This window comes from Homo sapiens, chromosome 3, assembly GCF_000001405.40.
Source record: "Homo sapiens chromosome 3, GRCh38.p14 Primary Assembly".
Lineage (NCBI taxonomy): Eukaryota > Metazoa > Chordata > Mammalia > Primates > Hominidae > Homo > Homo sapiens.
In genome coordinates this window covers 147,135,374-147,207,462 of record NC_000003.12, presented here as the reverse complement: position 1 = coordinate 147,207,462, position 72,089 = coordinate 147,135,374, and positions in this window count along the sequence as shown.

Below are 72,089 nucleotides of genomic sequence, written 5' to 3'. Positions count from 1 at the left end.
AAGCAGAGAGCCAGATCATGAATGAACTCCTATTCACAATTGCTACAAACAGAATAAAATATCTACAAATACAGCTAACAAGGGAGGTGAAGGACCTCTTCAGGGAGAAGTACAAACTAATGCTCAAGGAAATCAGAGAGGACACAAGCAAATGGAAAAACATTCCATTCTCATAGATAGGAAGAATCAATATCATGAAAATGGCCATACTGCCCAAAGTAATTTATAGATTTAACATTATTCTTATTAAACTACCTTTGACATTCTTCACAGAATTATAAAAAAAAACTATTTTAAAATTCATATAGAACCAAAAAAGAACCAGGATAGCCAAGACAATCCTGAGCAAAAAGAGCAAAGCTGGAGGCATCATGCTACCTGACTTCAAACTATACTACAAGGCTGCAGTAACTGAAACAGCATGGTACTGGTACAAAAACAGATACACAGACCAATGGAACAGAATAGAGAACTCAGAAGTAAGACTGCACACCTACAACAATCTGATCTTTGACAAACCTAACAAAAACAAGCCATAGGGAAAGGATTCCCTTTTTAATAAATGGTGCTGGCAGAACTGGCTAGCCATATGCAGAAAATTTCCTTAAATCTTATACAAAAATTAACTCGATGAATAAAGGACTTAAATGTAAAGCCCAAAATTATAAAAACCTGGAAGAAAATCTAGGCAATACCATTCAGGACATAGGCACGGACAAAGAGTTTATGACAAAAACGCTAAAAGCGATCGCAACAAAAGCAAAAATTGACAAATGGGAGCCAACTTAACTAAAGAGCTTCTGAACAACAAAAGAAACTATCATCAGAGTGAACAGACAACTACAAAATAGGAAAAACATTTTGCAATCTATCTCTCTGACAAAGGTCTAATATACAGAGTCTACAAGGTACTTAAACAAATTTACAAGAAAAAAAATCCCATTAAAAAGTGGGCAAAAGACATAAACAGACACTTCTCAAAGAAGACATTCATATGGCCAACAAACATATGAAAAAATGCTCAACATCACTGACAATTAGAGAAAAGCCAATCGAAACCACAATGAAATACCATCTCATGCCAGTCAGAATGGCGATTATTAAAAAGTCAGGAAACAACAGATGCTGGCGAACTTGCAGAGAAAAAGGAACACTTTTACAATGTTAGTGGGAATAAGTAGATTAGTTCAACCATTGTGGCAGACGGTGTGGTGATTCCTCAAAGATCTAGAAGCAGATATACTATCTGACCCAGCAATCCCATTATTGGGTGTATACTCTAAGAAATATAAATGGTTCTATTATAAAGACACATGTAAATATATGTTTATTGCAGCACTGTTCACAATAGCAAAGACATGGAATCAACCCAAATGCTCATCAATGATAGTCTGAGTAGAGAAAATGTGGTACGTATACATCATGGAATACTATGCAGCCATAGAAAGGAATGAGATTATATCCTTTGCAGGAACATGGATGGAACTGGAAGCCACTATCCTCAGCAAACTAATGCAGGAACAAAAAACCAAACACTGCATGATCTCATTTATGAGTGGGATCTGAATGATGAGAACAGTTGGACACAGCGGTGGAGGGAGAGAAAAACACACATTGAGGCCTATCAGGGGGTGTCGGGGAGGGAGAGCATCAGGATGAATAGCTAATGTATGCTGGGCTTGATGACTAGGTGATGAGTTGATCTGTGCAGCAAACCACCATGGCACAGGTCTATCTATGTAACAAATCTGCACGTCCTGCACATGTACCCTGGAACTTAAAATACAAGTTGAAGGGGGGAAAAAAAAGAAAGATTCTGGGTGACAAAGGTTGAATGTGAAGAAAAAGGAGCAAAAGACATTTACAAGATTCCTGTGTTTAAAGCACGTGTAATACTTCAATGGTAAACTCACTGATGTGAAAATACATTAAGAGGAAGTGGGTTTACAAGGAAGTATTCGGTTTTTGTTGTGTTGTGTTTATAGTACTATGGTGCATCCAAGAGGAAATAATTCATAATTTAATTTAACATTAGAATAGAACCCTAAATTGGCCAAAGAAAGAAGAGACCTCTACCTCCACAGCTGAGGGTCAGACCTTGCTAAAGGGAGCGTAGCTGTGGCTTACTGAATAATCAAGTTCACTGTGGTGCACCAAACCAAGGATGAAGGTCTGAAACCACCAGTGGTGGTGCCAATGGAATTCAGCAGAAAGACTGCCAGTGGTGCGTGGTGCTGGAGTTGCTGGGAAGCTGTATGTGGGGATGTCACTGAAACTGGCTGAGAGTGGCATCCTTTGGGACTCCCCTACACAGCTTAGAGTTGCAAGAGCAAAAAGGAAGGAAAACACCAGAACCAGAAATAGAAGCCCCTTCCTACTGCAGCAGCCCTCCTGTGCTCTCTGTTGTTAAAGCTTAGTATCATCCCAGTTGGCAAAGGAGAAATGTTTATGAGATCTAGTGTCAGTATTACAAGAGGGGCAATGAAGGGTGGATTTAGAACTGAGAGGCGATAAATTGATAATTAGCACAACAGAAAATAAATTTATGTAAAAGTGGAACAGGAATTAAAAGAAATTGAAAACTGTATAAGCAAATACTCAGTTGTATGTAAGAAAACCCAATTCCCCTTGAGGAGGAGAAAGGGCTGGAGTCCTTTAAAATTAACTGCCTGTTTTTCTCTCTGTGGCTAGTAAGCCTTATCCCTTTCCCAGGCATTGTGAAGACTCTGTTTCTCTAGCTGTGCAGCTGCAAGGTCACTAGACAGATAATCTCAAGTCGTAAAACATGTTGTTCCTTGAAAAGTAAGAAATAATGTAATGCATGTCTTAACTGAATAACTGTCTTTGTTTCTCATTTCTGTAATACACTTCCCCCTGCACAGATCACCCCCAACCCCATGAAATGCCTAAAAGGTAGCTTGACCCCTTCTTCAGGACTCAGTCCTTTGGATGTTAATCCATCTGGGTCGGTGCACCTAAATAATTAAATAATTCCTCCCCAACCCCTTGGTCTCTCTGATTACTTAATTATCCTGCAGCAGAAGGTTAATGGTTGAGCCAATAATTTCATCTGATTATTTCCTGAGTTAACCAAACAAAATCAACAGTTGAATAAAGGTGACCATGATCTTTACAACATGTATTTGGAAGAATTTGTGAATTCTATTTGATGATTTTTTGAAATACAACTATTTAATAAAATTATCATTGAATATTGGATTGGCTTGTAATTTTTATCTTATAAATTGCTGCATTGTCAGGGTCAATAAAATTTCACTTTCATCTAACAGGAAAGTTCATTATACATGTGATTGTCTAGTATGTATACATATATTGGCTAGCCAAGTATATGCTATTTTTCAAATTGAAAAGAATATTTTTCCAATCTTGAGAGAAGTTTAGGTATGTCTTCACTCCTTTAGGCAAATTTATATTTTCAGTGCACCTGGAGATTATAAGTATTAAAAATTTAGGGTATTATTAATGTTGAGGCCATGAGATTGCACTGGGCACTTTTTCCATACACCAATAAGTCACTAGTTGTGGCTAAGTGGCAGTGCAATCTTAACATTGTGCTGGAAACTAGTGAACTAGACCTAGAAAAAAATATATAGCATTTTCTATATGTGAATGATTTGTATCTTACAAGTAATATAGAATTAATGTTACATAATTCAGAAAAAATGTAAAAATATTTGTGTAGCTCTTTTCTTGAGAGGAAGTGAATTAGTGGCCAATTGAAGATGTAGATAAGAGGGAAAGATAGGACAATGGAGAAGATAGATTAGGGAGCAAGCAGCCTTGTATTGTGTCAGCAGGAAGCTAATTAAGAAAAATAATGTCCAAAAAAATTCGTCGTAGCAGAGGCTTCAACGAAAGTACAAATCAGTGCCATAATGATATCAAATTTAGTTCATTTGGTCATACAATTAGGCATGCTTTCTCAAAAAAGTTAGTGATGTTAATAAAATGGCTAAAGAATTATGGTCCATGCAACACATAGAATTGTAAAAGAAAAGAGGATACAATTATAGTTTTGGTGATTGGTTAAAATTTGAAGTATATTGTAGAAAAGGCAAATGAAAATATTTTTATTAAAGAAAAAATCGTTTAGTGATGCTAACACTAACTCATACCTATCATTGTGAGCTCATGGCCTTAAAAATAAATAAAATTTTCAGACCTGTTCCCAAAGTAATTATCTACTCTCCCTCTAGAAATTGTTTGGAACAAAGTTAATTTCATCTAGAACCCAGATTTTGATCTATAATTCTTCTCCATTCAAAGTAACCAGAATTTTTGTTTGTTTGTTTTTGCTGTGTCTGTGTGTGTGTGTGTGTGTGTGTGTGTGTGTGTGTGTGTTTTAACAGGGCTTTTTGAAGAGAAGCTTAAAACTAAATTTTTACTAATTTTGACACTTATAAATTAAATAAACATACTACTAATAAAGTGATATTGAGTCAATACCAAAGAACACATCATTTTGGAAAAGGCATCAAAATATTAAAAACCTGAAAATTCTTTGAAAGAGAACTGGAAACATACTATTGGCCTAGAAAATGAACCTAGACTTATACAAAAAACAAAAACAAAAAAAAGGTCTGGCTTGGAAAATATTGGCGTAGGGCTGAATCATTGGAGAATATTGGCATAGGGCTGAATCATCTTGAAAGCCTCACTCCATCTCCATGTCCCAACCAATAAGCTGTATAAGCTGTAATGTTATCTTTTTCCTTTTGGGTGTTTTTTGATTATTGTGCAGCCTAAATATAAGTATAAAGGTACCAAAAAATAAGTTAGATCTACAATGCCAATATTTTAATGGTAGTTTAAACCCAAGTGTAACAATAAGTTTTAGGATAATTGTGATAATTTATTTTTTTCTATTTTAAAATAGCTTGAAGCCTTTAAAAGAAGTTGATGTGCTGAATTATTGATGTGATTTATATATTTTAGTGTTGATTATTAGTTTTTATTAGTTTAATTTACATATACAGAACAGTTTTGTGAATTAGGTTTATAATTTTGTTCTTTTTCATGCACAAAGCCTTTAGACCTTAAATGTAACATAGAATTATATCTGAATTTTATAGCAAGAAAAGCTGTTTAACTAGATATTGGTGATAAAATGATATTTGACCAAGCGGTGGTCAGTCTCTTTGACTGGGTTGAGTGACAGCTGGTTATAGAGTAATGCTTCTTCTACTATGAATATTGGATTTTGTTTTTGTTTCCAGGGATAATTTTTATTTGCCCCCAAAGTAACGAATTACGAGGACTATATTTTATTTTTTATTTGAAGATGTAGTTTTATATAAGATCCAAGAAAGATATTGATATTTTATCATGCAGTTTTCAATAAGAGATTTCTGTTCTACATGGATGAATTTTGAGAGTGACAGAGATTTAAGTTTTAATATTTGTGATATATTCTTGTAAATGCAAACTAAACATTTACACATTTATGTTCATCTACACATGTACATAAAAACAGGAACAACAGACGCTGAAAAATTTAAGAGAGGGGTGGTAGGGAGTGGGGAAGGGTTGAAGAATTACCTGTTGAGGATTATGCTCACTACCTGGGTGATGAATTCATTCCTACTCAAAACCTCAGTACCACACAATATGCCTCTTTGTAATAACCAGAACATGCACCCCCTGATTCTAAAATAAAAGTTGAACCCTCTCCCAAAATATTTCTGAAATATTTGTTTTGGCTAATAAAAATATTGTGAATTTTTTTTTCTGATTTTATTTTATTTTGTTAAACATAGATAACATCTTCTTTGGAATTTAAGTGTTAAAAAATAGTAATATGGACTTTAGAACAAATTACATCAAAATATTTATTATGTGACTACTATGTGTAAGATTGAGGCACCTTGGAAAAAACCATATATTAAAGATCTAGTTCCTAATTTTCAAAAGATCTAATATAAGAAATGAACAATTATAAAGACAAAAATGTATAAGGAGTATAAATGAGGAAGTGATAATTGCTGTCTGGGCTTCCAGGAAGAGGTGATATTAAACTGGATCTTCAGGATGCATATAAGTTTAATTAGCAAAGATGTGATAAAGATAATTCTGACTGGTGTACGTCATGGGTATGTCCCCTGAAATTATGGAAATAGTAGTAAAGCTTTTATCCTATCCCTTTCAGGAAGTATTGTGTAATATGATAAAATAAAGGTTGGAATGAGGTTGTGCATATTCAAGAATGCCAGGCCAAGACATTATTAAATTAATATAACTCTTCAATATGAAAATAGCATCGGCCAGGCACGGTGGCTCAAGCCTGTAATTCCAGCACTTTGGGAAGCCAAGCTGGGGGCGGATCATCTGAGGTCAGGAGTTCGAGACCAGCCTGGCCAACATGGTGAAACTCTGTCTCTCCTGAAAATACAAAAATTAGCCAGGCATGGTGGCGGGTGCCTGTAATCCCAGCTACTCAGGAGGCTGAGGAACAAGAATCGCTTGAACCCAGGAGGCAGAGGCTGCAGTGGGCCGAGATCGCGCCACTGTACTCCAGCCTGGGTGATAGAGCGAGACTCAGTCTCAAAAAAAAAAAAAAAAAAAAAAAAGAGAGAGAGAGAAAGAAAAGAAAAGAAAATAGCATCAGCAGTAAGAAATACATACATGTTGAATGCCTATTTTGTGAAGGCATTGTACTCAGTGCTGAGGAATGCAAAGAAGTAAAGATGACGTTTAAGTGTAACTGCTGTTTATAAAATAAGCAAATGTCTATTCCTGCCTCTTGAAATCTTGCTCACCCTTCAAGGTCCAGCTCGAATACTGTTTCTTCTATAAGCTGCCTTGTTCAGCAGTAATGTGCTCACAAGTATTCTTCCTTGTACTGCTCTTTGTGTATATGCCTTAAGTCTTTCATAGACTGTGAGTTCTTAGAGATGTTGCCTTTGCTGAGGTATTTTCTGATGGTTCAGAAGATAAATACTGGCAAACCCAATTTGATAAATGTATCTGAGAAGACTAGAAGAGTAGTTAATGTATTTGAAGTTACTTGTGGCATTTTCTACTCTTCTGTTTCAGATGGTGCTTCTAGTTTTCCAGTATGTGCATATTGGTTTTGTTGTAGCTGAGTCAGGCAGCTTGCATCTTAAGACAGATAAATTGAAAATTACTCAAGGATTTTGCTCTTTATCATCTTTATACTTGCAGTTATTTAAATTTGGGTGTTATTTATAAAAGTTGGTAGAATATAATTTTGTACAGATTTCTATCAATCTAAGGACATTAGAACAACCTTAGACTTTGTTTCACTTTTGATTGATCTCTCCTATGAGATTTGACTCATAAACCCCAACTCCAAAGCCATTTCTTAACTACATTTAGAAATATAGATCTTCTTTTCTCTCTCTTATGGAATACTGAATTGCTTACTGTGCTAGTGATAGAAAAAATTGTCTTATAATTGCTTTTCAATCTCTGATACTATTCTACTAAGTGCAAGTTTCAGTTGCTTACAATATTCTCTGTTTTGAAGTGAAAGATTAGTAAATATGGTTATTTCTTGCTATGTACCTGGATCATATGTAAGAAGCAAGCAGAGATCTTTTAAGCTATAAAACACGTGAAGAACACTTACCAGTCCTGGAGCCAATTGCTGGTCTATTGCAAGTGCAACCATATTGGGCAAAATAATGCTGAGATGATTGATCAGTGCTCTTAATAATATTTTTTGTTGATTTCCTGCTGATTTTCCTGTTGCTCTTTGAGCTTTTTTCCCCCTTTACATATTACTCTGTTCAGTCTGGTAAAAATTTGCAGCAAAAGTATCCAAGTGATGGGCTCACAGCAGGTGCTGGATCAAACGGGCCTTGTTCTTTGGCCCTTGGGAAGTCTGCATGGATCAGAGGAATCCATGGGCTGCCCTTCAGATGACCTGTAGTAAAACTGCAGAGGACATGCTCAGTTTCTTTCCATGGATAAACAAAATGTAGATGAGATATTTTTTGTTAGCTTGAATAGAGGAATTTATTTCATATACATACTGCCTGTCTGTACAGTTGATTGAAAATAGCATGAAGTAAATCTTGTCTAATAGATACTTATAGAAGAATATTATTTAAATCTCTAACCATGTAAAGGTCAATGCTTTACCTTTTGATTTTAGTAGTGACATACTGGTTTCAACTAAATATGGAATGGAAAAACATTACAAGAAATGAGAGAACTGTATGGTGATAAAAGATAATTCCCAATAATATGCAGTTCGACAAGGTCATTGTGAGCTTAAAAGCCCAACAAAAGTGTTAATTTTGTGTTTTGTTCATAGATTTTAACAATGCCATCTTAGTACCTGATTGAGACTATACTGATATGCATCTTGCCTGTTTATTTACTTTCTACTAATTTTTTGTTTAATCTGATCTTTATGAGGATTACAATTTGACAAACATCTGTTGAATATCTGTGTAAATGGTATTGTTTTATAGACTGGGAATAAAAAGATGAATTAATAGAGCCACTGCCTTCACAAATTTAATATTCAGTAAATTAGTAAAGGTTAATAAAAGCAGGAAATGAACTAAATTTTTTTCAACAGAAAAGATTAAAGTTAGATCAGTTTTGCTATTTGGGCACTCCAATATCCTGTTTATTCCTCATCAAGGTTGAAAAAACAGTATTTGATATTTTTCTAGTCTCATCAGTAGATATTGTTCTTTATATGGCCTCTGTAGGCAGTGTTAAGGAGATTTCATTTTTATATCATTATTTTGATTTTTTAAAAAGAAAAAAATGTCAGTTATTTTATTTAATAGCATAACTTATAAACATATGAATCAACATTTAGGTTAATGTAGTGAGTCTTCTAGAGTAACATAATAATATGATCTTCAAAATTATGAATATTTATTAGATTTATTTTCTATAAGTTAAAAGGAAGAATATAATACTCATGAATATTTCTTTATTCTAATAATTACAGAATTTAGTTCTATAGAGACTACATTTATTGTCTCCTCATAAATGTCCAGCTCTACTTTTCTCCAAAAAGAGTATATAATTAAAAATCCTCCTATTCCTGATGTAAAAGAAGGATTCATAGACATTTGAACTTTTTTTCTAAATAGTCTGAGATAGTTCTCATAATTCTTAAAGTATGCCTAGAAATTGTTGATGAAGTATTTATTAAGCATCACATAGGTTTTATGTTTATATATTTACAAGAGAAAATAGCTTACTCATTTTAGACATGTAGTCTGTTGTGACACAGGGGATAGTTAAGATTAAAAACAGTCACAAACAGAGTGAAGATCTAAACATGTGAACAGTACATGCAATTTGTCTGTAGTTTCATGTGTATATAATATTTAGAAATACTTGCACATTGATGAATGTGTTCTCATTTTACTTATGGTGAAGAGTGGATGAAACAAACACACCATTGGGTTTTCTGTTTGTAAGGCCAACACTTATGGGACAGATCACATGCTAATTTTGAAGTGACCTGTGCTACATGGAGGATGAAACTAGTTTAGAATATGGTTTTCAAAGTGCTAGTTGTTTCAGGTCAGTCATTCTCACAATGACACCACTATAGCTCTAGTCTTAACACTAAGTAAGTACTGCCAGCATCCTTCATAATTTTCAGTTCTTCTTTCTTGTCATGAAAATTTGGGTATTTAAGTCCAATATTTTTTAAGAATATAGAATTTCAAGTTTTTCTTTAAATTAAAATAATATATAACTATGGTACTGGTTATAAAACATTAAAATTATAACAAAAAATTTTGAAAACTTTCATGAAAAAGAAATGCACATTGAATTGCATTGTATTTACTAAAAAGCCAAGAAGCATTCATAGTATTGCAAGAAAAGAAACACTGATAGTATGAACTAAATATTAGTTAGGGTAATGAAAACAGTCATCTTGAAGACATTCATGCTAGCAAAGAAGGTATCAATAAGAATAGGTTGAGGTAGTGGAAAATGAAATTTATTTGTGATTCTGTTGTGTAGCTCTTACAGTGAAACTTAGGTAACTTAGCCTAACATGGGAGAAACTTAGCCTAACTTGGGAGAAAACAACCAGAATTATATACTCTTTTAAAATTCATGTCATTCCAAAATTCTAACATACTTACTATAATTTTAAGAAGGCTTAGTTGGAATCCTTAGAAGACATGTCAGTATAGATGGCTAAGAATTATTTGTGAGTTGATTATAAATGGATACATGTGTGATACTGTAGGGAGGGTTTAAGCAAATGTTTTAAGTTGTTTACAAATTTCTCCTATAATTTTAGTTGTACCACTAATTTGCTAAGAAAAGTTTTGCCTCAGTGATAATACAGAGACAAATGCAAGACCATCTTCAGTTGAAATGACCACAAAATCAGAAACATCGCCACTCAAGTTAGTGAAGGCTTCATGCCTACTAGCTGAGACTTTAGAACACTTACCATAAAATAACTAATTTTTGGTATAAACATCTACTTAGGTTTCTTTTTCTTATTTTCCCCTCAGGAGTAATTCCCCTTATTGTTTATAGGACACACTATCACTCCAACTGATGTGCACCAGGCTGAGCAAGACTCCCCTCTTTAGGGCCATTGACTGTCTGGCTCGTATCTTCCCAGTTGGATGGCAGGGAGCTTAGAGTGGCTGCATGCTTAAAAGCTCCTTCAGGATCTGCAGGAGAAGATAAAAACCATATGAAAATAAAGACATATTCACTTGACCTTAAGGCAATGGGGTGAGGAATAAAAATTCAAATTGTCAAATTGTATGCATACATAAAAATCTCCATTCTTTGAAAAAATTAGAGTAATTAAGAAATATAAATATTTTATCTCTACTATAGCTGAGAACTGCATATGATTGAATTTTCCTTCTAAGCACTTAACTCACTTTCTCAATTTTTTTTTCCTGGAGTTACATCATGTGTTAGGAATTAGAGGATTCTTTACAGATTAAAGAGAAAGTTTAAAGATATTTAATTACTCTGCTGGGAAGGATGAAGAAAAGACTTGTTAGAAAACAAATATTTTTTGCAAAATGATTCAGTTTTAACTCAATTCTCCATATTATAAACCATTAACTAGAAATTTCTGTATTGCTTTTACAGACTCAATGAGATTTCTAGAATGGATTTATAGGAAGATAGTTTATGGAAAAGCGTTTTTTCCTGTTACTTTTTTTCCCTAGTATTTGACCATTTTATAGGGATAAATGTCAAGGCATATGGACCAGCTAAGCTTAGATGTTTCATTTATTACCTATAACTTTAATCCTCAAAGTGTGGTCCCAGCATCAGCACAGTAGCACCAGCATTACTTCAGAACCTGTTAAAAATGCTCATTCTTTGCTTTTGCCCAAGATCTACTGAATAAGAAACTCTAGGGTGTTGCTTAGCAATCTATGAATCACCCTGCTGATTATTCTGAGGCATGTTAAAATTTGAGAAGCACTGCTCTACATGATGGGCTTGGACAATGGAATATTATTTTTCATGAAACACTTTAATAAATGTATCAACTTTGCTGGCACACTGTGAGGGATGTTCTATTTGGGTGAAGGAAATAGATTTACAGATCACCAGATTTCCTTTAATTTCCCTATGTCACAGAAAATAAATGTCCATTTTCAATTGATTTCCAGGCAGTAATTATTATGAGATTTACATAAATATTTTCTAAATGTCATGCAGATATCTAAAATTCTGATTAAAGCATGCATCTTGATATACATCTTTAAACTGATATTTCAAAAGAAAAATCACACAGTAGAATTTTTTACCCGTACATTATCTTTCAGATGGTTTGATGCACCCTTTGGGGTGTGGCTCATTTCAAGGTTTATATAGTAAAAACAAATTGCACATTTACACAACTGATGACTAACTGAATTTCCTCAAGAACAGTGCTTTTATGTTTGTAGATGTTCTATGTTCTGCTACTTTTGCAACAAGATATGAACAATGACATATTAATAGCAGTAGAACCATACTTTCACCATATGGGCTATACAACTTAGGACTGTGTCCTTAGGCTACATTTAAAAGCTCCAGCTTAAGAAGATGATAAATTAAGTCAACTTGAACTGGCCATAGACCATGTCATAGATTAAACATTTTCCTTCAGTTTGATTGACACCTTATTCAGGAAACATGCTAGAAAAAAGCCATTTGGTCACACTGCTTAACGATTAAAAGTGTGCATAGAATTCAAGAAATACTGCCACCGTGCCAACCAAAATTTGATTTATAAACACAAAGCAAAGGTTTTTAGCTTCATAGTTCTATAGTCAATGAAAGTCTTTGTTTATTACATCTAAGTACGTTTTATTTTAAACTATTTTTATGAGCTTTATATATTGACTTTCCTTAAAGAAGACCAGGGACTATAGAAAGATCACTCAAACAGACAGTATTTGTTGTAATACTCATAATATTTTGGGAGCAGGAAGTGGGAAGTCTAAGATGGGTAAACAGAAAAAGGGAAAGCAGTGGGAGGTGAAGTGGATCAGGATGATTTTGGCTGGTAATAGAAAAATCTTTAGTAAACCCTGTTTTGGATTCGGTAAAGTAGAAAACTTTGTCCTTTAGTTGAAGCATGAAGTAAGGTAACATGGATTGATTACACTGACAGACACTGGTCATTCTGAAAGCAACTAGCCAGTGACCAGTTGATTTATTATTAAATGGAATTTGATTTGTTTGAAGACAAAATCTAACCTAGCAATTAAAAAAGACATCATACGATGATCATTTTGCTTAAAACATAAAAATTAATCATAAGGTTGAAAAGGTTTTTGCCAGCAAGGAAAGCCACTGACGTTAGCACTGTGAGAAGAAAAAGTCTAATTTTCATCTCATGACAGCTAATCTTTCCTACTCTGCTCCATCCCCAGCTGTAGGGGAGCCTTTAAATTACTGGGAGGGAGAAATTCCTCAAACTGATGAGTTATATTCTTCCTATGAAACTTACAGTTAAAAGCAGGACTGGCACTGAACAGTGCAAGATAGCTTGCATTTTGGGCAATGTTATTAACGAATCGTTAATTTTCACTTGAGCTGAAGTTTCATTTCGAGGAACATATTTAGGTAGAGGACCTTTAATATCTGGAAGATAAGGTCTCTCTGTGTATGGAACAATCAACCAAGAACTGTTCTGTTCATAACATTGCTTGAGTTAAATAGTATACTTTTCTATGTGATATTATGATCAGCCTATGGTCAGCAGGGGAGATTGGTGATTCCACCAACAGCACTGTGTTGATGGAGTCCACCGAGAATTGAATAAGTTACTATAGGTTATTTTTATTATAAAAATTACTGGGTTTGATCTTACCTGGAACTAACTTCCTTCTAGGCATAAACTGATTTCCAGAAAGGGTGAATTCATTATTTACATCAAAGTGACGATTTGAAACTTACTATTTCTGTTTACATAATATCTAGCTTATTCACTTGGAATAGATAATATGCTTATTCAAAGTGAAGTATTACTTGCATACAAAGAGTTAATTAAGTTTAGCAGAAATCAACTTGACCTACATTGAATAAAAAGAAAATAAATAATTATAAGGCTACTGGGAGGCTTCACAGACCCCAAGTGTGGAAATAAAGGTTGACTTCATAAAGGATTTGGAAACCCCCAAAGCTTTTTATCTCAAATCTTTGTCTGGCTTCCTTTTTTCCTCATGTATTTTACTTTTAATTATTGGAAAATCAATATGCTGTGCTTCTTAGTTCATATGATTAATATTGTTTTTAACTGGGTTATAAACTTACATATTATAAACCTAAAGTCTAAAATTAATGTCTCTTAGTTCCAGTTACACATTCTTACAAGATAGAGAAAGTCCAGGTTAGATTAGGTGTTTATTTTTTGTTCATTTGATTCTGCCCAGTGAACAACCATGACATGACTACACAAAGATTGGGTAGGAGGAACATCAAATAGGAGAGCCTCTAGGCAGTTTCATCAAGAGGTATCCATTACAAGGCATAAAAATCAAATCGCAATCAGGAACTGGCAAAACACAGACAAAAACAACAAATGAACAACAATTCCTTCCCCGAATAAAATTCTGCTCTACGATGATTACTTTGAAATGAAAGAACAATAGGTATGTTATTTCCACTGATTACAAAGTACCAGATGGTGAAGGTGTCTGGCCATGTAAATATAAATTTTCTTATTTAGTTATATTAATTTAGTTGTTATTAATATCATATTGCATAGTACCAGAATTGTATCTAACAATATCAAATATAATAATTGATAAGAATGGAATCCCAATTCAGATGAAATATGCATGATTTCTCTACAAAACATTACTGTGACCTTGTTGCTAATTCAGTTTGTTTATGTAATAACACATGTAAAGTGCTTAAGTTATTAGAAATTAGATAAAATCGTTTGACGTTATGATGTATGGTATTTTGTATTTATTTTATTAGGAATTATTATAAATCTTTTTTCTTCTAAAATTTTAGATTTGAAAAACAATGAACACCTAGCTGTAAATTAAGGGAGATCGTAACTATACATTTAAAAAATAAATTAAATTTAAAAATATGTGTAAGACTTAGTAGTCATTCTAGAATCAAATTGCCCCTGAGAAAATTTAGAAACCAATAGAATTCCATGATGAATATCCTAACACTAAGTTATTTATCTTTGCTCTACTACACTTAGCCTAGGACTAGTATGCAGATGATACTTATTAAAATTTTTCAAACAAAAATGAAACTAGGAAATACAATGATAGTGATGTCAGCAAGATGGTAGAATAGGAAGTTCCAGACCTTATACCTTCACAAAAATTCTGGCTTAACAACACATGGTCCAAAAGCCTTAAAGCCCTTAGGAGAACTCTAGAAACCAAGTAAAAAGTCTCAGTACCCCCAGGTGAGCTCTAAGGTAAGAATAGCAACATGGAAATGGGAAGAGAATGCATTTTATTTTACCCATGGTAAGCCTTCCCTCAAGTAAGTACAGCTCAGCACAATTGGAAGTAGACACCCAACTAACAGTTTCTTCCTTGGGAAGGAAGTAGAAGTAGACATATGTCTAACATTCTAGCGTTTGGGGGACTACCTGAGAAACTAGTTTCTGTCTCGTCTAATTGGGAATGTTAATGGGGAGTGCTAACTAGTTTCTGTCTCGTCTGATTGGGAGACCAAACCTAGGATGTGTGGAGGTCACTGAGAAAAAGAGAGAGCTTGGTGGCTTGCTGCAGTACCAGAGAAGCTGCAGTACCACAAAGAGATGCCAAAGAGATGCCAACACAGCTTGGCACAATCAGAAGAGAATATCCAGCTGTGGCTTCTCCCTTGGGTTGGAAAGTGAAGAGTGAAATGTGTGTCCAACATTATGTCTTTTCAGGGATTGCCTGGTGGACTGGTTCTGTCCCACCTGACTTGGGGTACTGATGGGACTGAACTACTTTGGATGCCTCAGGGCCACTGACAAGAGTTCAGGGGCTTGTTGCACCAGAGCACTTGCAGTACTGCAGATATACACAAGAGGGAGCAAGAAATTACAAGTTCCTGATAAAACAAGAAACTTCTCCCATTGGGAAATTATATGCATGATTCCCAGAAAAAGCTTGAGAGACCCTCAGGCTCTCTAATCAAGATGATTGGTGAAGGGTTTTCCCTATAAGAATCCAGACCATGAAAATTGAGAGAGGTGGCTGTTTTTTCAAGTGCACAAATTCCAGAAAATAATACCACGTACAAAGAAATAGGTAAAAATGACCCAACCGAAAGAACAAAATAAATCTCAAAAACCCACCTGAAAGAAAAGATGATGTATCAATTACCTGACAAACAATTCAAAATAATTGTTTTAAAGAAGCTGAATGAAGTATCAGAGGATACAGACAGAAAGCTAAACAATCAAGAAAATGATACATGAACAAAATTAGAACATTAACAAAGAAATAGAAACTAAAACACAGAACCAAGTTCTGTTTGTCAGTGACATGATCTTATATGTAGAAAATCCTAAAAATTTCAGAAAACCCCAAAACTGTCAGAAGTAATAAACACATTTGCAAAGTTATAGGGTACAAAACCAAAATGCAAAAAATTAATTCTGTTTGTATATAGTAATAATAATCTGCAAAAATTAAAAAAATTCAATAGCATCAAAAAGAATAAAACACTTAGAGATAAACTTAACCAAAGAGGCAAAAGATTTGTACACTGAAAACTAGAAAACAATGCTGAAAGAAATTTAAAAAGTCACACATAAATGGGAAAAAATTTCATGTTCATAGAGTGAAAGACTTAATATTGTTGAAATATCCACACTCTCCAAAGTAATCTACATATTCAAAATAATCCCTATCAAAATTTAAATTTCCATTTTTGTAGAAATAGAAAAAATACTACAATTAATATGAAATACCAAAGAAATCTAAATAGCCACAACAATTTTGAGAAATAAAAACAAAGCTAGAAGCCTCACACTTTATAATACAAAACATATTAGAAAGACACAGTAATCAAAACAGTATGGCACGTGCATAAAAACAGACATATAGACCAATGGAACAAAATAAAGACCCCAGAAAAAAATTTTTTATATATGGTCAAATAACCTTTGACAAAGCTTCCAAGAATACACAGTGGGGAAAGGATAGTCTCTTCAACAAATGCTATTGGGAAAATTGAATATTCATATGCAAAAGAATGAACTGGACCTTTACCCTACACAATATACAAGAGTTAACTCAAAATGGATTAAAGATCTAAACATAAGACCTAAAAATACAAAATTCGTAAAAGGAAACACGGGAGAATCTTCATAACATTGAATTTAACAATAATTTCTTGGATGTGACACCAAAAGCATAGGCAAAAAAAGCACAAAAATAGATAGATGAGACCAGGTCAAACTTAAAACCTTCTGGGCAACAAAGGAAATAATCAACAACATGAACAGTCAGTGTAAGGAATGGGAGAAAATATTTGCAAACCATATGTCTGATATGGTATTAATATCTAGAATATATAAACAACTTCTATAACTGAGCAATAAAATAACAAATACCCTAGTTAAAAAATAGACAAAGGACTTGAATAGACATTAAGAATATAGGTAAATGGCCAACAAAAATATGTAAAGATTCTTAACATCCCTAATTATCAGGGATATGCAAATCAAACCCACAATGAGTTATCACTTCACACCCTTTAGGAGGACCGTTATAAAAAAAATAGACCAACAGAAAATAACAAGTATGACAATGATGGGGAGAAATTGAAACCCTTGTACATTGTTGGTAAGAATGTAAAATGGTGCATTCATTTTACATTCTTGGAAACAGTATGGTGGTTCTTCATAAAAATTAAAAATACAATTACCACACCATCTAGCAATCTCACTCTGAGTATATATCCAAAAGAATTGAAATTAGCATCTCAATGATATATTTGCATATATGTGTATACATATATAATGGAATATTATTCAGGCTTAAAAAATAAAAAAATTCTGTCACATGAATTACTCTTGAAGACATTATGGTAGGTGAAATAAGCCAATCACAAAAAGATAAATTCTGTATGTTCCACTCATATGAGGTACCTAACATAGTCAAACTCTTAGCTAACATAGTCAGACTCTTAGAAACTAAGTAGAATGGTGGTTTTTAGTGGCTGGGTCAGGGGAAAAAGGAGAGTTATTCAGTAGGCATTGAGTTTAAGTTTTGCAAGATGAAAATTTTCTAGGACTCCATTGACCAACAATGTGCATATAGTGAACACTACTATATTGTACATTTAAGAATGGTTAAGATGGCAAATTTTATGTTATTTTTAAACCACAATTTAAAAAAACACCACAAAATAGAAAAAATATTTATGACTTATTTTGTCAACAAAATTATTAACTTAGAAGTTGCCAAAGAGTTTACAATTTCCTTTTAAGTTATGAATGTATTAATAATTACATCTTTTAAAATATGACGTTCTGAACTAGTCTTTGTTTATACTTAATAGAATTTTGAGGAGGCAGATACAAAGATGCTTATGGGATAAATGCTAGTTTGTAAATCTGTATGTATCGGATGAAATTTGTTTTGTTGTTTCTTACTTTTTCACTTGAAGCTGGCACAACATATTCGCCTTAAGTTTGAGTATGTGTCTGGAATGCTCTGACTTAAAATATGGACACGTAGGAAATTTACTCTTAAGAGGCAATTTAGGGCCTTCTAATGCATAAGAGATCCTTCTACAGATCTGGATTTGTGATTTCTGAGGAGTGACTTCATGGTATGTTCTAAGGTGAATAACAGCAGTCTTTATTTATTTAAAGTTTGTCAGTGGTTTTCTTGAGCAATGAAGGCAGACTACTTTTTTTTTTTCCTAGAATTGTTTCACATGTGTGAGCCAGAGAGAAAAACCTCACTGTTTTATTCTATTTATTTTGTATGGTTAGAATTTCTTCCTAAATAGATGCCATTATGCTTTCTCTCTTTGATCACATGTAAAGAAAATAAATCAAATAAAAGATATCTCCAAATTCAGGAATATTCAAGGGGCAAGTCCCCTTTGACTTGAGCCATAAGTAAAACAATGCCATCTTTGTCTCTTATCTTGTCTGTGATTTATTCTTTTCAGAAAAGGCAGAGTGCTGGAGTGAGTTAGAAGAGACAGAGAAAGGAGAAATGAAATGTGTATAACTAAACTGGATTTGAGTTGACACTGTTCTGGGCTATGACATTGTTTCGTTTAATCAAGCAATGCAATCTGTCAGAAAACAAGTTTTAGTACTGATTCTGCCATGAAGTGGAATGAGTGGACGTTTTTTCTAGGCTGTGCTTCATAATCTCATATGGTTATGTTTGTTTCATTAAGATTGATGCTTATTAGAACTTTTTACTGTAGTTAACTTAATTCAAGGTATCATGTAATTATTTTGCATGTGTTGTGGCCTCAGAAGATGACTTTTTGTAAGTCTCCAAGGCTTAGACACCTCTACTTATATATTTTTATCACTTATTGGTAGCCCTATGAGGACTAGAACTAAATCTACCTTGTTTACAGTTCTCTCTCCAGAACATGCTCTGTGCCTGGTATATAGCTTATAGTCAATATTTTTTTAAATTAATGAATAAATAATAGATAAATCTGGACAACGTTTCCCCTTTCTACTTTGGAGTAGATTTGGAGATAGAAATATCTACCTAACAAATCCTACGGGAAGATGGTGCCCAAACAGCAACTGAAATTTCAATACTTTGTATCAAAATATTTTTGAGTGAGAGTGAATATCTTTACTGTCAGTAGTTTTTTTTTTCACTTTTAAAATTAAGATACAGAAAATGTCAGCTTCCACAATTGCTTAAGATCGGAGGGTGACAACAGAGGGTTAAATGAAGAGAACACTGATTGTGGAATGCTTTACAAAGAATGAATATTAGGAACTTATTACAGAATGAAAGTCATTAAGATCAGAGTACAAACTGAATGCGTGCTGCTGGCTGACAAAGGTAAAAGATCTGGTTCACCAATGCTAGTTTCATCTGTAACAGCTCTGGTTCTTTGCTGTCGTAAGAGCCACAAGGGGAGTGAATATAGATGATGTCAGCATCTTGGATTTGTATTTTAATCCTCCAAAATGTCAAACTGGCAGTTCTGGAAGACCGGATATGGAATCTTTTTTAGTTTAACTAAATCCAATTTAAATTATGTATTGCCTATCAATCTTTAAAACAGAAAGCTGATCTCATCTTATAGGTTCAGCATTACCTAAAAAGAAGATAGCACTCCTCAATCAATAAAGAAAATATTGGTCGTTCAACTAGAAGATGCCATGTATAAGATACAAAAAATTCATGGAAACAAAATTATTGCCTGAAAAATTTCAGAATCTAGTAATAAATAAAATAAGATTGTATACATAGAAATATAACATCACAGTTGAAAGATTAAGCACCAAACTAAGATAGTAGAGTGGCTGTAATTGACCTGAAATCCAAAGTCTAAGATCCAGACAGTCAGGAAAGGTCTTATAAAGGAGAAACTGGTGTATTTCATTAAACATGGATAATTTATGTGTTTAACTGGAGAAGGCTTTGTTTCAAAAGCTTGCTTATTTTTCCAGCCACACATCTACCAGTAAATAAGCCAAACCCCACCAAAATCATATTACATATATTGTCTTGGGAGAGCCTTTAAAATATATATACACATATTTATGAAAGTATTTTATATTCATGATGTAGAAAATAAAAAAAGTTACCAAAAATTGCAGGTTGTTTGCTTTCTTGGCTAAAATTCTCGATTTCTTTGTGGGAGGCAGGCAGAGCCATGTACAGTGCTGCATACTTCAGTTATCTGATCTCATATTGCATGCCACAAAATGGGATCTTCTACCTTGGGGTTGTTCACTAGAAATTTTATCATGATTATGCTAAAGAAGTCCCCATTTATGTGACACTGATTAGAAGCATATAGCTAACTTATTTTTACTGAGTTAATATATTTTAAGGTATATAATTTAAGGTAGGAAAAGAACTTTATATAAAATATGCTCCAAAAAAGGGGAGGGAGAGCATTAGGACAAATACCTAATGCATGCAGGGCTTAAAACTTAAAATATTTTAAGGTATATAATTTAAGGTAGGAAAAGAACTTTATATAAAATATGCTTCAAAAAAGGGGAGGGAGAGCATTAGGACAAATACCTAATGCATTGCAGGGATTAAAACTTAGATGATGGATTGATAGGTGCAGCAAACCACCATGGCACATGTATGCCTATGTAACAAACTTGCATGTTCTGCACATGTACCCAAGAACTTAAAGTAAAATTTAAAAAATGCCAGCCGGGCACAGTGGCTCATGCCTGTAATCCCAGCACTTTGGGAGGCCGAGGCAGCTGGATCGCTTGAGCTCAGGAGTTCAAGACCAGCCTGGCCAACATGGTAAAACCCTGTCTCTACTAAAAATACAAAAATTAGCCGGGTGTGGTGGTAGGCGCCTGCAATCCAAGCTACTCGGGAGGCTGAGGCAGGAGAATTGCTTAAACTTAGCAGGCAGAGGCTGCAGTGAGCTGAGATCATGCCACTGCACTCCAGCCTGGGCGACAGAGCGAGACTCCGTCTCAAAAAAAAAAAAAAAAAAAAAAAAAACGCGCAAAATAGAAAAAGCAAATGGTACAAGATATTACTGAACTCTAATTGTAATATTTTACTTTTTGGAGAGTGGCAACATGCTTTATTTAGCAATAAATTCATGTTAATGATTTGTTTATTAAGGAACTGTTATAGAAAGTCGGCTAGGGTAACATGAGTTAATAAATACATATCAAATTCCACTATTCTAAGGCCTAGCTCTGTCATGAGAAGGAATTAGGACCTTTATGTTGAGCTCTTGTAACCAAGCTATTTAGAGGTACAGTCCAGTCCAGTCCAAGGATAGAAAACAAACAGAATCCTGTATGTAGGGGTCACACAGGTATCAAAACTGCAGAGAGCAGAGCAATCAGCAACTCAAGAGGTCAGGGTCAGAAGGGGACAGGGAAACCATAGGTCAAAGTTACACAATGGAGGAGGAAATTGGGGCCTATGAGAAAGGTTTTACCACCTGATGGTATCTTCTGGTTTCTTTTTTTTAAGTCTAGTTGTGTCAAAGGTGACCCTGAATTTCCAGGCATCTTTCAGGGGCATGTTTTAAGTTTTGTTAATATTTAAAACATGAATTTCAAGGAACTAAGTAGAATGAATCCTTAGTGTTTAACTTATTACTATTTATGGTATGAAAAATAAGTGACATGGTATGAAAAATAAGTGACAAGGAAAGACAGGACTTTGCCAGCCCATATAAGTACTTCTATGAAGATTAGAGAAAAGTACACCTTCCATCATGAATGTTGAGTAGGCTGTATTAGGCTTCTCCAGAGCACCAGGAGCTACAGGATGTATATATGTATGTGGAGAGACAGAGAGAGAGAACAAAAAGAGAGAGAGAAACAGATTTACTTTAAGAAAATGACTCACACAATTATAGAGGACTTGTGGGTCTAAAGTCTAATGTAGCGGGTTTGTGGGTTGGAGACTGAGGGAAAAGTTGCAGTAACTTTTAGAGGTGAAGCCTGTGAGTAGCATTTCTTCTTTCTTGGGGAAGTTCAAACTTTGTTCCATTAAGCCTTCAATATTGAACAAGACCCACCCACATTATTGAGGATAATTTGCTTTTCTCAGAGTTTATCAATTTAAATGTTAATCTCATAAAAACAAAACAAAACAAAAACAAAAACAATAAAACAAGAACAAGTTCAGAGAAACACACAGAATAATGTATGACAAAATATCTGGGCACTATGGTTCAGCCAAGTTGACATGTAAAATTAACCATCACATTGAGCATGGGCTGGAGTTCAACTCGTCTTCAACTCTTTAGTCATTTACCAATGTGTAGAGCCAAACTGCACAACTACTCACACTGAGCTTGTTTTTGGTAGCCCGTGTCAGTCCACATGCTAGTACCTTTGGGGACCACAGTTCAAATCATTTTGTAATGAGTAAACTCATCAGTGGCCAGGAGGCTCTGCAACTGACCCTGACCAGCTGCCCCTTCCAAAGAGGAGAATCTGGACTTTGATAAGTGAGGCTTCTGTTTGCACTGGCAAACAGAATAGACTGTAGTTTTCCACAGTGTGCTTATAATTCTGGGTTTTCATTCTGGCTCTTTCACTAATTTACTGTGGATGTTGGGTAAATCACTGTACTTTTCTGGACCTGGGTTCTTCTACTTGTAAAACGACATGCTAATAACTTGAAAAGTTCCTTTCATCTCTGACATGATGCATCAAACATGTAGGCCTTGATATATAGATTTTTGTCCTTAACTGATATGGGCAATGACTAGGTAATTATTCTTTTATTGATATTTGATATTAGCAAAAAGCTTTATTTTCTAACTTTGTAAACCATCTAATGCTTTTTTGCATTAAAAGGAGAACTTATGTGACTATCAGCAACTGATGTGAAAAACTTGGGAGAACTATTTATCTTCAGATGAAGAAGCAATTATTATCAAATGTCAAAAACCATTGAATGAGGTCCGTCTTCTTCCTATGACAGAAAGTGTTTTGTGTTTTACATGCCTCCTTCCCAAGGCATGTAACTTAGGTTAGTATCAAGTAAGTTTTAAGGTTTAGCTCTTGAAATTCAAAAGCGCTATAGAATAATACTTTGAATTTTTAATATACTATCAATTTGAAGTTACTAGAGTACATAAATTGCAATCAGGAAGAAATGGGATCTTTCTTGCATACTGAGATTCTCCTTGGTTCATTGATAATTCTTGATGGATCTTATTACATGTCTTTCTCGAGTTGCTTAAAATACTTAACAGAAAATAATTATTCATCTCCTTACATTCAGGTTAGATATACAAAATACATGTACCCCTTTAAGCAACCTCACTTCACCAGAATGTTATAACATGCGATGTAAAATGTGAATAATTGTGTGGAAGATATTTGGAACTTTAATGCTTTCTCAAGCATTTCAAAGAATTTTATAAGTTTCTGATGGAATTACAAAAAGATTAGACCTGAAATGACTTCAGAAGGTAAAACTTTTAAGAAGGTATGTCTTTTTACAAAAGTATAGAAATGTTAACACTCATTATTGCACCTTTTAACACTGGACTTCAAGAGAGGTGGTGATTTTCATAGTCTTGCCACCGTTGAGAACATTTTTGGAAGGCCATTCATGGAACTGACTTTAGAGCTAGCTTATGAACCACACAAGGAAATTAGTTTTATTACTTTATTGTAACATCTTATGTATTTCCATTCTTAACATTGCTCGCAGTTGGGGATCTTCCCCATCTCAAACAGAGTGTGCATTTTCCCCACTTAATACTGTTGTTGCAAAAACATATCCCAGAGAATGAATGTTTGCTGTAGAAATATTCACAAATAAAATATGTAGATAAAATATGGCACAGTGTCGAATGTAAAATATAGTATATTACCTGTGAAGTAGACTATTATATAAAATAGCTTCTCTAATTTAGGTGGATAGAAAATGTAATTTTTCTGTTTGAAACCCACTGAAGAATTTGTTTGTTGACATGATTTTAACCTGTTGACTTTGGTGTCTGTTCTTGAGAAAATCTAATAATTTTCTCTAAAATACACACCCACCAAAAAGATGCAAAACTTACTGTTTTGAATTATTGAAAAAAATGTATTCATTGAAAACATCATAGAAGAGTATTGCTTTGATTATAAATATTGTTGTCAAAATGTAGAAATAAAATATTTCAATTATGTGATTGAGGAACTAGGAATATATGTTCAAAGATGTGAGATAATCCATAGAAATGAAGGTTTTATTATTCCAATTTTTATTTTTCTAGTCTTTTTTTTCAAAAATTTCTTAGTGATTTTACAAAGAACAAAAATCATCAGGAGAGAGAAATGCCAACTGTTTTAGTTTATACATATCTAGGCTGTGTATTTCCCTGTCTTTGGTTCATTGAGGCGATATCACAGCATGGCCTCTGGATAAAACAAACAAAAGATAACAGAATACACCAAACTACAGTAGGTCAATTAAAAAAACTTATTAACAAGCAATTAAAGCTCAGTAGTTTTTTTATTTGTGGGTGTTTGTATATAGTAGTCAGTAGAGAGTTTAGCATGTTGGGCCTATTCTTTCCCTGGGTGTCATTTATTGGAAATGCCTGAGGAACCCGGGAGAAGAATGAGAAACAACCAAATAAATTCATGTCAGTTTTACCTGTGTTATACATTAAATTCATGACTTTTCTCATTCAAATGAGTCCTAATTCTGTACTGTTTAAAAAAAAAAAAGATCTTGATACCAATGCACCGAACTATAAAGCAATAGCTCTGAAAATGATGTATCAAAGGCAGGACTCATTGTAGAAGTGAACAAAGGCAAAAGCCTTATTAGTAATGGGCTAATCCTATGGTGAGCCTGGGTGGGTAAACTGCTGTCTAGAAGTAGACTGTTCACTCATGTGAAGTAAATTAACACTTCCTTGGCACCAGGGTACTATTAGGTGCATTGAAACAACTTATTTACTATGGACATCCTGGTGCCCTTGCATATCCCACATCACTATAAGATCAGGCATAATAAAATCATATGGTGCCAAGGAGCCAGACCTTACAAATTTTAGCCCATAGCCCAGTGAAGTGGCAGGAATTTATGGTAGTTAAATCAGCTGGGGCACTGTTCTAGCTATAGCAGAAATTTTATTCTTAGTATCTGTAAAGCAGAGAAATTAAAGCAAGCTAATCGTCCCTGATGACAAATCACCTAAGCCTTTCTTTTATGTACTATGTGATTTTGCAGGCTCACTTCTTGCTCACTGGGGGGAAAAAGAAAAACAAACCAAAGATTTCTTTTATTCCTTGAAGTAAAGAACCAGAGAGAAAGTTGACACATAATAAAGGCAATCCTTACCCATTTTGTTTCTCATCATTGGCTATCGAAAAAAGAAAAATAATCATTCATAGCCAGATTAATAGCAAGGCAAAAAAGGAATAAGCAAGCTTCATAAAAATAGAGGATCATAGTCTTAATAAATCATGCTTCCACTGTCCACCTACAAATTAGGCAATACATGTTCTATCTAACAAAGCTGATGGTATTGAAAAACAAATTAATTAGAATAGAGATACATGCATTCTTATTATTTATTTATTTTTCTTGTCACACGTTGTCTCATTAGAGATATATGCATTTTTAATATAACAAGTGTAATGTAGAAATAGGTTAAATTAGTTATGAAAGAAATAAGTGCTTTAATAATCAAAATTGATAATTTTGATAGTTGGATAGCATTGATGTCTTTTGTGATTTTTATTTTTAAAACTAGGGTTTAACACATATTCAGCTATTAACCTCAAACTCAGAGTGAACGAAGGTCCATTTGTAGTTCTGTTTATAATTTAAGTTTTAGAATATATTATAAAGAAACACACAAACACAAAATTTTACCCAACAAATAGGCTGCCGAACAAAATAAGAATTCTCTGTTGAATCTGGGAAGATTATAGTAGTAATTTTTGTTTTCTAATCGGAAAGCCTTAGTTCATCTAATTTCATGATTTTATACGTGAATTTTTATAAACATGGAGGTTATATTTCCAACCAAAGTCGTATCAAATTTGTCTCATTTTTAAATGATTCTTTTTTGAACAAGGAAAACTTAATCTTTTATTCTGTTCATCCTTGAAAGATAGTTGAAGCCAAATTGCTACAAAATTATGTTGGCTGAAATACAAAATGAACACGTTGGGTTCTGTAAAGCTGGGACATGTTAGGAGTAATCATCTTGATTTTCTGCTAAGCACTAGTCATGCTAATTTCTGCCATTAACAAATTTGATTAAATTCAAAGAGGGTAAACATTTTTTTTCTAACTTGAAACATTCTAATGTTTAGAAACAAAATTTGTCAACCAGAAACAGGTTTTCCTAATATGAAATTAAAACTATATCTTTTTAAGAACCCAAAATAAAACAAAACATATTTCTCATATTTCTTTTTACTTCCAGGCAAATAGTGTGATGCTGATCATGTACTTTTCACTTCCTATTTTTTTTAATTGTTTAGATACAATGGCTAGTCTTCTTATTCCCAGGGATGATTTCATCTCTCCCATCCAAATCATTTTAGAATCTAACACCAGTGCCAAAACATCTGGTATGAAAGTTGAAAATGAATTAGTTTACATGATTGTTAAATCTGAATAAGTTCACCCAATATTTGGTTTTATTTTTGGAAATTAAATTGATGTTACTTTTGCAACTTTTCAGTCTGACATTTTTCCTGCTTTTTTTACCCTCAAAACCAAAAATAGGCATTACTCAATTCATGTTCATTTAAAAACAATATGTTGAAGATATGTGCCTGGAATATCCCAACATGGGCTGATATTTAGTAAAAAGTTTGCTGTAAAAGCCTCACTGAGGTGTTCTTGGAGGCTGGACGTGTAAGATAGAGTTTCTGTAACTAAATTATTTGAGCCTCTCTGAGTTTTGCTATCAACCTTATAGTAGATATAGAAAAGAAATCCACCAATTAAATGTTCTCAGGTGATGCCAGTACATAATTGAATTTAGCTTTTTACATCTACCAGTGATGTTATAATAAACATAGACCTCCCCTGTTGACACTTATCAAAATGTAGAAGACCAGAATTTGGAATTACAGCTGGGCAAAATATAACAAAACTTATATTTAAAAATGCATCTTGGAAAAGTAATATTGAGGTAACTTAGCAGTTAAAGTATTAAAATAGTAGCTTACTATTTTAGACTCAACACCAAAAACAGACACCACCATCTCATAAAATAAACATGCAGTGAAAGGCTAACACACACATTAGCTGCAAACTGAGTCTGTAGCCAATACAGTATGATGAGAAGGAATACTCAGTATGGTGTGATGTGCAATTGCTGCCATTAGCCATATGGTGCAGTGTGAAAAGGGCCTCTGTGACTGAGTAACAGTTGTATCTTATATGGTTTATTAAATAATTATGCAATGGCAAGTAACACTTCTATAATTATTGGCTGTTTTTAAATATTTGTGTTAATCTAGCTGCATTTACCAGGTTGAAGGATGCATGTTCCATCAGGTCTCCATGCTTCATATCTGCTTAGTGTATAGAATGGAAATTGGCTGCCATATTGAAGATTTAGAGCACATTTCTTATATCATACTGTGTATCATCAAGGTATGCCATAGGGCATTTAGAAATATAGGGGCACATTACTTTTAGAGATGCTTTCCACCTGCCACCTGTCAGTACAGACACTGCCTGTGGGATAGAGAATGTGCTACTTTTATATAATTTCCACAGAATGAGACAGAGACATATTAAGACATTCAAATGAAAAGCAAAAAAAAAAACACAACAAAATATTCAGAAATTTTGTTTCATAATTCTGTGTGGGATCCTATTTGGATACTTAAAAAATATCACAGACATTACCCTGACACATTTCTATTTATAGTAATTTTTTCCTCAAAGGAAACTTGTACTTCATCTATTTGTTTAACTCCAACCTATTTGGCTTTTTCAGTTAATTAACACTTTATTAATCAGTCAGACTAGTCTGGCCTACACTACATACTATATCTAAATTGCTTAGATATAGTGTGCTGGTTCTGCAATGTGGGATTATCAGAGGACAGGCAGCAATATCATGGTTAATGCAGTGAAATGGCTGTGATTGTGATATGCCCACCATGGGACTGCAGGGCAGCTGCATCTGCCACTGAGAGATAGGTTGTGGCTCAATGAAATACACTGGAGCAGCAGCACACTTGTGCTTGAATAAGCTCACTCTCTTGGCTGATGGAGTTACGCTATCTTTAAAAAACGGGTTGCATGCTTTCATGCATGATTATGTTGAAGACAAAATTTTGAAAAATTTAACTTAGAGTTTGTAAATGATCATTGGGTGAAACACTGAGAAGTAAAGCTAATCCAGGTACAGTATTGACATTGCAATAACAGCCATGGGTCTTATTGCCAAGTTACACCAACTTTTCTCTGCCTCTGTACTTAAAGGCTGAGTAGCATTATTATATTTTGAATACTTTTTATAAAAATGAATTTTATTATTATTTTTGATATGTAATTATTCAAATATGCTCCCTTATGCTAAAGCCTTTTTGATTGTATTCAATAAGAAAAAAGTAAAAGAAAATAAGGAGTAGTCATTGGGGCTGTTTTTCAGTCTCTTGTAAGACAGAGGATCACATTTCCTCACAACCTTGGTTTTCATTATGACTGTGAGATTGCTTTATCCAGTGCAAATGGAGGAAGACGTCTTTAATAACCAATATGTTGTTCACCATGGTGTCTTCCCACTAACACAGTGGCCAGGGACATTCCAGATGGAAAGACTCCTTCAGAGAACCTCTACAGAGCCTCCTGGCCCTGAAATGACATGGATGTGCCTCCCAAGTAATAAATAACAAAAACAACAAAATATTTCACAGATATTACTACTAGGATAAGGTTAACTATAGAAATAATATTTAAAGTCATTTTAAATAAATGATATTAAGTAAACCAGAGTATTTAGAGCCTCCTTCCCTGTTTGTGAGGCTGATATGCCATAATTAGTTACTAGTGACCCCCCACCTCTACCCCCCAACTCACTGGGAGCCTAGGTGTGGCTGGAGAGTTGTAATCTCTTTCCTAATTTCTGATTTGGAGCAGCATGGTTGGTACACCCAAGTAAGTCATACAAATATTACCATTTTCATATGGCAGAATAAAGTTTCACAACTACCAGTGCATGTGATACTTGGTGTGGTGAATATCATGCAGATGGCATATATAAAGAACAAAAAGTTTTGAAATATTGATAAAATGAAACATTTAAGGATAAATTAAAGTAATATTTTGGCCTTGCTATTTGAAAATAGGTTAAGTTTTCCAAATAATTACATCTCTCCCTTTAATTGACCTGTGTACACATTTGCTAATCCATGTGTTCATCCAGATAGCCAGATAATCAAGAGTTTTTCAATGTGTACTATATATTACAGGAACTGTTCAAAATGGTGAACATAGAAAAGACAATTTATTGTCTTATTATTCCTCAAATAATTAGCATTTCCAGGGGAAAGGAAGATAATTAATTACAATCAAATATAATAAGTGATATACAAGTAAATACTATGTTCCAGGCAGTGTCCTGGGTATTTAATTTTATTTAGTCTTTATAGACACTCAATGAGATAGTAATCACCTTCACTATATATAGATAAGGATACCGATTCTCAAAGAATTTAAATGATTTGTTTAAAGTCTTACTATTAGAAAGTACTAAGAAAGAATTTGAATCCAGTAGTACAGAGAAAAACAAATGATCACGTGCATAAAGACAATCTTTGTTAATATCATTGTTAAAGATTTTGTGCCAAGATGCTGTGTCTTTTGCTTACCATCAGGTCATAAGCACAATGTTGGTCTTCAATACATTATTAAGATTGCCCATATTTGAGATCACATTCAGATCCCCCCACATGCCAATAGTATTTTTCCCCAGTGGCTACATATATATACCTATCAACACACATAAAATATTTGGAAAGAAAAATCCTATTCTGATGCAATTGTTTTTCTCTTTAATGGAATGGGGTTGAGTTGAATGAAGGAGAGTAAAATTTGAGTTTGCAAAGGAATTTTAGTTCTATATGAAATATTTTGTTTTTTAAGAAAAATATATTCAGATATTATGTACTTAAAGTTTACTTTAAAAAGTCACTGTCGCTTTTCTAGACATCTTATTTCAGTGTGAAGCTTGATGCTGTACTTTTTCAGGTACTATGTATCAGAAAATCCTTGATACTAAGCATGTTTAGTAAGAGCTTTCTGTTTTGGGGTATTTTGAGGATTTATTTCAAGATTTACAGCTCCTTTTAGCAGTTATTGTAGCACTGGCTTGGTAGTGGTGTACTCTCTCAGCATTTGTTTGTCTGAAAAAACCTGTACCTTTCCTTCATTTATGAAGCTTAGTTTTGCTGGATACAAAATTCTTGGCTGGTAATTGTTTTGTTCAAGGAGACTGGAGATTGGGCCCCAATCCCTTCTAGCTTGTAGGGCTTCTGCTGAGAAATCTGCTGTTAATCTGATAGGTTTTCCTTTATAAGTTACCTCCTGCTTTTGCCTCACAGCTCTTAAGATTCTTTCCTTCATCTTGACTTTAGATAACCTGATGACTATGTGCCTAGGTGATGATCTTTTTGCAATGAATTTCCTGGGTGTTCTTTGAGCTTCTTGTATTTGGATGTCTAGATCTCTAGCAAGGCAGGGGAAGTTTTCCTCAATTATTCCCCCAAATATGTTTTCAAAACTTTTAGATTTCTTTTCTTCCTTAGGAATGCCAGTTATTCTTAGGTTTGGTGATTTAACATAATCCCAAAATTCTTGGAGGCTTTGTTCATTCTTTTTTTTTTTTTAGACGGAGTCCCGCTCTGTTGCCTAGGCTGGAGTGCAGTGGTGTGATCTCCACTCACTACAAGCTCCACCTCCCGGGTTCATGCCATTCTCCTGCCTCAGCCTCCCAAGTAGCTGCGACTACAGGCGCCCGCCACCAAGCCTGGCTAATTTTTTGTATTTTAGTAGAGACTGGGTTTTACCATGTTAGCCAGGATGGTCTTGATCTCCTGACCTCATGATCCACCCGCCTCGGCCTCCCAAAGTGCTGGGATTACAGGCATGAGCCACCACACCCAGCCGAAATAGTGTGATTTTTTTTTTGAGGGTGTTAAAGAACCTTGTTTTGTCATATTACCAGAATTTTTTTTTCTGGTTCCTTCTCATTTGCATAGGCTATATCAAAGGAAAGGTCTGGGGCTCAAAGGTTGATGTTTGGATTCTTTCATCCCATGGGGTGCTCCCTTGATGTAGTGCTCTCCCCCTTTTCCTAGGGATGTGGCTTCCTGAGAGCCAAACTCTAGTGATTGTTATTTCTCTTCTGGATCTAGCCACCCAGTGGAGCTACCATTTTCCAGGGTGGGATTGGTGGGTGTCTGCGCAGAGTCCTGTGATGTGAACTGTTTTCCAGTCTGTCAGCTATGGATAGCAGCACAGTATTTGGGTTGTCTCCTGGGTCCTGCAGAAGCAATCTGCTTCCTTCAAAGGGTCTGTATATTCTTTCTGCTTTCCTGGTATGTTCCTGCAGTAGTTCTGGCACTTAACTTGGTCATGCCTGATCTCAGGAATGAGGTCTCCTCAGCGCAAAGGCAGGACCCAGCTCCATTAAAGCTCTACCCCCTGAAATGACAGCCAGGAAGGTATCCATAAGCCACCACCACAACCACCCCTCAATTCCACAGAATACTATTCAGCCATAAAAAGTAACAGAATAATGGCATTTGCAGCAACCTGGGTGGAGTTGGAGACCATTATTCTAAGTGAAATAACTGAAGAATGGAAAACCAAACATTGCTATGTTTTCACTCATAAGTGGGAGTTAAGCTATGAGGATGCAAAGGCATAAGAATGATACAATGGACTTCGGAGACTTGGGTGAAAGGGTGAGAGTAGGGTGAAAGATAAAAGACTACAAATTGGGTACAGTGATTACTGCTTGGGTGATGGGTGCACCAAAATTTCACAAATCACCACTAAAAAACTTAACTCATGTAACCAAACACCACCTGCTCACCAAAAACTGATGGAAATACAAAATAATAAAAAGAAATGTCCATTAAACATGTGAAATAAAAGAGCTTTCTGGCTTGAGTTATCAATAAACATGTTGGCCCTTTATTTCTTCATTTGTAAAATAAAGGCAAGGGTTGCACGAGGTTATGTACGAGTTTTTCGTGGCTCTAACATCGTATGATTTCTTTTACCTTTTGAAACTAGTGGGGCTGCTAGTAGAAACCTGATTCTCATCTTGTTTTAGGGGTATGTATGTTGGAAACTAAAATACTGTGAGGTTAAGTTCAAGATCACGTTGCCAGGGACAAAAATCACAAGGAGAACTCTGTTTTGAGTCCCTCTTTCAAAAGGTTCTTTTGTAATGCTTTGGGCAATTTGTCATTTGTTGATCAAAATACTTTGAAGAAACTTGAGTCTGTTTCTCAGTGTATGATATATTGTTTCAAATGATTTGAATTTACTGGCATCTGGAATAAGATATAGCACTAAATATTTGTATTTGCTATTAGATTATATGCAGCGCTTGATTCCATACTTTTTTCTCAGTCTGGTATTTCCGTTTGTGTCTGTGTGTGTGTGTGTGTGTGTGTGTGTGAATGTGGTAAATGACATAAAAATACTAACAGGTGTCTGTGATTTCCTATTTCCAATTCTAAAGAATAGGAACATCTTAAAACAACATGGGAACACAGTTAATAATGCATTTCTCACTTTGGTGAATAAATAACAATGAAGGTAAAGGGCAAGAATAGAACCAGAGGGTTTATGAGAAATTCTGAAGGTAATAAATTAAAATTGTGTGCATAACATTTCTATTCTTACATCACTTAAGAGTAGTTCTAGAAATTAGCACCCAAGAATGGTATTTGGTGTGGCACACAGGGAGTGTCTTTATTGCACAAATATATGCCTAGGTAATATGAAATATAGAAATAAGAAAAATTTAATTGATAAACGAGGCAGAAGTTCATGACAAAGTTACTTAAAGCTTCTCATGGTGGCAAACATTTACATTCTAAGCCTTTCTCCTCCATTATAAACAACCTGATTTTCATCGATGAAAGCAGCTGGCAGAGACTGCTGAACCAGTTATTTTATTTTATCAGGCATTGCTAGCAGAGATACCACTTTCATTTTTGCCAGCATTTGTAGTGTAAATGAGAAGCAACATATCGTAAAATAACACTAAGAAGATCAAAGGAAGCAATCCCAACTACCAAGCTAAAATCATTCTGGGAAAATGTTTTTTTTTTTATGGTTAATAATGTAATCAAGCCAGAAACCTGCCTAGAAGTTGGAGTTATAGCAGAATTACTGTTAATATTACAGGGTTCCTAATTGGAGTAATATGGAAAGAAAGTTATGGAACATATGAAAACAAGGGACTAATAATATATGTATAAAGAGTGATATAGTTTTGATTAGAGTAGTATGTATATTTTCTCAGAAAGACAAACCAGTGTTGTGAATGAAGATTTAGCATTAAGACAGGAAGGGGAAAGCATAAAAGGAAGAAAACCAAAGCGATCATTTTTTAAAAAACATCTTTGATTTCATCCTTTAAAGACCAATTACTTTTCTGTCCCTTGTGGGAAGAAAAAAAATTCTTCTTAATAGCAAAGTCATTCTAAGACTTTTCTTATTCGTTTTATATTTAGCAGATTACAGCTTTAGTCATCAGTAGGAAAGAGCCTCATAAACTGACAGACTTAAAATCATGTCCTTTGATTGTAATTGACAGAAAAAGCATTTAAGGTAAAGAAAAAAATATTTTATTCATCTTTGATTACACTGTGATGTGATTTGGTGACATAATACAGCTGGGAACTGAGGCAAGAAAGGCAATAATTCCTACTTGAGGGTTTGACATGATGTAGCCCTTTAGTCGTCTTCCTACCAACGCCTCCAGCTACAATAGTCTCCTTGATGGCGGCTAGACAAATAGATATACAGAGTGTTAGAATTTAAAAGGCAAACAGCTCTAAAATAACATTTGTTAAGGCAATATATTTCAGCATTAAATGCTTGACAACTACACATTTGGCTGGACATAAATTAAATCTATTCAATTTAAACATTTTACTGTACAAAGTACTGTCATTTAAGCAACACTTTCTTAAAATAATGTAAAATGAATGGTTTATGTACAATAGCTCTTTAAAGAGATGCATGCATTTTTATTTTTTCATATCAGTTACTGTGAGTGTATACTTCAACCCATCCGATTGTATTGGAGTTTTATTTTTATACTTTGTTTGATAGTTCTCTTCATTCCCTACTCTGACTTAGTTACTTTTCAGGTAGAATGTTTCCATCTATGTTTTGGACATTTAATTAAAGAGGTTTATGAAAATATAACTATAAATAATGTCAGGCAGTTAGTAAAATAATACATACCAGCATCACATTTGTTTCTCTGCCAAAAATTTATTTCGCTAAATAAATTTATATTCTAGGACTTGAATAAGGACCTTGATATTCTATTCTGTATCTTCAGTGCCATAATGAAAACTACTTCTATGTTCATTTACAAGTAGCGTATGAATACTCAGATTTTAAAAGACCTTAGTATAAACTAATGAAGAATATGTATTTTGTGAAAAATTAAAAATATATTAAAAAATATGGAAAAGGAACCTATAATATAGAATTAATTTGCTAAATTTCCTTTTCAGAGATTTGAAGAGTTTATATCTAGAGTCACATAAGATCTGTAAGACTACTAGGGGAGAAAACACATAGCTTAGCAATATTTTTTAGTGATTAAGAAAAGATTTCCTGAATGTCACCACGACACAAATGTGTGCGTGTGTAGAGTTAAATGAATATCCACCTGAGAATGACTTATGAAGGAGTTACATTTTCCAAAGGAAGATTGTGAATTGTCAGTGCATGATGATATTTATATATGTAAATCAAGTATTCAAATCTGCAAGTTGATTGTGTCTAGAAATGTCAGACTAATTATAAACTCTTATGATGTATTTACCTGAATGGCCCCAAAGCTGCTTAAAACTAAAATGTTCAATTTAACGAAGGTTGTTTTAGTTATCACAAATGGACTCTATTAATCATAGCTTTAAGAGTAATGTAAATATCATCACCGTGAATACAGGTACAAGTCAGAAAGCTGTTCAACTTCCCACAAAAAAATATGTCCAGTGTTTTTCCAATTTAGCTCAGAGGTTTGGATTACCTTGTTGTCAGTGAGTTTAAGAGAGAATATATCTTATCAAAAGAATAATTTAAATTCTTATCTGAAGGGACCTACCTATATAAAAAAGTTCCAAGATGAATAATAATTATAGACATTGCTACACATACTATTCCTCCCATGGAGATCAACTTATATTTCATTCTGTACCAATATTTTTTTTTAGCCAGATAAATAACATTGAGCCCATTTTTTTAAGGCTTGGTTTACACAAATATCTTTTTTCTTTCTCTGCTTGGGTGTAGATATTTTTACTACTGGAACTGTATGGACATAGTAGACATATATGTCCAGCATTAGACTAGATAGATGGTTTTTATACTTCTGCATAAAGGGGGAACAGTAGTCTTTTAATTAATGCTCACTTGCACATATATAGTGTATACCTCATGTGTATTTTTGTTTCTAAATATTTGGAAAGCAACAGGAGAAATCGTGAATTACTTGTTGAAACCCCAACATTCCATTTTAGCTTTGACCAACTTTGTTTTTCATTGAGAATAAAATATTCTGCTAAACTATTTGAAATTTCATTTCTCTTTTTTAAATTCATCTGGGTGTACAGTTTTTTACCAACTTGGTTAATACCACATATCATTTGATCAAAGAACAATTCAATAACAAACCCTTGCAGAGCTTTTTGCAAATAGTATTTGGGGACTTGTACAAAGCACCTATTTCAAATTTTTACTTCCATTCAATGTCCACAAAGCAGTTACATATTATGGAAAAACAATTTTGGGAAAACCAAGGAGGCTTTGCTTGCAGAACTACTTTCATTGTTTAGAAGAAGCATCTTTCACAAAACGTTCATCTGCATTTCTCAATCCCGCTCATGTACAAGTAGAGTTTTTAATAGAAATGTTCAGTATTGCCATTCACACATAGTTAAGTAGCCTAGTCCAATTGTAGAAAAATATTAAACATTATTGAGTTACTTGCAAAATTTCTTCTCTTTCCTTAATATATCTTTAACTATTATGGATAAAATAATGTGGAAATGAAGAAGAAATTCATCATATCTGTAATGGCCAGTCATCGAACATTTACACAAATATTTAAAGAAGAAGAATGTAATCCTAATGCTTTCATAATCTTCACTTTGCTTGTTCACAGATGGACATGTTTTGTCTAGGATGTTCTCTGCAAGATAGAACTCACAGTCTTAAATAATAATACAAATTATTATATCTGGCAGATCCAGTTATATAAGGAAATTAACTTATTTAGATTACTTAACTTTTTTCAAAAGTTTTTTATGCTTATAGAGATTTAAAAGATATATTGCTTTGTAAGTATTGAAAATAAAAGTTCAATATTTGTTATTGAAATATTTATAATAAAAACTTAGACTCCTAATTATAAATTAAAATATTTTGTTATTCATATTCGTAAACTAAAATCAATTTAATAATATTTATCATAAGGTTTTTATTTTAAATAACTAAATTGGAAATAGGAGAGAAAATAACCTTAAAAGTAGTTATTTAAATTTTCTCTATTTGATTTCTTAAGCTAAATCCACATAGGCTCAAATGGTATAATTCCCAGAATAGCCAGACCCTAGTTAGTATAGAGACATTATCTGCTTCACTAAGTATTTTGTTGTATTTACTTTTATGCAATTACATATAGACTTTGCCAGGGAATTAATGCAATAACTAAACTATTTGAAAATTTAAATTCTCACAAAGAAGGCTAGACTATACATTTAAGCAAATTAAAATCTGTTATAATAATGTTCTCAATAGTTTGCCACCCTAAATAATGACTTTAAAAATATTTGATATTCTGGCCAGGCTCACACCTATAATCCTAGTACTTTTGGTAGGCCAAGTCAGGAAGATCACTTGAGCTCAGGAGTTTGAAAACAGCCTAGGCAACATAGCGAGACCTCATGTCTCTATAGAAATATCTCCAGGGCATTTCAGAGAGCTTCCTGGCAGCTCCTCCCATCACAGACCTGGAGGCCTAAGAGGGAAAAATTGGTGCCCTGTGTCCCAGCCACTACATCTGTGTGTGTGTGTGTGTGTGTGTGTGTGTGTGTGTGTGTGTGTATAGTTTTTATGATCAAATTTCAGAAAAAATAATTTAGAGAATAAAAATATGTTGAACTAATGCAAAAGTATAATCTGAAATACTTTGCAACATTTGCAACAGTTGTGTTATTGCTTATGATGTTAAATATAGTATATTTGAAAATCAGATGTGCATAAGAAACAACCTAATTATTTATCTTCTTCCTTTTTTTTTTTTTTTGAGACAGGGTCTCACTCTGTTACCCAGGCTGGAATGCAGTGGAGTGATCATTGCTCACTGTAACCTCTAACTCCTGGGCTCAAGCAATCTTCCCACTTCAGCCTTCTGAGTAGCTAGGACTACGGGCATGTGCCACCATGCCAGGCTAATTTTTTTTTTTCTGGTAGAGATGGGGTCTTGCTATGTTGTCCATGTTGGTCTTTAATTGCTGGCCTTAAGTAACCCTTAGCCTCCCAAAGTGCTGGGACTACAGGTGTGAGCCACCACACCTGGCTTATTCTTAATTCTTGGCCTGTTAGTATGAAGGTATGTTTCAATCCATCTGGAAAATGATATTGTTATTTTTCTCAGATGTATTCAATATCACAGTAATTGAATCACGTATTTTTTCCCTAAAAATATGTGATCCTGCACAAGCTCACCAATAAATCCAGTCTTCAGTGACATTTGGGCACAAAAGGCAAGTTGTTGCACTTCTAGATCCCTATATCATTTATATTAGCCTAATAATGATAAGTAATATTTGAATCAAAAAGTGATAGTCTAGTATATATTTATACTTTGAAATTATTAAATGTATTATGCCAGTACTATATTTTTATGATACATTAGAAATGTTTTTTGATAATTAAAAAGAAGTGCTATGGCTAAAAAAATGAAATTCTTACAATTAACATTTGAATGATAAGCAATTGGGGGTAATTATAGTTCATACTCTACATTCAATGCATTTTGATATATGGATAATTATTCCTGGTAATATTCTTTAGTTGAATTTTTGTAACAATAGTAATAATTTATTGCAAAATTAATTCTTTGACATAATTTAACATTTAGTGATTTGTAGTCAAAGTGAATTGATTTTACTAAAGAGACACTTGTGCTCTGGTTTTCTGTGTTCAAGTACTAATTGGTTATTATAGGTCACTTTAGAACTTAGTTTAAAAATAAATTAAATTGGTTGCAAGGTACATTTAGTAGAAATAGCTTGATATTTTCAGCTCATGGGGTTTTATTTAAATAAAAAATGGTAAAGTAATGCAATCATCTTTGGTTATAAAAGTGATGGATGAATTAAAAACATTTTTGAATCAGGTCAATGGTACTGATGATTAGTACATTGTTAATCAAGTTCCTCAGATTGCTATCAAATGCTTTAGCTCTTTTGCTCAGGCTGGTGAGAGGATCATGAATATTAAAGAGATTCAAATGGATATGCTCTCATGTAATATGGAGTATCACAAATGAAAAGACTAAATGAGGGCAGACTGTGACTCTATGTGCTGATATATCTCTTAAATAAAGTGAAATGCCTAATCAATTTCTTTGCTCACATATAGCAACCAAATAGAAAAATAACAACTTCTTTTTCTTCTGCACTTCTTCATCTCCTTCTCTTTCTTCCTCTCTTCTTCTCCTTCTCCTTCTCCTTTTCTTCTTCTTCTTCTTCTTCTTTCTTCTCATATGTTTTAATCACATTGACAAACTAATGGACATGGTACATTAAGAATATTTTTAAAGAAAAGATTTACATAATAGTTAATAAGGTATAATAGCTATAATTTAAAAGACATCAGTTAAAGACTGGGGCACAATGCATTTACACAGCTTAAATTGTAGTATGTTTTAGAGACAAAGAATGGAGACTGCTGACAAATGTCTTCTTGAAAGAGAGATATGATAATATAATATTTTATTTTTTACATAATAATCCCTTATACTTTTTAAATCTATGCTATTAGAAATATGATACCATATGTTGAATGGTATACATTGATTTTATCTATTATTAAAAGCAAAATTTTGCTTTTTAGACAGAAATAGAAGAAAAAGATTATTCATAGAAATCTCTAAATAGTTAATTAAGGGCTATGTCACTTTTAGAATTTTGATTTTCTTTTCACATGGATATCTGCTAGTAAGGAATTATAACATATTTACAATTAAAACATGACACATTTATTTATAATATAGAATAAAATAATACATTTATAAATAGCCAAATTAATACATAGGCATACCTCATTTTATTGTGCTGCATTTTTTATGAATCGAAGCTTTCTGACAACCCAGCATTAAGCAAGTGTATCAGTGCCATTATTCTAACAGTATGCACTAACTTTGTGTCTCTGTTTCACATTAGGAAATTCTTATATATTTCAAACTTTTAATTATTCTGTTATGGTGATCTGTAATCATTGATCTTTGATGTTACTAATGTAATTGTTTTGGGGCACCATGAATTGTGCCCACATAAGATGGCAAAATTAATTCATACTTCTGCATGTTCTGACTGCTCCACCAACTGGCTATTCGTTTGTCTTTCTCTCTTTCTTTGGGCCTCCCTATGCTCTGAGAAACAACAATATTGAAATTTAGCCAATTAATAACCCTAGTATAGCCTCTACATATTCAAGTTAAAAATAAATAGAGTCACACATCTCTCACTTTAAATCAAAAGCTAGAAATAACTAAGCTTAGTGAAGAAGGCATGTGGAAAACCAAGACAGCCAACGGAAAAGTTCCTGAAGGAAATTTAAAGAGCTTCTCCCGTGAACATACAAATGATAAGAAAATGAAACAGCTTTATTGCTGACATTGGAGAAAGTTTTAGTGGTCTGAATAGATCAACTAACCAGCCACAATACTTTTTTAGACCAAAGCCTAATTCAAAGCAAGTACCTAACTCTATCTAATTGTATGAAGGCTGAGAGAGGTGAGGAAGCTGCAGAAGAAAGGTAGAACCTAGCAGAACTTGGTTTATGAGGTTTAAGGAAAGAAACTCTTTCAAAAACATAAAAGTGTAAGGTGAAGCAGCAAGTTCTGATGTAGAAGTTGCAGCGAGTTATCCAGAAGATCTAGCTGAGATCATTGATGAAGGTGGCTAAACAACTAGATTTTAAGTGTACTGAATTAACAATACACATAATTATACATGATTATAAAAGTCCTCACTAAGAAAGTGATATTTAAGTCAAAACTTGAGTATGTAATAGAAGTTAGGCAGATGAAGAATGAGGATAAAGTATGTTGCAGGGCATGTATAAAGGATGTGATATGCTTTGTATTTATGAAAGACTGAAAGAGTTCAAGATGTAGTGAACAAGTCTTAGAAATTCTGATGGGAAATGAGTATGGGAAAGTTGGCAGGGGACAGTTTATGAAGATTATGAAAGAGATTTGGAATTTTATTCTGATGTTCTATTTTTCAAAGTTTAAGCTGACTTGTAGAAATAATTATAAAAATACAGAGTAATAACATTTAGCAAGGCTTTTCAGTTCTCCAAATAAGAAAAGCTTTTGGTTTAGACTAAGTTGATACCTGGGTAAATGGAGATAAATAAATGGAATTGAAATACGTATTAAAGGTGAAAGCAACTAACTTGGTACTTAATTGTGATGGATTGGGAAAGGGGCTAACAAAAAGGAAAAGTCAACCACTTAAGATTTCTAGCATTAAAGGAAATCTGAGTTAATGAAAGTGAAATTTATTGAGAAATCAAAGATATGAGAAGGAACAAATTTGGTTAGAAAATTAATGATTACTTTTAGATACATTGTCTTAACAATATCATGATACTGAATAGGAAGGACATATATGCATTGAAAAGAGTAGTCTGAAACTCAAGAGATGTCTGGATACTAATGTGAGATTTTTTTCAAATTTTGGCAAAGATGTAATTGCCTAGGTAGTGAATGTATAGGGAGAAGAGAATTCCTGGTGTTGAATTTTGAAGATCTCCAAAATATAGAGGTTGGATATAGAAGAATGAATCCCTAAATGAGGGGCAAAGAGTGAGAAAGGAAACCAGGTTAGTTTAGTGTTCCAGAAGCCAAGAAAGAATAGTATAATTCTAGAAGAGCTTCAAATTTGTTGAATGTTAGTAAAAAGTTATAGTGAGTTAAGTTGTATCCTTCAAAAAGATATGGTCAAGTTGCAGCCTCCCTATACCTACGAATTTTACCTTATTTGGAAATAGGATCTTTGTAGATGTAATCAAGTTCCAGTGAAGTCAGAAGAGATTTGGGTAGCCAGTAATCTTATAAGTGGCATCCTTATAAGAAGAGAAGAGTACAAGCAAAAACATAGAAGAAGCCAAGATATAGGCAGAGATTGTATGGATGTATCTACAAGCCAAAGAACACCAAGGATTGCCGGGAACCACCAGAAGCTAGGAGAGAGGCATAGGGAGGTTTCTTCCTCAATGCCTCCATAATGACCAAACCTTGCTGACACTTTGATTTCAGACTTTTACCCTCTTGAACTGTGAGAGAATTCATTTCTGTCATTATGAGCCACTCAGTTTGTGGTAATTAGTTACGGAAGTCCCAAGAAACTAATATAGAACTCACATAGGGTGAGGAAAGAAAATCATCTATGGGTTAGGCAACATAGAGATAATTTTCATTTTTAGCAAGAGCAGAACAGTTGCATGTAGTGTTAGGGGTGGAACCCACATTAGAGTGAGCGATAAATGAAATACAAAATGATGAGGAGAAGATACTGAATGTTTTACTTGGTTTTATTTGGAAAACTGGTTTTCAAGGTGAGAAGAAAGGTAGATCACTGGGAAGTGATCAACAGCAATTTTTTTTTACATTTCCAACTTTTATTTTAAGTTCCAGGGTACATGTGCAGGAATTGCAGGTTTGTTACATAGGTAAACGTGTGCCATGGTGATTTGCTACCCATGTCATCCCATCACCCATGTATTAAGCCCAGCTTGCATTAACTATTCTTCCTGATGCTTCCATCCTCCTACCCCCCACCCTCTGACAGGCCCCAGTGTGTGTTGTTCTCCCCTCCCCGTGTGTTCATATGTTTTCATTACTCAGCTCCTACTTATAAGTGAGAATATGTGGTATATGATTTTCTTTTCCTGTGTTAGTTTGCTGAGGATAACAGCTTCCATCTCCATCCATGTCCCTGCAAAGGACATGATCTCATTTTTTTTAATGGGTGCATAGTATTCCATGGTGTACATGTGCCACATTTTCTTTATCCAGTCTATCATTGATGGGCATTTAACAGAAAATTTTTGAAAAATGAAGTGCACTAATATATGTGTTGATAATAATAAGAAGGAAATAGGGATATAGTAGAGGAATAGAAGTTGAAGAGCTTAAGAGAGGGTGATTAACAAAAGGAGGACTCAGTTAAAATAGTAGAGAAGGAATCCAGGGTACAGACACTCTCATTTTGTTCAGAAAAGAGAAAAAAGGTGCAAATTCAGCTATATTTGTAAGGTGGAAAGATAAAGAACATCATATCTAATAGCTTTTATTTTCTTCATGAAGAATGTTTCATGATCTTCTATTGAGTGTAAGGGGATAAGTAAAAGTTAGATAGTCAGAAAAATGAAAAAAGTATGAAATTATAAGTGTAAAGAGGAAAAACAAACTAAGATTACTAAGCATTGAGTAGTATTGATGTCAGGGTAATGCTCATGAGTTGATAGCAAAACTGACCTGCTCCTCTGAGGTTAGTTCATAATCTGTCCAGTACATAGTCCCTGTTTTTGGCATGCATGGACATATAGCTATTCCAATGCAAACTCAAGACTTGAAGAAATTCTTGAGAGTTCAGAGTCTAAGATATGATTCCTTTTCATTTAATCAGATATATTTTTACAGGTAGTTAGACAGGCATGAGTGGGGCAGGAGAGGGCTCTTCCCCTGTCCACCAGGAATGTCAGGCGATCATCAGTGATGGTTCAACAATTATCACATTGACTCTCTAAAAATGATAATTTGGCAGCTGGCACCAGGGAGAGACAATCTCCTAATGGCCCACAGCTGTTAACATTAAAGTGTTAATTGAATGCAGGCGGCAGGGAGAAGCAAAAAGGGCTTCCAATAAAATCTCAGGTATTTGGTGAGTGAGCCTGGGCATGCACATTAAGAGACAAAATGGCAGAATATGACCACCTGGGGGTAGTCCACCGGAAAAGGGAAGAAAGTCTCAGATGAGCATGTGCACAACTTCCAAAACCCACTGTGTGTGCTCACTTCCCAAGCATGAGGAGACCACTGTGCAGGCAGGCAGCCCACCCTAAGGGAAGAATCGTGGGAAAGGGGTGCAAGATGCGGAAAGTGGAACAGCCTATAAAGACCTAGGATCTAGGTTAAATGTTGCACTTGACCTACGCGGTGCCTGCTTGGGTCTCTTCCAAGTGTACTTTCCATTTTCTCCTGCTCTAAAGCTTTTTAATAAACTTCCACTCCTGATCTGAAACTTGCCTTAGTCTCTTTTTCTGCCTTACATCCCTCAGTCAAATTATTTCTTCTGAGGAGGCAAGAATTGAGGTTGCTACAGATCTGTACAATTTGTTGCTGGTGACTTGGATACCTTCCATCAGTAACAATATGCACTGATTCCCTTTCACTGTTGATTATCTTGAAGCATACTGGTTCTCTAAAACACAAGTGAAAAATTTTGCAGGCACCAAGGTAAAATGAAGAATAGTCAGTATCTTGGGGTTCTTCTGTTGCTTTTCATTGATCTCTCGCTAATCTAGTTTATACTGATTAAAATAGAGTTAATACATTAATACCCAGTAATCAAAATTTAAGACAAAATAACCCCATAAATAATGGATATTAAATAAAAAGTTATAAACATGATCCAGGTACCAGTAGTTTGGCTTTTAGGTTATGCTTGCTTTTACTGGTTTCATAGGTAGTTCAACTGACATGTGAGAATGGATGGCAAAAATCCAAAAGCTCTGAAATTACTGAAAATATTTGGAAAGTTAATATCTTGAAAATTTTTCAGAAAATGCTATTGAAAATCACTGTAAAGCTTTGATTGAAAAATATACTGCTTTCACAATGTAGCCCAACAATACTTTATTTTGAAAGCTGTAATTCACTTTTGACATTATCATTTGAAACCTTGGATGCTTTCAACTGTAATGATTGGCTCTGAGCTACAATGAGAGACTTCCTGAGAACATTACTTCTTCATAACAGCAGTCAAAAGAGTACAAAGTAAAATGCATGGAATCACATAGTTTAAGTCCAAAGCACACAGTGACATAAATCAGAATGGCAATGTATCATTAAAAACATTGTAATCCTTGGGCTATAAATGAATAAAGGAGGAAAAATAATTTAAAATAACTGTGAGACTTCACTGTTTATAATGGTTTAAAGGGTCATGTGCCTTAGCTAAACACTGTGTAACAAAATGAGAGAAAAGAAAAGGACAGTGAAATTCAAATTCTCTGTCTTGAGCCTTTAGATAGCACTTAATAAGTTTTCTAGGCTGTTTTAACTGAATCTAGTGTGTAAGTTTGGAATTTAGGATGAGGCTTCATTTAGCTTTGGGGTTCATGAAAACAGAAATCTAGAGGATGTTAATGTCACCTGTACCTAACTCACAATGCAATCCTCAAACAGTATTAAAGATTACATGGGAATAAAGAGATTTAGATTTCATTTTTCCTATTCTCAACATGATTATTTCAGTATAGGATTTTTACTATGAAAGGCCTCCAGGATTTCCTATGTATTACTATGGGTGATAGGAAATAGGGACTGAATACTTAATAGGAGATAAAATCTCAGTTTCTCCCCATTTCTAGTGATAGCTCGTTGAATTTGGAATATGTATAATTAACATATGTTACTTTGCCGGAAGGACTTCTGTTGAAGAAGTTTTTAGAGCAATTCTGCAGAACAAAAGGCTCATTACTTTTGCCTAATTAAAATGAGGAAGCAAGCAGACAGTAGAAACTAAAATAGCAGGGTGATGTCATATGACAATCCCTTATTAACCAGTCCCTCACTCCCCTGGACAGTAACTCTCTACTACTGAGGTCAGCTTCTGTGAGTTCCCACTCAGCCAAGCTGTATCTAGAATTGAGTATGTGACTCTAGCATTTACCAGGGTGTGTGTCGGACCATGTCCCTCAGATTTTAGGGAAAAGGGAAAACAAGCAACTGATGAGGTGAAAGAGTTGAATATTCCATATGAAGGTTAAGGAAACTGAAACTGTGTAAGGGGAAATTTGTGAACTGATAGGAAAACTTAAAATGACATCTTCTTCCCTGAGGTACAGGAGGTTAAGGACTAGGAAGGAGGAGAATGAAATCAGCTGGAGTAGCAGGAGGAGACAAGGAAAAAGAATGTGCAATGAATAAAAAGTGTCAGGGGAGGAAAGCGGGGTAGAGAAATGGAAGAAAAAAATGGAGGAAAAGAAAACTGAGGGAATGCAATGGTAAACACTGACGAATGCTTAGACTGTCAATCTCTTTTTTAAATACTTCTTATATACATGAACCTTAATTACAAGATTTGCTACTACCACAAAGCAGTAAAGAAGAGTTTGCTAAAATTTAATTCTGAATGATTTAAAAAATTGTTTTTCTGATAACATAAATGATAAATATGCATAATAAATACCTCCACTTCATTATCCAGGAATATGTGTGTTTCTCTTGTTAAAAACAATGCACATTTGCTTCTAGATATACCTGTTTAGTAGAACTACAAAGGAACCTTCAGTTGATTAATGACATTAATCATCAACTGGGGAGAAAATCTGCTTGGATAATTTAAAGTCTTTCCTAATGAATCTTTGCATGTCTTTAATATTGGGAGGTTGCATGTCCTTCATTAAGAAATGTATGTAGACTGCAAAGGATTCAACAGAGGGAGCCCTGCATGAACATTTATTGCAAGAGATTAGTATCCAAATTTGATTGCAGCACATTACTTTCATGTTTGACTGCTTCCTGCTTGTCTTCTTTTAGTTTAGGCAATCTAATAATTTAACTGGTATTTATCATGTTTAAAAAATGTCATTTATTGTTTAATTTAAAGAAGTGACTTCCTTCTCTCTGACCCACTTATTCTTCTTAGATGAGGTTTCTTTTACCTGGTATAATCATCTTCAAAAATGTTTCATTATAGCCAGGCATGGTGGCTCACGCCTGTAATCCCAGCACTTTGGGAGGCCAAGGCAGGCGGATTACCTGAGGTAAGGAGTTCGAGACCAGCCTGGCCAACATGGAGAAACCATGTTAATACAAAACATGGAGGAACCAGCTAATACAAAAATTAGCTGGGCATGGTGGTGGGCGCCTGTAATCCCAGCTATTCAAGAAGCTGAGGCAGGAGAATAGCTTGAACCTGGGAGATAGAGGTTGCAGTGAGCTGAGATCGTGCCATTGCACTCCAGCTTGGGCGACAAGCGCAAACTGCGTCTAAAAAAAAAAAAAGTTTCATTATAGAAAAATCCATAAAGCATCAGTGAAATTTCATATTTGCCTATATTGTACTATAGACCTTAAATTATTTTTTAAAGTCAGTTATCTTAGGCCGGGCGCAGTGGCTCACACCTGTAATCCCAGGATTTTGGGAAGCCAAGGCGGTTGGATCACGAGGTTAGGAGATGAGACCATCCTGGCTAACAGGGTGAAACCCCGTCTCTACTAAAAATACAAAAAAAAATTAGCCGGGCATGGTGGTGGGCGCCTGTAGTCCCCGATACTCTGGAGGCTGAGGCAGGAGAATGGCATGAACCCGGGAGGTGGAGATTGCAGTGAGCAGAGATTACGCCACTGCATTCCAGCCTGGGCAACAGTGCGAGACTGTCTCAAAAAAAAAAAGAAAGAAAAGAAAAAAGTAAGTTATTTATGGGGATCTGTAAAATTGAGTGTATACTCTTCTTTCTTTACACCCTGGGGTAGGTAGCCCTGGGCACTGGAAACTGTAGTATAAAAATGGAATGTTTTCTGAGAGTGTTTATGTTACTCTGAGGAAAAATTTTTTTTTTTTTTTGAGACGGAGTTTCGCTCTGTCGCCCAGGCTGGAGTGCAGTGGCGCAATCTCGACTCACTGCAAGCTCCGCCTCCCGGATTCACGCCATTCTCCTGCCTCAGCCTCCCATGTAGCTGGGACTACAGGCGCGCGCCACCATGCCCGGCTAATTTTTGTATTTTTAGTAGAGACGGGGTTTCACCGTGTTAGCCAGGATGGTCTCGATCTCCTGACCTCGTGATCCGCCCGTCTCGGCCTCCCAAAGTGCTGGGATTACAGGCGTGAGCCACTGCGCCCGGCCAATATTTTAAAACAGAATAATTACATTTGAACAAAATCAAATGTGGGAACAGAGTATAAAGCTAGCTTGCATTTTTATAATACACAAGATAACAAAGAAATTTTGGGGTTAGGGCAGACATTGGTTCTTTTCTGTTTTAAGTGATTCTCATCCAAAAAAAAAAAAAAAAAAACCAAGACATGCATTGCTAAGGTTTGGATACGGTTTGTTTTACTCTCCAAGCTTCATGTTGAAATTTGATCTTCAATGTTGGAGGTGGGACCTGGTGGGAGATGTTTGGGTCATGAATGCAAATCCCTCATGACTAGCTTGGCACCCTTCTCATAGTAGTGAGTGAGTTGTTTCTCACTCTATTAACTCCCATGAGAGCTGCTTGTTAAAAAGAGTCTGGCACCTGCAAGCCCTCTTGTTTCCTTTCTCACCATGTGATCTGCACATTCTGGCTTCCCTTCACTTTCTGCCATGAATGGAAGCTTCTTGAAGCCCTCATCAAAAGCAGATGTTTATATCATGCTTCCAGTACAGCCTGCAGAATCGAGAGCCAAATAAATCATTTTTCTTTACAAATTACCCAGTCTCAGGTATTCCTTTATAGCAACACAGATGGACTAAGGTAAGCAATGCTACAGGGTCTAAGAACTATAATTTATAAGTCACTTCTAGGTAATTAAGTTATACTCTGATACCCTGAAAGAGTTGTCCTTATAGGGACCAATGTTTCCCAGTTGAAAAAGAGATTTGCAGTTGATTACTCAGATAAGGAGACTTGGAAAACAACAACAACAAAAAATGCCTTTGCTAATATAAATAGTACTGGCAGGCAGGTAATAGATGTCTTGAGATAAAAGCATTATTCACATTGGTTACTCTCAATTCAATTTTACAATATTTGTCTTGTTTATTCTTTTATTGCCAGCTAACTCAGGCAGAAAAAGCAGAAGGCAGGAAACCTGGTTAAGTGGCTTTGACATTTTTAATCCTTATAGTACACACAATTTTCTATTATCTTTTTATTTCACTGTACACATACAGTATAAATAACAAAGATTTCTATCAGAGTTCCTAAAAGGAAATGATAATGATATTTAAAGCAGACAATGAATTTAGATTTTGCAAAGTAAGTAAGCACTCTGTTGATTTTTTTCCTTTTTCTCCTTCCTCTTTCTTTTCTTCCTTCCTTCCTCCCTCCCTTCTTTCTTTCTCTCTCTTTCTTTTCTTCCTTTTTTCCTTTCTTCCTGCCTTCTTCCCTTCTTTCTATTTTTATACCCTCTACTATTATTCTTTAAGGACATTAATAAAGAGCATGGAAAAACAGCCTCTTAAAATTTATCAAATGCTTGCAAATATTAAAAACCAATTTTTTCACACACCATTCACCTTCCTAAATTCTTAGATAAAGATAAAAGTAGTTCTTTTGTTATTTAAATATATTTAAAGCAAGTCAGTCTTCTTAGAAAATTAATATTAATTTCCTTTTTCTAAATATTAGGACTTTCTTAATCCCATCAAAAGGAAATGCATTTTAAACCTTTTTAATTTTAACAGCGTTATTATTTTGCATTGTAAGAAACTCATGTAAGTAGTCTTCAGGCTGACAGGCTGGCACCATTAGAGACTGGTTAAATCAAATATTTCTGTGACCTATAATTTGAAGAGCAGAAGAATTCTAGTTCTGATTTACAAAGCTTTTCTGTATCTTGTCTTCCTGGTAATTTTCAACTCACAAAACCAATGTTGGTTCCTGTCAAGTCTTCTTTTTCTTATACAATCTCTCAGAATTAATATGTATCCTCTGAGGTGGAATCTGCTATTAAAGTGCTTTCTTCTCATTCCAAAGCATTATGTGGATTTTTCTGCTCTTAACCACTGGCATTTAGGGAGATGTTTAGTCATGTGACATAACAATCCTTCTGTATCTCCTCTTTTCCTCTGAAGCTGCAAAGGGACGTGAAATGATATCCAGCTTACATCTGCTGTCCATGCCTCACCACCTCTCAGTTTGCTCGACCACATGCCTTTGTTCCTCCTAATTCATGAGTACTGGAGTTTATAGCATTCTTTCTCACACATTTGTCATTCTAGCTCTTTCATATCGATATTTCCATTTTTCCTTCAAACTTCAAAGTCATTCACTTATGTCTTGGATAATGCCAGTCAGAGTAACATTAAATAAAACTAAATGAGTTTTTCTCTCTGTAAGATATGTTAAAAGTGTTATGCTTGGAAACCAGACCATTTTCTTTTATTGTGTTTATGGTCCCAATTTTGGATTTTTGCTGAAGTAGATAAATGGCTAGCTTATTAGAAGATATTGCATTGTCCTGTGCATTCTTTTCAGTTACTTTATTTTAATCAGATATGCTGGGGGAACAATGTGATCCAGAGGTCAAATAGCTATTGAGAGTCAAACATGCTGCTTTGGGCTCTGGTATCCGTCTTTATTCAGTGAAATTCTCAAGGTTTATATTTTCCTTCTTCCAAAGTAGCTTTTCTTCTTTTACTGAAATTACTCTAGCAGAAGTTACTGTGCCCTTTATCTACAAAGTGAATGGCTTCTTCCCTGGCCATTAATCTGACCAACATTAACATTTAATATTGTTGCTCACATTGAAACTCTCCCCAACTTTTGTTTTCCATATGTTCTTGTTCCTTCTCTATTATCTTTCGGTTCTCTCCTTTCTTCTAAAACTTAGTATAGGCATTTCTCAAGGTTTTGTTTAACCTTTGCTTTTTTCTCTACATTTTTTCCTTGACTATCTTACCTATTTCCTTGACTTTAACTTCAGTCTTTAGTGTTTTCCCAAATTGATATCCATTCCGCCCAATTAAAGTAAAGATAGGAGAGCCATCAGGTATCTCACATGATAGATTATCGCTGAGTTGATTTGATTTTGATTCACCTGTGTTCTTAGGAGACACTATAAAATATAATGTTATATCCATTGGAACTCTTGTTTTCTGGTAACAGAAATGACTCAAATTGGCTTATGAAAAGTGAAATTTAGTGATTATAAAAATTAAAAGTTCAGTAGGATGCTGACTTCAGATAAGATTAAATTCAGTCTTTGAATAATGTCTTCCAGCCTCCATCTCTTGACCTCAATTCATCTCCTGCACTGCTTCCCTCTGAATTGGCTTCAATCCCATGACAGCTTTCTATTTTTTTTTTTTTTTTTGCCATTTCCAGAATCCCATCATCTTTATTGAGAGACATTCCTTTGGAAAGAATACTTCCAATCATTCTATCAAAAATCTTATACTTGAAGAGAAGCCCTGCTGGAATGGTGAGTAAGGATTTTTGAAAATCTGATTCCTCCATATCATTGTAAAACTTGTCAAAATCAACGTTTCAGAACTCTGGAAATTAATGAAAGGCTTACAACAATCCAAGACTTTTTTTTTTTTTTTTTTTTTTTGTAGCTGAATCTCTAAGAACAGTGAGCTCCTTGGCATTTTAACTTGCTCAGTTCCCATCTCCCTCTCCTCATCTCTTTATTAGGCTTGGAATTGAACAGGCTTGCAAGCACAGTAGCTGTAAAAACAATCAGATTAGCAGCCATGAAAAGGGGTAAGACGACTTTGGAATATCTCCAAACTTCATCCCCAAAGAATTGTCACTACTTGACCTATCTAGCAGCATCCTGGAGGAGACCCTCTAAAATACAGTACTGTATTATATTTACCAGGACGTGTCTTTACTTGACCTTACCCAGAGCCACTTGAGGTTAGCAAGAGGTTGAAAAAAAACAAACCACCACAAAACAAAAACAAAACTTAAAAAAATGGAAATAGTTTTAAACATTGAAAAACAATTGACTTACCTTCAGTTTCACTGATTCTTATGGGAGTTCAAATCTGTTATTGGGCCTTGCTAGCAAATTTTTTATTTCAGTTATTATACTTTTCAGTTCCAGAATTTCTATTTGATTATTTTCTATAATTTTTATATTGTTATTTATACTTTTTTGGTGAGACTTTTTTTATACTTTTCAAATTCTTCAGACACCATATCCTTTAATTTTTGTTATAGTTATAATAGCAGAGTTAAAGTCTTTAATAAGTCCAACATCTGAGCAGTTTCCACTGACCGCTTTTTTATATCCATATATGAGCAATATTTCCTTTTTCTTTGCATGTGTCATATTTTTTGTGGAGAACTGGAGATTTTAAATAATATAATGTGCTAACTACCAAAAAGAGATTTCCTCCACTCAGGGTTTACTGTTGCTGCTATTTGTTACTATTGTTGCTGTTTGTTTAGTGACTTTCCTTGAATGCTTCACTCAGCTCCCTATTCACTGTCATATTGTGTCTGGAATTGGTGGGTTCTTGGTCTCACTGACTTCAAGAATGAAGCCACACACCCTCGCAGTGAGTGTTACAGTTCTTAAAGATGGTGTGCCTGGAGTTTGTTCCTTCTGATGTTCGGACGTGTTCAGAGTTTCTTCCTTCTGGTGGGTTCGTGGTCTCTCTGGCTTCAGGAGTGAAACTGCAGACCTTTGCGGTGAGTGTTACAGCTCGTAAAGGCAGTGCGGAACCACAGAGTGAGCAGCAGCAAGATTTATTGCAAAGATCAAAAGAACAAAGCTTCTGAGGTGTGGAAGGGGACCCCAGGCGTTGCTGCTGCTGGCTCAGGCAGCCTGTTTTCATTCCCTTATCTGACCCCACCCACATCCTGCTGATTGGCCCATTTTACAGAGAGGCGATTGGTCCGTTTTACAGAGAGCTGATTGGTCTGTTTTGACAGGGTGCTGATTGGTGCATTTACAATGCCTGAGCTAGACACAGAGTGCTGATTGGTGTATTTACAATCCTCTAGCTAGACCTAAAAGTTCTCCAAGTCCCCACTAGATTAACTAGACACAGAGTACTGATTGGTGTGTTTACAAACCTTGAGCTACACACAGGGTGCTGATTGGTGTATTTACAATCCCTGAGCTAGACATAGAGCACTGATTGGTGCGTTTACAAACCTCTCGCTAGACACAGGGTGCTGATTGGTGCGTTTACAAACCTTGAGCTAGACACAGGGTGCTGACTGGTGTATTTACAATCCTTTAGCTAGACTTAAAAGTTCTCGAAGTCCCCACCAGATAGCTAGGTACAGATGCTGATTGGTGCATCCACAAACCCGGAGCTAGACACAGAGTGCTGATTGGTGCATATATAATCCTCTGGCTAGACATAAAATTTCTCCAGTCCCCACCTGACTCAGGAGCCCAGCTGGCTTCCCCTAGTGGATCCTGAGCCAGGGCCACGGGCGGAGCTGCTCGCCAGTCCCGCAGCGCTGCACACCTGCACTCCTCAGCCCTTGGGTGGTCATTGGGACCGGGCGCTGTGGAGCAGGGGGTGGCGCCCTTCGGGGAGGCTCGTCCACCACCAGGGAGGTTGGGCATGGCAGGCTGCAGGTCCCGAGCCCTGCCCCATGGGAAGGCGGCTGAGGCGCGGGGAGAATTCGAGCCCGGCGCTGGGGGGCTGGCAGTGTTGGGGGACCCAGTGCCCCCTCTGCAGCTGCTGGCCCAGGTGCTAAGTCCCTCACTGCCCCAGGCGGTGGCACTGGCCAGCTGCTCCGAGTGCCAGCTGGCAGAGCACGCGCCCACCCAGAACTTGTGCTGGCCCTGTGAGCACAGAGCACAGCCTGGGTTCCCGCCCCCGCCTCTCCCTCCACACCTCCCTGGAAGCAGATGGAGCGGGCTCCAGCCTCGGCCAGCCCAGAGAGGGGCTCCCATAGTGCAGCGGTGGGCTGAAGGGCTCTTCAAGTGTGGCCAGAGCAGACATCCAAGCAGAGGAGGCGCTGAGAGCGAGCGAGGGCCGCCAGCATGTTGTCACCTTTCAATATGCATTCACAGAAGTCTCTGCTTGTTTAACTTAGTGGTCAGCTAATGATCAGACACAGGTTTTTAAATGCCATGAATCAGTAAGTATCCCAGCCTTTACTGAAGGCTTCTTATGTGTGTTGGGGCATGCCTTTAACATTTGGGTACTTTAAAACTCTGCATCAGCGTTTACTTCTGGATTGTGCAGAATCTCAAGCTAGAGGTGTGAGTATGGCCTTCTCAGATATTTCCTAGGCATGCTCAAGTCCTGTACATGTGTATGCCCTTCTGGAATTTCAGATATATACTGGAGCCGTTCAAATTCTATGGAAATAAAATAGCATTGTCCCAAATCATCAATGGGTCAAAAAAAAAACCCAATAAAAGTGAGAAAATACTTTGAGGTGAATAAAAATAAATCCAAAACTTATAGAATGTGGATAAAGCTGTGCTTACAGAGGTATTTCAGGCTCTTGTCACCTATATTACAAAACAATAAAGTTTTCAATCCAGTACTATAATATTTTCATCTTAAGAAAAGAGAAAAATAAGAGCAAATGAAGCTCATAACAAGCAGAAAGAGGGAAATAATAAAGATTAGAGTGAAAGTAAATAAAATGGAGAAAAGAAAAATAGTAAAGAGAATCAACAAAACCAAAATCTTATTCTCTGAAATAATAGGAAAGAAAATCACAAATTACCGAAACTGATTCAAGAATAAGTAGAACATCTGAATAGATTTATAACTATTAAAGAGGTAGAATTAGAAATTTAAAAATAATAAACTTCTCACAAAGAAAAGACTAGGTCAAGATTGCTTCAGTGGTGATTTCTACCAGATAGAAAAAAGAATCAACACCTATGCTTCTCAAACTCTTCCAAAGAACAGAAGAGGAGACAACATTTCCCAACTCTTCTGTGAGGCCGTTATTATTTAGATATCAAACCAGACAAAGACATCACAGGAGAAAAAAACTCTGAAAAAACTTATCTTAAAAACATTAATGTAGAAAGACTCAGAAATACTAGCAAACCTAATTCTGCATGCATATAAATATATAAATAATGAATAAGTTAGACTTATTCTATAAATGCAATGTTGGTTCAACATACAAAGATCAACCAATACAATGCACTAAATCAATGAAATAAAGGATGAAACCCACACGATCATTTCAATGGAAGTGGAAAAAAAGACAATTTGACAAAATCCAACACTACTTCATGATGAAGCCACTCAACAAATTGGAAATATTAGCTTGGTGCAAAAGTAATTGCGGTTTTAATGGCAAAACCACAATTACTTTTGCACCAACCTAATAGAAAGGAACTTCCTCATTGGCTTGGTGACTAAGTGGCACTCTTGTGAGACTTAGGTAAAAGGTTTTTTTTTTTTTCGCCCTCTGGGTGTATACAGACAATGGAAAGTTGAGTGAACTTGTTCTGAATTTCAGCTCCTATCCACTGCTCTTTGATTAGTGCCTTGTGCAGGGCACAATCAACCTAACCTTAACTGGTGGCGCTGGCCCCTAATCTAGACTTTTTCCTTTAGGTTCTGGGGCTCCTTACAGAAATGATCTACTCTTTGCCCAGTTTTGTTCCCAGGGGTCTCAGGGAGCATGTAACTTGGAAACAAGAGGGATACATGAATCTCAGGACAAGGTTTTTTTTTTTTTTTTTTTTTTTTTCCTGTAGGTGAACATCGAAAACCCAAGAGAAGATTTTCAAATAATTTTTTTCTTAAACAATGTAATCTGTGGGTTTTAAAATTCAAACCTGTGAGAATCTGGACATTTCATTATTTCCTTAATGGATATACTGTTTAAATATTAATTCACATGGGAGGATTGCTTGACCCCAAAACTTTAATGCTGTAGTGAGGTGACTGTGCCAGTATACTCCAGCCTGATGCAAGAGAGTGAGACTGTGTCTCTAAAAAGAAATAATAAATAAAAAATATTAATTCATGCATCTTTTTTTTCTTTGTCAAGCTTGCTAAAGGTTTTTCAACTTTGTCTTTTCAAAGAACCAGATTTTGGTTCCACTAATATTCTCTATTGTATTTTGTTCTCCATTTTATTGATATCTGTTATATTTATTGTTTCCTTTTTTTCTGCTTGCCTTGGGTTTGTTTTTCTCCTTTTTCCTTAACATGAAAGCTTAGGTTATTGATTCAAAACCTTTCTTCTTTCTAATATAATTATTTGATGCTATAAATTTCCCTCTAAGGCTTGCTTTATTGTTATTTCACAAATTTTTATGTGTTGAACTTTATCGTTCAGTTTAAGATATTTTCTATTTTCTCCAAAGTCTTCCTCTTTGATCCATATATTATTTAGTAGTGTGTTGTTTAATTTCCAACTGTTCAGAGCTTTTATCTTTACATTATAATTTTTTTCTTTACTTTATAATTTATTTTAGAAATTTGAAAGAAAATACATTGAAAAACAGAAAAGAACAAAGTAATGAAATTAGTAGTTATAGTAGTTATTCATTACCTAGAGATAAAAACTATTAATAATTTAGTATGTGTGCCTCCAGTTGTTTTTACTATATCAATAAATATATCATCTACATTTATATTTAACCTTTACCCCTACCTATATACAATCTATATCTACATCTATATATGTGTTTTTCATCAAATTAGAATCAGAGTATAGATGCTGTTTCTTTTTTTTTTTTAAACTTTTCAGTTCAGGGGTACATGTGCAGCAAGTGCAGGTTTGTTACATAGGTAGACGTGTGTCATGGGAGTTTTTCGTACAGGTTATTTCATCACCCCAGTATTAAGCCTGGTATCCATTAGTTATTTTTCCTGATCTTCTCCCTCCTTCTACCATCCAGCCTGTGATGGACCCCAGTGTGTGTTGTTCCTCTCTGTGTCCATGTGTTCTCATCATTTAGCTCCCACTTATAAGTGAGAACATGCAGTATTTGTTTTTTGTTGTTCTTGTTGTTTGTTTGTTTTGACGGAGTCTTGCTTTGTCGCCTGGGCTGGCGTGCAATGGCGCGATCTCGGCTCATTGCAAGCTCCGCGTTCCGGGTTCACGCCATTCTCCTGCCTCAGCCTCCTGAGTAGCTGGGACTACAGGAGTCCGCTACCACGCCCGGCTAATTTTTTGTATTTTCGGTAGAGACAGGGGTTTCACCGTGTTAGCCAGGATGGTCTCGATCTCCTGACCTCGTGATCTGCCCGCCTCGGCCTCCCAAAGTGCTGGGATTACAGGCAAAGTACTGGGATTACAGGTGTGAGCCACCTCGCTCGGTCCAGTATTTGGTTTTCTGTTCCTGTGTTAGTTTGCTAAGGATAATGATCTCCAGCTCCATCCATGTCCCTGCAAAGGACATGATCTCGTTCTTTTTATGGCTGCATGGTATTCTATGTTGTATGTATACCACATTTTCTTTATCTAGTCTATCATTGATGGGCATTTAGGTTGATTCCATGTCTTTGCTATTGTAAATAGCTCTGCAGTTAACATACATGTGCATGTGTCTTTGTAATAGAACGATTTATATTCCTTTGAGTATATACCCAGATGTTGAATGGAATGCCTGTCTTTAGGTCTTTGACGAATTGCCACACTGTCTTCCACAACAGTTGAACTAATTTACACTCCCACCAACAGTGTATAAGTGTTCCATTTTCCCCACCACCTTGCCAGCATCTGTTATTTTTTGACTTTTTAATAGTAGCCATTCTGCCTGGTGTGAGATGTTATCTTGTTAGGGTTTTGATTTTGATTTCTCAAATAATCAGTGATGTTGAGCTTTTTTTCAGTGATTGTTGGCTGTATATACAAGCTGTTTCTAACTTTTTTCATTTAGTCATATATTGCAGAAAAACTTATTTTCTATAAAATGATTTTGGGGGCAAGTACTATATATTTTCCTTATGTATGCTACATATAAGTGCCCAAATCATTAGTAAATTTTCACAAAGTGAACATACATGTAGATGTCACCTAGATTGAGAAAGAGAGCACCACGTAACGTTCCTCTCCCCTCATCAAGAAAAGGTAATCACTATTTTAAATGTTATCACAATCAGTTACACTTGCCTATTTAAAACTTTATGTAAATGGAGTAAATCAGTGTGTGTTATTTTGTGTCTGGTTTTTTTTGCTCAACATTATGTTTGGATATTTTGTCCATATTATGGATGTTGTTCATTTGATTTCATTGCTGTATAATACTCTATTGAGTGAATATAACAATATTTAATTCATTTTATTTTGGGGGCTAGCAATTTATTTATTTTCAACTTTTATTTTAGATACGGGGGTAGATGTGCAGGTTTGTTACATGGGAATATTTCATGATGCTGAGGCTTGGGGTATGGATCCCATCAAGCAGGTAGTGAGTACAATACCAGATAGGTAGTTTTTCAACTCATTCCCCACTTTTACCTTCTACCCTGTAGCAGTCTGCAGTGTCTGTTGTTCCCTTATTTGCATCCATGTGTGCTCAGTGTTTAGTTCCCACTTGTAAGTGAGAACATACCATATTTGGTTTTCTGTACCTTCATTAGTCCACTTAAAATTATGACCTCCACCTGCATCCATGTTTCTCCAAAGAATACGATTTCATTCTTTTTTTATGGTTGTGTAGTATTCCATGGTGCATTTGTACCACATTTTCTTTATCCAATCTACAATTGATGGGCACGAGTTGATTCCATGTTCTTTGCTATTATAAATAGTGTGGCAATGAACATATGAGTGCATGTGTCTTTTTGGAAGAATGATTTATTTTTCTTTGGGTATATACCCAGCATTGGGATTGTTAGGCTGAATGGTAGCCCTGTTTAAAGTTCCTTGGAGAAATCTCTGAACTGTTTTCCACAGTGACTGAACTAATTTACATTCTTACCAACAGAATATAAGTGTTCCCTTTTCTCTGGAGCCTTACCAGCATCTGCTGTTTTTTAACATTTTAATAATAGTCATTTTGTTTACTGTGAGATGGTATTCCATTGTGGTTTTGATGTGTATTTCTTTGGTGTTTAATGATGCTGAGCAGTTTTTCATATGTTTGTTAGCTGCTTGTATGTCATCTTTTGAAAACTGCCTGTTCAGCTCCTTTGCTCTTTTTTTAAGGGGGTTATTTTTTTTTCTTGTTGATTTATATAATTTCCCTGTAGATTCCAGATATTAGGCCTTTGTTGGATGCATAGTTTGCAATTCTCTTCTGTTCTATGGGTTGTCTGTTTACTCTGTTGATAGTTTCTTTTGCTGTTCAGAAACTCTTTAGCTTAATTAGGTCTCACTTCACTATCTTCGTTTTTGTTACAATTACTTTTGAGGACTTAGCCAAAAATTATTTGCCAATGCTGATGTTGAAAAGAGTATTTCCTTGGTTGTCTTCTAGGATTTTAACAGTTTGAGGTCTTATGTTTCAATCTTTGATCCATTTCAAGTTACTTTTTGTATATGGTGGAAGGTAGGGATTCAGCTTCAATCTTCTGCATACAGCTATTCAGCTGTGCAGCTTCATTTCTGAGTTTCAAATTCTGTTCCATTGGTCTATGTGCCTGTTTTTGTAGGAGTACCATGTTGTTTTGGTTATCATAGCTTTATAGTGTAGTTTGAAGTCAGGTAGTATGATGCCTCCAGCATTGTTCTTTTTGCTTAGGATTGCTTTGTCTATTCAGGCTCTTTTTTTTCCACATGAATTTTAAGATAATTATTTTCAAATTCTGTGAAAAATAACATTAGTAGTTTGATAGGAATAGCATTTAATCTTTAAATTGCTTTGGGTAGTATGGCCATTTTTACAATAATGATTCTTCCATTGTATGAGCATGGAATGTTTTTCTATTTATTTCTGTCATTTTTGATTTCTTTCAGGAGTGTTTTTTAGTCTTTGTAGAGATATTTCACCTCCTTGATAAGCTGTATTCCTTGGTGTCTCAGTTTCTTTTGTGGCTATTATAAATGTAATTGTGTTCTTATTTTCACTCTAAGCCCAGCCATCATTTGTGTATAGAAATACTACTGAATTTTGCTCATTGATTTTTATATTCTGAAACTTTACTAAAGTTTTTTATCAGTTCTCAGAGCATTTTGTCAGAGTCTTTAGGATTCTTAGTGGTGTGGAAGCCTTGTGGAAGGAAGCACGCCTAGGTCTACATCAGCTTGCAAACCTATGAGGCTCATTTCTCTCAGTTTTCTGAGTGTGGGCTCCTCCTCTGTAAGTGCCAGGCATAGATCCCTGCTTAGCACTCCTGAGCCATGGGCTGCAGCCCTGGGATACCAGGACCTCTTTGTGGTTCCCTCTTTGAGGATTCTGGGTGTGCTGCAAGATCTGAAGTGCTCCTGGGCTACGAGAAAGCACTCAGATGGAACAAAGCACCCAGGATGGGCAGCAGGGTTGTGCTGTGAACACAGTTCTGTGTGGCATTCAGGCAGGAGCCTGGGGAGTGCTGGTGGGCAGGTAGGACTGCAGAACAGACATGCCCTAGGCCCACGGAGAAGCCAGCATTGCTTTTTCCCTGGCAGTTAGCTGGGGCCAGAGGCTCTCAGGAAGATAGGTAAACTTGGGGAATGTGCACTTATGGCCAGTCTCCCTGGAGCTGTCCTCAACACAAAGATCCCCAGCTACCTGCCTGCTGTAGCTCTGTTTCTGCCAAATCTCTGGGGAGATCCCCCACATCAGCTCAAATATCTGTGGGCAGCGTGGGGTTCCCTGAAGCTAAGAACCCAGAGGCCCGCAGCAAGAGTAGGAAGTCCCTCAGTCCCTTCACTCACCCCTTCCCCAGAAGCCATTCAGAGTGAGAACCAGCCTTGGCATTCAGGGACCTCATATGTTGTTCATAACTTCTTCCTCTTCAGCTTCAGCATCTGCCACATTTGGCATTTTCTCTCCAATGATTTGTTCAAATTATGTTAGTTGAGTTGAAATCCTGGTCTTTCTCCCTGGGAGTGGAACTTCCAGGCTGCACCTAGTTGGTCACCTTCCCATTCCCTCATTATTAATTTCTAATCTAGTTTATTATGTTTGGAGAACATATTTGGTTTGATTTAAATTCTTTTAAACTCATTAAGATTTGTTTTATGACTCAGGGCATGATTTATCTTGGTAAATATTTCATGTACACTTGAAACAAATGTTTCTTCTGCTGTTGTTGGGTGGAGTGTTATATAAATATCATTTAGATTTGTTTGGTTGGTAGTGTTGTCTAGTTCTTCTATATTCTTGCTGATATTATTAGTTGCTGACAAAAGTGTCCTGAAGTCCCTATCATTGTGCATTTACCCATTTCTCTTTTTAGTTCTGGCACTTTTTCGCTTCATGTGTTTTAAAGCTGTGTTTTCATGTGCATCCACCTAAAGGATTTTTATGTCTCCTTGGTGAATTGACTCTTTTTGTCATTTTGTAATGTCCATCCTTATCCCTGGTAATCCTTTGTTGCAAGGTGTACTTTATCTGACATTAATCTATTCACTCTGGCTTCTTTGAATTTGAGCGTAAATGGTATAGTTTTTTATCTTCCTTGTAATTTTAATTTACCTCTAGTATTATAGTTGAAGTAAATTTCTTGTAGACAGCATTTTGGATCATTAAAAATATTCTATTGATCTTTTATACATTTATATATAGTCAGACCATTTAGATTTAATGTAATTTTATATATTTGAAATTTTGTCTGTAATTTTATCTTGTGCTTGATCACTCCACTTTTATTCTTCTGTTTCTTCTTTACTGCCACCTTTAGGGTTACTTAATCATTTAAAAAATACTCCATTTAAATTTGTCTATTGTATTTTTTACTGTCTATCTATCTATCTATCTGTCTATCATCATCATCATCATCACTGATTTTTTATGGGTGTTCTAGGGGTTACAATATAGAAATTTAACTTTTTACTAACTAGAATCAATATTTTACCATTTGAAGCGAAATGTAGAAAATACTACTGTAAAGTGCTTTACTCGCTCTCCCCCAAATTGGAGTTGTTTTATGTATTTCATCTATATATGAAAACCTCAAAAATAATATCATTTTTGATAGCTATTTACTTTCATATTTTAAAAACTTAATAGGAGAAGAATATTCTATTTATGCAGACAAATACCATTTGTTCTTACTTTATTTTTGATACTACAAGTTTTCTTCTGGCATCATTTCCCTTATGCCTGAAAAACTATCTATATTGAGCAGTTCTTTTAGAATAAGCCTGATGACTAAATCTTAGTTTTTTTCTACTTTTCCATTTATTCCTGAAAGATGTTTTTGCTGAATATAAAATTTTGGCTTGAGGTTTTTTTCCTTTCACCACTTTAAAAACATTGTTCCACATTCTTCTAATCGCTACCATTTATGATGTGAATTCTGAAGCTACTCAAATCCTTATTTCCTTATCATTAATATGTCATTTTAAAAGCTGTTTTCAAGACTATTTTTCTTCTGTCTTCAGTTTCCAGCAGTTTAATAAAATATGTATAGGTTAGTGTTTGCTTTTTGGGTTTACTCTGTTGGGATGTACCAAGATTCTCAAATATGTAGCTTTATGTGTTTTGCAAATTTAGGAATTTGTTAGTAATTATTTCCTCAAATATTTTTATCTGGATTTTACTCTATCTTGTATCCTTCTGGAACTTCAGTAAAACACATATTTTACTTTTTCGTAAGATCTTACAGTCTCAGACCCAGTCTCTTTTTTGAGTTTTTTCTTATTGTTGTTCAGCTTGAACACTTTCTACTGATATGTTTTCAAAGTTCACTGACTTTCCTCTGTTAAATTTTTCATTGACTTTGTACTAATCTGTTTTCAAAGTCCACTGACTTTCCTGTTATATTTTTCTGCTACTGAGCCCATTACGTGGATGTTTTATTTAAGTAACTGTAGTTTTCAATTCTAAAATTTCCCTTGGTATGTTTTCTATACCTTCTATTCATTTGCTGATTTTCTCTGTCTTTCTGTTTGTTTAGAGTGATTGCCTTTGGAGTACAGTCATAATAGCTGATTCGTATATTATTCTAATTTCTGTCTTTTTTCCTGTGTTGGTGTCTGTTGATTGAGTTTTATCAATCCAGTTCGAATTCTACTCATTCTTTGTATGCCAAGTCATTTTTATTGGACCATGAATATTTTGAATATTGTGTTACTGGATTTTAGGTCTTATTTCAATCTTATATAAAATGTTGCCTTTTTTTTTTTTTGCAGGTGATTGACCTGGTTCCATTTAAGGCATAAATTCTATCGAGGCTCTGTGAATTGTGGTTCACTGTAAATTCTGTTTTTAAAGACTTTGTAGTGTTTTGCAGGTTTTTTCATGTGTGTCACCCATAGCCAATGTCAGAGCTAGGCTATAGCCTTATATGTTAGTTCAATTATCAAAGTACTTAGTGCCCTGAATGGCATCAGATCCACACATGTACAGCTCAGGGGTAAGCCTGGATTATAAATAACCCTTTTTTGGGATTTATTTCCTCTTGGACGCTCCTTTTCCAACTTTTAGCACAATCTCCTGGTATCTTTTCGTTCCTATGGCTCCCATTTTTGGTTTTCTGACCAGGAAGCTGATGTTTTATTTACCCTGTTCTTTGGTGCACTTACTATAACTGTGCCATGTCTTAAAATGACAGAGAAGGAACAATAACAAAAAAGGAAATTTGCTCCATTTAAATAATGCTGATAATAGAAAAAGGTCTATTTTTAATAAAATTTTAGGCTACTACAGGTTTGCACCACTGTCAACGTCACCACTTCTTACATTTGAGAGAATGAGGGAAAAGAGGAAAAAAATAAACAAAAATACAGAGAACTTTTCCCACCATCTCTGAGCATTAAAGGATCTTTCCTCATTCCTTACACCAAAATTAGAGAGTTTGATTTAGAACTCTCTGTCTGTGCCAGTAGTGTCCACTTCATGTTTCAGATTATGTTGAGCTCAGCCTGATAGATACTAGAAAGGAAAAAATAAGGTAAATTTATTGCCATTTTAAAGGTATCTCTTATTTTGGTCTTCTTCACCAATGTACTTACTACTATTTACATTTCAGAGTCCTAAAATAGATGTTCAATGCATTCTGTCCAGATTTTATACCACTTGTTGTGAGAGACGGTAAAGTATGTTTACTCTTTCATGACTGAAATAGAAAGTCTCTATCCTATTCAATTAAACATTGAGATAAGAATGAAAACACTTCCAAGAAAAGATGCATTGTGGCCATTTTAAAAATTAAGTCAACCCTATTTAATCAACCAATTTTAGATTATTCTGAATGTCTCGGTTTTTAAAATTGTTATTATTATTATTTTTAAACAATAATTATACATATTTATGGGGTACAATGTGATATTTCAATATATGTATACAATATATAATGTTCAAATCAGGATAATTAGCATATCTATGACCTCAGACATTTATTATTTCCTTGTGTTGGGGACATTCAAAATCTTCTCTTCTAGCAATTTGAAAATATACAAAAATTATTGTTAATTATAGTCACTGTACAGTGCTACAAAACACTAAACTTATTCTTCCTATCTACCTGTGATTTTGTTTTGGTTTACCAAGTTCTTCATATTCCCTTTCCCCCACTACTCTTTCCAGCCTCTGGTAACCACTATTGTACTGTCTGCTTCTTTGAGATCAACTTTCAGCTTCCACATGTTTGTGAGAATATATGGTATTTATCTTTCTGTGCCTGTGTTATTCCACTTCACATAATATCCTCCAGGATCATCCATGTTGCTGTGTATGGCAGGATTTCATTCTTTTATGGCTGAACACTATTCGATTTTGTGTGTGTGTGTGTGTGTGTGTGTATATGTATATATATAATCACAGCAGGTATCATTTCCACATACTGATTTCCTTTCAGTTGGATATATGCCCAGAAATTAGACTGTTGGATCATATGGTAGATCTGTGTTTTTTTTTTTTTTTTTTTTTTTTTGAGGGGGAGTCTTGCTCTGTCCCCAGGCTGGAGTGTAGTGGTGCTATCTTGGCTCATTGTAACTTCTGCCTTCCGGGTTCAAGCAATTCTCCTGCCTCAGCCTCCTGAGTAGCTGGGATTACAGGTGCATGCCACCATGCCTGGCTAATTTTTGTATTTTTAGTAGAGATAGGGTTTCACCTTGTTGGTCAGGCTGGTCTCGAACTCCTGACCTCATGATCCGCCCTCCTCGGCCTCCCAAAGTGCTGGGATTACAGGCGTGAGCCACTGCGCCCCACCCATGTCTCAGTTTTTATGTATTGGAGGGAGAAAAGTCAAATCATTCAGACATTCTTTAAGGAGGAAACTTAAATGTCGGGATGGGAAACGCAGATTATCCTTAGTCATTTCTCACTTAGCTGTCATTTCTTCTCTTCCATTGGTAGAAAGCTCCAGATGGCCTTGTTTCAGAGTACGGGAATGGACGAAGATAGAATATTACCAGAACCAAAGTACAAGTCCTGCTACAAATAGGGTGCTTCTCTGATCCTGACATGAAAAATATATGTTCAAAGCTACAGTCATGGGATTATAACCTATGTCTCAAAAATCATTCAGCCTCATTGTTCAAGCCCAAGAATTCACCCAAGGATGAAGAGTGTTAGATATTAATGTAGACTCAAAGCTTGTTACCTATTACTACATGACAAGGATTTTATGTTTTTTTTCTTACTTCAGTGCTCATAGTGGCTTCCTACATCATGTTGACTAGGTATCAAGCCATTTCCTAGCTCCCTGTAGCAAGTTTATTTCTCTCATCTTTTGCAGTTTTCTACACAGGACCTGACCAGTTTTGCTTTGTGTCTTTTGCTATGTCATACACTGAATGAGTAATCCTATTATTCAAAGAGATTATTTTACTAAGTTAGTATTTTAAGCATAGCTTATAGTAGAGTGAGCATAATTGAGCAACACCAAACTTTTAAAATGTATTTCTTACCCATTTACATGAATAGTTTCATTTAATTTATTGGCAAGTCTACAAGTGTCTTTGAGGGTTGACTTTCTGACTTCACAGCACACAGATGCCAGGAGATGTGACTTTTGCTTCTTTTTCTAAAGTTATAACTGAACAATTACTACATGTCTTTTAATTTCTTTCTATTCCCTGGTGAGAGTGCATTGGGAAGAAGAAACCATCACTGCCATATTGTTATACACATTCATTTTTACTACACTTTCTGCATTTTTAGTGAAAGAGATAATCTTCATTTTCTCTGATGCTTCTTTCCCAACTTCAGCTGCAGATCCCATCTCCTCTTAACTCATCAGGAAACTTAATCATTTCCTTCCTCTCTCCTGTTTATTTAATCCCTCTCTCCCGCTCTATCTCTCCATTGGCTCTACATTCTCAGATATAGCTCCTGCTTAAAAATATCTTCCTTAGACAAAGTTACCGATCTGCCTTCTGTTGTTGACCTGTCTCTCTCCTTGAAAGGGTTGACAACATTTGCACTTTTCATGTTGTAATTGTCTATACATTTTTAAATTTATTGCCACCTGGTTTCCTCTTCAACCAGGCAATTAAAATAGCTCTTGCCAAAATCACTGATAATAAATAGTCACTCTTCTTTTCCAGTTTTTATATTGATGTCTCTAAAGAATTTTTTCTCAGTTGGTCACTGGTCACTCCTTACTATTATAAACTAATTTATCTGAGCTTATGTGATATCATAGTCTCATATTCTCTTGGCTTTCTTCTCATCTTTCTGACTACTCCTACTGTACATTTGGGATTAGATTTTTTTCCACTTTAAGTAATAATGTTTCTAACTGTATGATTTCAGGGACCATACTGCAATGACTCTTCATATATATATATGAATATGTATATGTATATATATGTATATATATATATATATATGTATATATATATTTATGAGAAAGAGACAGACAGAGAGAAGAGAGAGGGAGGAGCGATTAGTCTCCTATTAGACATTTCTCCTTGACTGTTCCATAGGTAATTTGGATGTGTTCCAAACTGAGCTCATGCTCATCTAATATGCTTTTCCTCCTTTATTCACTGTCTCAGTTAACCCATACCCTTACGCTCACACATTGTTAAAACCTGGGGTCTCTTTTATCTCTGTGGTTAATGTGCAATAAAATCTTAACAATTCTGTTTTACTTACCTTTTGACTCTTTTCTCTTTTCTTATTCCCAGTATTATTTTCTTCGTTTATGTCTCACAATTTTTCTTCTTTAAATTACAGCATTAGCCTCCTTACTGGTCTTCCTGTCTCCTGTTTTGATCGCTTCAGTTTATTTGCCACATTGTAGCTTTAGTGATGTTTCTAAATTGTTAATTGGATCATGTTACTCCCTTGTTTAAAACATTTCACTAACCTCCTGAAATCTTCAGAATAAAATTATGATTTCTTAGAGGTGCAGGCATTTTCTGATTTCATCAGAAGCGTCCTTTGACTTGCCTTCAGCCTTACCAGCACACTTATCTCCCAAATATGGACTAGGTTCTTAGGTTTTGCAATTCTATAATATCACTCTGCACCATCAGAATACTCACCACATTATATTGTCATTGTTATTTTTTGTTGCCATTTGAATAGTCTATTTAATCTTTATATCCCTGTGTCAGTGCTTGGAACACTGAGATGAATGTTGAAACGATGAGTGAAGAATGACTGAAAAGTTTTCAAATTTGTATTTAAAATTTAGATTCTCCCCAGCACTTCGGTAGGCTGAGGAGGGTGAATCACCTGAGGTCAGGAGTTTGAGACTAGCCTGGCCAACATGGTGAAACCCTGTCTTTACTAAAAATAATAATAATAATAGTAATTAGCCAGGCATGGTTGCAGACGCCTTAGGAGGCTGAGGCAGGAGAATTGCTGAAACCCAGGAATCAGAGGTTGCAGTGAGCCAAGATCGTGCCACTGCACTCCAAACCGGGTGACAACTTTGAGACTTGGTCTTAAAAAAATAAAATAAAATAAAAAGTTAGGTTCTCAAGCAAGGAAATAGCAAGAAAGCCATTAAAGAACATTAGATTAACAGATAAAGTAAGGAAATCTGGAAGTGTGTGGAGATGGTGAGATGACTGTTAGCCATGAGGCTTTTGTAACAGATGTGAAGTCATTAAAAAAAAAAATACCTGAAATGGTTACTAGGGTGATGTGCAAAATAACAATGATACTTTTTAAACTTAAATAGTTAAATTCCTAGGATGTATTATGTCATAGATCCCAGAAAGATTAAAGAATTACCTTGAAGTATTCTTAAAGCAGTATGTATTCCAAATGCATTATCTATATAATTTACAAATTCATACTACACACACACACACACACACACTTTTAGATTTAAAGGAAACCAATAATAATTTGAGCTGCGTAAATCTTACATAATTGTAATTTGTTTAGAACAAACTTCATTCTTTCATATTTAAAATTTTTCCCTATTTGGTCTCTTAGCTACAAAAGCCTAAAGGGCTTAAAGTTGCCTCTTTGTTTTAACTGTAATGTGAGCCCTTATATGTGCTTGCCAAATGTTGCCATGATTGTGATTTTAAAATAAAACACTTTGCTTATGTGTTCATATAAATAGAAAGTTTGGAATAATTAGATTTTTATGAGGTCAAATTCAGAAAACTGATATTTATTTTCTTTAAAAATCCTAGAAGTGTATTGTGTTATTTTGCTGCAGGTGTTAGCACTTACTAAATTTCAACAATACACTGTTTTTGAGACCTATAAAATACTGTTAATATTCAAAATTATGTGTAAAACTGTGCTAAATCAAAACAAGTATCATTTTTCAAAGTTTTCTTTTAAACCAGTATCTGTATCAACAGAAAACAATAGCTGTTGCCTATCACCATCTGGTGCCCATTGGTTAACTTATAAGTATTTTTTGGTCTTTATTTTAGTCGTAGATCCTCTTGTATGTGGTTTAACAAAATATATTTAACTGAAGCAGAAAAGCTTCTTATGTATTGATTTATACATTTTGATTTTCCAATTGTTGAAGTGCTTTCTTTTTTTCTTAATCCATATAAAACATTTTAAGATTATTTTAAACATCACATATTCTATTTGCAGAGGATCATTTAGTTCAGTAAGTGATAAAAAACATAAACAGCCTCATATAATACAAAAAGAGCTCCCAAATAGGCAATGAACACAACATTCTTGTTAAATGATTTTGACTAACCAGTCTTTATAGCAACATTGAATTTTGTGGTTTTCATTTTATTTCATAAGTAAGCTCTATATTTCTTTCAAAAACAAATACAAATGTTGGACTTTATTTTACTTATTTCATCATGATGACTTATGTATTAGACCATTTTCACACTGCTATAAAAATGCCGGAGACTGGGTAATTTATTAAAAAAAAAAAAAAGGTTTAATTGACTCACAGTTCCACATGGCTGGGGAGGCCTCAAGAAACTTACAATCATGGTGGACGGGAAAGCAGACATGTCTTACATGGCAGCAGGTGACAGAAGCCTGGAGGAGGAGCTTCCAAAAATTTATAAAACCATTAGATCTCATGAGAACTCTTTCACTATCATGAAAACAGCATGGGGAAAACTGCCCCCATGATCCAATCGCCTCCCTCCCTCAACTACAATTTGAGATGAGATTAGGGTGGGTACACAGAGCCAAACCATATAAAGTTATTTTAGTTATTTTCTTCTTCTAAAAGAAGTAAAGCTTTTCTGTTTTTTTTTAAAAATTATTATTATTTTGTTTAGTATAGTATCATTATACTCTAAAATTAGGTAGGAATTATACCACCAAAACTTTTTGTAAACACCCTTTTATTGTAAATAAACAAGATACAGAAAGCTACACAAATGTATGGCTTCATTAACTGTTTTAAAGCAACACATCTTGTTAACTACCACACAGGTCAAGAAAGAGAACTTTGCCACTCACCTCAGAATCTCGTCAGTTATGTCTCAAACATAATCCCCACCTTCTCTCAAAAGCAACCACTATGTTGACTTTTATAGTCTTCACTTCCTTTTTTATTAGTCAAGTGTGCATTCTGGATACTATAGTTTAATCTTGACTAATTAAAAATTATGTCGTTTTATGTCTCTTTCAATCTACAATTTCTCCCTTTGTCCTTTTTTCTTATGAAAATTTATTTGTTGAAGAACCTGGGCAAATGCTGACTGTAATTAAACAAATTCCTTTGGTCTCTATATTCACTGAAACTCAGTAGCTGTATCCAGAGGCGTAATCAGATTTAGAGTAGATTACTTTGTGTTTTCTTTCATTAGGAGGCATTGAATGCTGTTTTTCTCTCTTTTTCTGATGTTAGCTGCTATTGATGCTCAGTGCCTAGGTCTATTAATTCATTGGTAGTTGCAAACAATTATATTCTAGTTCTGTCCTTTATTTTTCAAATCTTAAGGGGATAAAGTGCATACTTCCCCTTATCTCTTTTGTTATTCAGTAGGACAGTTCATTCAGGAAAGTCAGGATAAATGCTTGATTAATTCCCTTTAGTTATCAGCTTTCAAAATAATAAGTTGACTCCTTTTTACTCTCAGAAGATGATTTATTAGTATTTAAGAGAAAATCACTGTGAACTTATAGATTAAAACATTTTGGCCAGGTGCAGTGGCTCATGCCTGTAATCCCAGCACTTTGGGAGGCTGAGGAGGGCGGATCACGAGGTCAGGAGATCGACCATCCTGGCTAACACGGTGAAACCCTGTCTCTACTAAAAATACAAAAACAAAATTAGCTGGGTGTGGTGGTGGGCGCCTGTAGTCCCAGCTACTCGGGAGACTGAGGCAGGAGAGTGGCATGAACCCGGGAGGTGGAGCTTGCAGTGAGCTGAGATAGCGCCACTGCATTCCAGCCTGGGCTACAGAGCAAGACTCTGTCTCAAAAAAAAACAACAACAACAACAACAAAACTTTTATTTTAACTAAAATTATTATTCTTTTTTGAAGCTCACATAGTTGTATCATTGGCCAGTGGGGCCTTCTTCAAGTTGGCACCTTAATTCTTTTGCAATGAACCTAATAATCTCTTACTGTTTCTTCTTTATCTAATATGACCATGTTTCAGGTTAATCTGTATGTTTTCTTTCCCACAACAGAAACCAGCTATTTCTCCAAGAAGCCCTGGTTTCTCTTAGTAAGAAATGGTATTTTAAGATCATTATCTGGGCACTAGGAAAACTTGGTTAGTTATTATTTCTAGATTCCTTTAGTTAAGAGAGCTAGAATATTATATACATATACACACAAGCAGACTCACACACACACAGATATTATACTTCTGCATTTGAATGCATATTGTTATTTCGTATTCAAATTCAGGACTATAGATTTCTTTTGCATAATCTCCTCTATATTATATTTTAATCCTCACTTCCTGATATTGTTTGGCTGTGTCCCCACCCAAATCTCATCTTGAATTGTAGCTCCCATTATTCCCATGTGTTGTGGGAGGGATGTGGTGGGAAGTAATTGAATCATGGGAGTGGGACTTTCTTGTGATAGTGAATAAGTCTCATCAGATCTGATGGTTTTATAAAGGAGAGTTCCCCTACACAAGCTCCCTTGTCTGCCTGCATGTAAGACGTGACTCTACTTCTCCTTTGCCTTCTGCCATGATTGTGAGGCTTCCCCAGCCCTGTGGAATTGTGAGTTCATTAAACCTTTTTTTTAATGAATTACCCAGACTCAGGTATGTCTTTATTAGCAGCATGAGAACATACTAATGCGTAAATTGGTACCTGTAGAGTGGGGTGCTGCTGTAAAGATACCCAAAAATGTAGAAGTGACTTTGGAACTTTGTAATAACAGGCATAGGTTGGAACAGTTTGGAGGGCTCAGAAGACAGGAAGATGTGGGAAAGTTTGGAAATTTCTGGAAACCTTTTGAATGGCTTTGACCAAAATGCTGATAGTGATATGGACAGTAAAGTCCACGCTGAAGTGGTCTCAGATGGAGGTGAGGAACTTGCTGGGAACTGCAGCAAAGGTGACCCTTGCTATGTTTTAGCAAAGATCTTGGCATTTTGCCCTTGCTGTAGAGATATGTGAAACTTTGAACTTGAGGGAGATGACTTAAGGCATCTGGTAGAAGAAAATTCTAAGCCTCAAAGCATTCAAGAGGTGACTTGGGTGGTGTTAAAAACATTCAGTTTTACGTATTCACGAAGTTACAGTTTGGAATTGGAACTCATGTTTAAAAGGGAAGCAGAGTATAAAAGTTTGGAAAATTTGTAGCCTGACGATGTGATAGAGAAGAAAAACTCATTTTCTGAGGAGAAATTCAAGCTGGCTGCAGAAATTTGCATAAGTAACGAGAAGTCAAATGTTAAGTCAAGACAATGGGGAAAATGTCTCCAGTGCATGTCTGAAGTCTTCACAGCAGTCCCTCCCATCACAAGCTGGAGGCCTAGGAGGAAAAAAATGGTTTCATGTGCCAGACCCAGGACCTCGCTGCTTTGTGCAGTCTGAGGACTTGGTACCGTGTGTCCCAGCCATGGCTAAAAGGGGCCAATGTAGAACCCAGGCCATTGCTTCAGAGAGTTCAGGTCCCAAACCTTAGCATTTTACATGTGGTGTTGGGCTTGTGGGTGCACAGAAATCAAGAATTGAGGTTTTGGAATCTCT